Here is a 60948-nt window from a genome sequence, read left to right as displayed (position 1 = left end):
CAACATTAGAAAAAATCTACATAGCTAGCTAGTTGCAGGAATTATGTTAGAAACCAGATTTCCTTGTTCCCAGCCTGGTGTACTCAGTATCACGACATACTGCCCTCTGTGTGTTTGTTTTTATTTTATTTTTTAAGATATTGATTTCAGAGAGGAAGGTAGAGAGATAGAAACATACAATGATGAGAGAGAATCACTGATTGGCTGTCTCTTGTACACCCCACACTGGGGAATAGAGACCGCAACCCAGGCACATGCCCTGACTGGGATTTGAACCGTGTCCTGGTTTATAGGTCAACGTTCAACCACTGAGCCATGCCAGCCAGGCTGTGTGCTTGTTTTTAGGCTAGAGGAGAGTCCTAGAAGGGCAGTATTACAGGATTTTTGTCACCTGTGAGGAGATGCTTAGCTATCAGTTAAATACACAGCACAGATAACACTGCCCAGCCTACTTCCACAAATAACTTCTCCAAAATACTGAAAGAACGTTTTTCAAAACTGTATAAGCTCAATAAGTAAAAGCTGTTCCTGTTGTTAGTTGGTCATAACACAGGTGCCTAGCACTATTAATGACAGTGTGTCACAGATTGATCACTAAACAGAATAGGAAGGCCAAATGCAATCCATTGCCATTGCTGGAAGAATAAGTCCTAGCAGATGAGCAACTTGGGTTGTTAGAAATTTGGGTGTGTAGTATGCATAGTATGCTGGTCTATAAGTTTTTATAAGGATACCCCAAAAATAAAAGAATTAAAAGGTCACCCTTAAGTGGCACATCAAGTATCTCCAGCTTTAATGCTCTAATTCTATCATCTAATCCAGAGATTGCAAGGAAGCAGGTACCTTGTGAGAAAAAGAAAAGGCACCTCTTCCTCCCAGGTAAGCCCAACCCCCTTCCTTATTGAGAAGTCTGAATTTATACTACATGCACAATCCTCCCCCACGCCATCTTTTTTTTTTAATTAAATCTTTATTGTTCAGATTATTACAGTTGTTCCTCTCCCCGCCCCCCCCCCCCCCGCATAGCTCCCCTCCACCCAGTTCCCACCCCACCCTCTGTCCTTCCTCCCCCCCTCCCCTCCACTGTCCTCATCCATAGCTGTATGATTTTTTTCCAGTCTCTTCCTGCATCCCCCACACCCCTTTCCCCCCGAGAATTGTCAGTCCACTCCCTTTCTATGCCCCTGATGCTATTCTATTCACCAGTTTATTCTGTTCATCAGATTATTTATTCACTTGATTTTCAGATTCACTTGTTGATAGATGTGTATTTGTTGTTCATAATTTTTATCTTTACCTTTTTCTTCTTCCTCTTCTTAAAGGATACCTTTCAGCATTTCATATAATACTGACTTGTTGGTGATGAACTCCTTTAGCTTTTTCTTATCTGTGAAGCTCTTTATCTGACCTTCAGTTCTGAATGATAACTTTGCTGGGTAAAGTAATCTTTGTTGTAGGTTCTTGCTTTCGTCACTTTGAATATTTCTTGCCACTCCCTTCTGGCCTGCATAGTTTCTATTGAGAAATCAGCTGACAATCTTATGGGTATTCCCTTGTAGATAACTGTTTTTCTCTTGCTGCTTTTAAGATTCTCTCTGTCTTTTGCTCTTGGCATTTTAGTTATGATGTATCTTGGTGTGCTCCTCTTTGGATTCCTTTTGTTTGGGGTTCTGTATGCTTCCTGGATTTGTAAGTATTTCTTTCACCAGGTAGGGGAAGTTTTCTGTCATTATTTCTTCAAATAGGTTTTTAATATCTTGCTCTCTCTGCTCTCTCTCTTCTTTTGGCACCCCCATAATTTGGATGTTGGTACACTTGAAGTTGTACCAGAGGCTCCTTACAATATCTTCATATTTTTGGATTCTTTCTTTTTTCTTTTCTGGTTGGGTGTTTTTTGCTTCTTCGTATTTAAAATCTTTGACTTGATTCTTGCGATTCTCTAGTCTGCTGTTGGATCTCTGTATAATATTCTTTATTTCAGTCAGTGTATGCTTAATTTCTAGATGGTCCTTTTTCATATCCTTCAGGTTCTCACTAGATTTCTTGAGGGTCTCACTAAATTTATCGGCGGTTTCTAGAAAATTCTTGAAAAGCCTTGTAACTGTGGTTTTGAACTCTATATCCAGTAGTTTGCCTTCCTCCATTTATGTCATTTGTGACCTGTTTCTTTGTCTCTGCATTTTGGCTGCTTCCCTGTGTTGATAGAGTGGCTTTCTGTGCTAGGTGTCCTAGGGCCCAGTGGCTCAGCCTCCCCACTTACCTGAGGTGGACACTCTTGGTGCACCCCTTTGTGGACTTTGTGCACAGTCTCGTTGTAGTTAAGCCTTGATTGATGTAGGTATCACTGGGAGGAATTGACTTCCAGGCCAATTGGCTGTGAGAATCAGTTATGTTTATGGTGGGAGAACTGTACTGGAGACACCCTTATGAGGCAAGACTTGCTTCAGTGGGGCTTTGGTGCTCACTGAGTCTGCCCCCTGAGTGTGTCCCTTATGGATCTGTGGAGTTGTAATCTGGATGGTCCCACTCTGACCACTGGGTACACTGGCTCTTGGATCTCTAAGGAGGTGCTAATTAAGCCTCTGCCTGAGGCTACCCAGCAGGAGCTATGGAGAGATCTGCAGATTCCTCTTCTTTGTTTGGGGTTTGGAGGTGCCCAGATGAGGTCCAGCTGTGAAGCAATGCAAGCTGCTGTGGGGCCTGGGGCCTTGGGCCTTCTTTTGGATGTTCTGGGTCTCTCTGACCCAGCTGCAGTTTGTTAGGTAATTTTAGATTGCAAAGGGCCAGGCCATTCATATGCAAAAGCCTCTGCGCACAGCTTGGGTGGGGCAGAGTCTCAGGGAATCAACAGGGCAGGGCCAACAGCTATGGCTGATCCTCAGCCCTGCCCTAAGAGGCCTCGTGTCTCAGTGTCGGGGTAATCGCTGCAAGCACCTCTGAGAGAAAGCCGCCCTTGAATTCCGCCAGAAGCCAGACAGTCCAGTTTCTCCCCATATGAGTCTGGGTCCCCAGAGACTCACCCGGAACTGGAGTTCAGTTCAGTCGGGAGCTTGTGTCTCCCACGCGATTGAAAAAGACAATCGTGTCCTCATTTGCCAGCCCTTTCTGCATGCACCTCCATACCTCTGCACTTTACTTCCGCACCTCCTCTGAGTCTCAGTGTGCTTTTCTCTTTCCTTTCAGTTGTAGAATTTCCACTCAGCCAGCCTTCCAGTGATTCTGGGTGATGTCCGTTTTGTCTTTTAGTTGTATTTTTGAAGTGGTTGTGGGAGGCAGCAATTTCAGGTGTTTACCTATGCCGCCATCTTGGCTTCTCCTATAATCTAGACTTTTTCCCCACTCCATCTTGACTAGGGTGCCCTGTTCAGGATACAACCATCTAGTTACACCCACACAATCCTTAAAAAAGTGTTTACATTTGAAAATTGAGGTATTTCACATAAAATTCAAGAGTTCTGGTTTCCTCTGAAGAATTGAGTAGCTGACAATACTAGAGAGAAATTCCCACAAGGCAACTATCATGTAGAACAGTGATGGCGAACCTATGACACGCATGTCAGAGGTGACACGCGAACTCATTTTTTTCGGTTGATTTTTCTTTGTTCAATGGCATTTAAATATATAAAATAAATATCAAAAATATAAGTCTTTGTTTTACTATGGTTGCAAATATCAAAAAATTTCTATATGTGACACGGCACCAGAGTTCAGTTAGGGTTTTTCAAAATGCTGACACTCTGAGCTCAAAAGGTTCGCCATCACTGATGTAGAACATAGTAAGGATGGTCCCCTTAATTTTAAGGGAAAAATAAAAAGTCTTTCCAACCCTTATCCTCCTACTTCAGATCTTCAAATGCAGTTACTATTGCTTGCTTTTTTACCTGTAACATGGAGAATTTTTGGTTTGGATTCTGGAAACTATCATCAGGAACACTCTAAATGCAATGTCTAAATTAATAAATTAAGAATGTAGCCCTAACCAGTTTGGCTCAGTGGATAAAGCGTCGGCCTGTGGACTGAAGGGTCCCGGGTTTGATTCCAGTCAAGGGCATGTACCTTGGTTGTAGGCACATCCCCAGTGGGGGGGTGTGCAGGAGGCAGCTGATTGATGTTTCTAACTCTCTATCCCTCTCCCTTCCTCTCTCTGTAAAAAAATCAATAAAATATATTTTTTAAAAAAGAATGTAGTATTACAGCATGCTTTAACTTTTCCACATTAATATTTGCTAGAAGATATGGGGATTCTTTGTAATCGTGTAGATATTTTAACTGTTTCCAAATGGCTTTACAACTGTAGTCACTTCTTCCTTAAAGGACATTTGATATATTAGATAGATGACATCCTAATTTTATATTCTGAACAGTATACAGTGAATTCTTTTTTAAAAAATGCCACATTACTGCTCCTGGGGGAGACCATTATTTGTTTGATTCTATTGCAAGGCACGATAGGAAGCTGTTTTCTGAGAAGCTGGTTCTATTGGTTTAGCAAGTTTTTATGACTCAACTCTGTCATCTTCTAAACACTTGTAGGCTATTTTACTATGCATACTACACGCCCAAATTTCTTGCTGTTACATGACCTAAACCAAGTGACAGAGGGACCAAAATATACGTTTCTAGTTTACTAACAAGTTATTCTTTTGATCTGAAAGTATATACAATTTGCTAAGACTTGTTTAATGAGTAGGACCTAAACTGAGTTTGGTAAGGTTTTGAAGAACAGGAGTTTTTCAGTTATCATTGGCCATGTTCACAGAGGTAGATGTATCTTTTTGAGACTATGTTTGCCAGCTGTAGCACTTACACAAATATTTCAGAATCGGCCTGATGCCTACAATAGCTTAACACAAACATTTAATTGACTTACTGGACTGCCTAATTTTTAAATGTTTCAACTTAAATTACTTTTTATTTTTATTTATTTTTTTAATATATTTTATTGATTTTTTACAGAGAGAAAGGGAGAGAGATAGAGAGTTAGAAACATCGATGAGAGAGAAACATCGATCAGCTGCCTCTTGCACATCTCCTACTGGGGATGTGCCCGCAACGCAGGTACATGCCCTTGACCGGAATCGAACCTGGGACCTTTCAGTCCGCAGGCCGACGCTCTATCCACTGAGCCAAACCGGTTTCGGCTCAAATTACTTTTTAAGCTGTTTTTAAAGCTCAAAGGAAAGCTGGTCTCAGTGTTGTAAGATACTTGTTGCTTTAAATAAATCTCTGGGCTCAAATAATTTATATCTTAGACTATGTAGAAAATTTGCAGATAGCCTTTGGGAAATTATGGAGAGAGGTGAATTCCAGGATGAGACTGAAGTGTTGTCTAGTTTACGCTGAACACAGGAATGGTTATTAAATTGATACTTTTTAAGCCCTTATGGCAGAAATTAGTAATTCTTGAATACACGTGTTTTTTCTAGGAACAAGTAATGCCAACTTGTCTTGATATGTTTTCTAGAGTATAGATAAAGGGCTATGTTATAGAAAACAAATATTGATTTCATCAGGGCATATGCTAATCACTTGGTGTCAAGATGAAAAAATATGTTTTGAACTGTTATATCTGTGTGTATTATTATGTGTCTATATTTAAACAGTTTTTGAAGATATTTGTCCAGCATCCAACCAACTCACTTCAAATATTTGATGTTCAGGTGCTAGACTCTTCTAACCTAGCAATATGATAATGAAAATGGACAAAGTTGTTCAAAAGCTGTCATAAAACTTACATTTCTGGTGATATAATGCCTAATGGAGAAGTACTCTGAAGAAAAAATAGAGCAGGTTGAGGGGGTTGGAGAGTGAGAATCAAGGTGTTAATTATGTAAAATGATCAAAGGAGGCCTCCTATAAAATTGACCTTTGAGCATATTGTGTGACTAGGATTAAACTGGTTGAGTGAAAATTCAGCAATCAAAATCATTTGAAAATTATGTTAAGATCTTCACTATTACAGAGCATTATTTCTGGATTTCAAATTTTAAAATTGAATAAAATAGTATTTGTTTTATTTAAATGTGGAACTTTTAACTACAGAGAGCAATTCCGAATAAAGCCTGATTCTCCATCTTAAGAAGAGGTGTTGAGGCCCTAGCTGGTTAGGCTCAGCAGATAGAGCGTAGGCCTGTGGACCAAAAGGTCCCAGGTTCGATTCCAGTCAAGGGCATACCAGTGATGGCGAACCTTTTGAGCTCAGAGTGTCAGCATTTTGAAAAACCCTAACTTAACTCTGGTGCCGTGTCACATATAGAAATTTTTTGATATTTGCAACCATAGTAAAACAAAGACTTATATTTTTAATATTTATTTTATATATTTAAATGCCATTTAACAAAGAAAAATCAACCAAAAAAATGAGTTCGCGTGTCACCTCTGACACGCGTGTCATAGGTTTGCCATCACTGGCATATACCTTGGTTGTAAGCTCCTCCCGGCCCAGGCCCTGGTCAGGGCTCATGCAGGAGGTAACCAATCGATGTGTTTCTCTCACATTGATGTTTCTCTATCTTTCCCTCTCCCATTCTCCCTAAAAATCAACAAAAAATATCCTCAGGTGAGGACTGACAACAACAAAAAAAAAGGTGTTGGGGAATGTCACAGTAAAAATCAGTTATGACTGCAGGAAGGACAGTTTGACAGACTTACGGGCTTTATTTGATCACACCGTAAGGAAAGAATTGAGGTTAAATTCCTGATGCTCTGCACTGGTGGCCAGACAATAGGGAGGAAGTTGAAAAACGAAAGTATGTTTCGAGGAGGTGTTAAAGGGCTGAAAACGAAAGCTTAACAGTGTGTGGAAATTATATCTGAGCAGACTCAGTGGGAGCAGGAGTTAGAAAAATCTAAGACACAGAAAATTCCACTGCTTAAATACCCTGTGTAACAAAAAATATATAATTGAGACAGTGGGTTAAAACTAAATGTGAGATGTTCTAAAACACAGGACATATTTGGGAATCTTGGTAAAGGGCCCAGAACTATTCTGTGCTAAATAGGGAAAGGAAGGGTTGTTGGAATGGACTGATTGGCCACATATGTAGTCTCCAGGACACCAGGACCTATCCTGCTCTTGCACAACTCTCGAGTGAGTGCCTCAAATTTGCACCCTAGTGTTTCTCTTGCTTCATTCTAGTCCCAGCCCTACAGGCTTCACAGGGCTCTTTCTTGCAGCAACCTCCCTCTCTCTCCCCACTGCCTCTTTATCATTCCATAAACTATATCACCTGCATTTCCTTCCATAATTAAATATAAAATATTTAAGTGGCTAATAGTGTAATAAGGAAAAAAAATTCCTATTTCTAGACTGTACCTGCTTATAATAGGAAATAATTTTTTTTTCCAGGAGTTCATCTTCAGAATAGATGATCTTTCAACTCTGGATGGCAGTGAAAATTAACAGAAGTGCAAGCAACAGGTTAGAGGATAGCTTGGTTCTGGCATGTTGCATAGACAACTGTAGATCTCAACCAGCTGATGAGGAGGTATAGAAAGAGAAGTACCTCAGAGACAAGAGAAATGTGAGGTCAGACTCAGGGATTCCTGGCAAGAGCACAGGCTAGCAGGTGAGGCACAGCCCTCCAGAAGTCCTCACCCAATGACATGGTCCGTATAGAGTTGGTTGGCCTGAGTGCCTTGTCATGAACCATTCCTGAGAGGGACTGTCATTCAAAAGGGACAGGCAGATAGCATTACCCCTCAGTGCCCCTTGAGGGGTGCAGAACCCAGGACAGAGACTTTCCTTGCAGTGGCTTGTGAAAAATTGCCAGGCAGTACTGCCTAGAGAGTATGACAGAGCTGGGCAGGGGCATCTTTTTTTTTTTATTTGTACCAGGAGTGGGGTACGAAAGGGGCATCTTGACAGACCCATGCCCAGGTAGAGTCAACTATCTTTAAGACCTCGAGGTTTTGGTGAACAACACTCCTCCCCCCATTCTTGTTCTCCCATTCTCTTTCCTTTCCTTTTCCTTTTCTTCCTCAGTCAGTATTCCCTTCAACTTTTCCATCCTTGGGCCTTGCTCATGTTATTCTCCCAGTTGGAATGCTGAACTGTGAATGCATCTCTCCTACCCAAATCTAAACAGGTACATCCTTGCAACTCCATATCAAGGTCTGTCTGTTCTCTAAAGCCTTTGCTAATCTCTCAAATCACTCTCTCCTCTGTGCCCTGAGACACACTGTGAGTCCTCCTTTGGTGCTAATTGGGAGGCAGTAGGTGAGTGAAAAGAACTTGGAATTAGGCAGACCTTATCTGGAATTCTTATCTCCATCCCTGATTAGCTCTTATATACAGTAAATTTCTCTGAGCCCTGTGTCCCTGAAAAGTTGGGAATTAAATCTTACCTTGCAAGTCTGTTGTATAAAATATGGAAATGTATATAATCATGGAAAGCCTTTAGGATGATTCCTGGCACATAATAGATACCCAGTACAAATTGTCCTTTATTGTTAACATGTGGAAACTAGGCAGAAGTGCATTTAGGAGAGAGGACTCAGGACTAGGAGAACAAAAGTAAGATGGGGGACAGATGTTGAGGCCAGCATGTATGAAGCACTTCAAGTTGGGGTGTATCCAGACACAAAGGCAAGGGGAGCCAGGATCAGACACCAGGGGAGCAGTGAGAAACGATACAAGCAGCTGTGACCAGAGGTCATGGCACAGATGTGGCCACTGACTCACAGTGCTGGAATCAGAAAGAGCATGCAACAAACATTCTTGACTATGGTGTAATAAAGAGACATACAGCTAACATTTACTGTACACTTACTTTGCCAGATCCTGTTCTAAGTGTACCAATCATTTCCTGGTAGTTCTCACAACAGCCCTGTGAATTAAGTACTATTATAACTGTCTCCAATTTATAGAAGAGAACACAAAAGCAGACTGTAAATGACTTGCCTGAAAAAAATACAACTAGTAAGTGTGGCAGAGCCTGGGTACCAACTCAGACAATGTGGCTCCAGAGCCCACGGTTTTAACTACTACGCTCCAATAGGTGTCTCCTATTGGAAGTGTTTCTTTGTTTCTCCAGGGGCCAAACAGAAAGATGGGTGGCCTTACACAAAGAGCCGCCAGTCAGAGCAAATTACCCCTAATGTACTTATTGCTAATATTATTAGCATAAAACACGGTTAAAACAGCATTTGTGGAGATCTGTGTTCCTGGCATTGTGTTAATGTGCTTTGTCTGTATTCTCTAATTCCCTTAACTAATATGCAAGACATCGTCATATCTGTTTTATAAATGAAAAAACGAGGCTCCTGGAGTTGCTTTCTTCCCTTTCACATTGAAAGTGTACTGTTTATCCCGTCCATTCCTCACCCTACAACTGTTTAGCTTCTGATTCAAGTTCTCCTCTTGAAACGCCTCTTACTGAGATTACAAATGATCATCCAGGGGACATTTTTCAATGATTAACTCAATGACTCACTGTTCTGCACTCCTGCTTGATGACCACTCCATCTTTCATCATGTCCAGGGCCAGTTTGTTCCAGGACTGTCTGCCTCTCTGACCTATTTTTACACCTCCCCCCCCCCGAATATGTTTATATTTCTTTTTTCTTAATGCTGGTCCTTAAATGTGGGTCTTCTCCAGAAGCACATCCACATGCTACCTTAATCTACATACTCCCCTTGAATGTTTCACCCACTTCCTAATCTCAGCTACCACTGAAATGCTAAAGATAGAGGAGATGGTGCCAGACACCCATAAACTTGAGGCAAAGATTCTTTACATACTGGAGCCCCCCTGCCTGTATCTCAAATTCAAGTGTATCAAGTTGAACACATGCAACCTTTTTCTGTACCCTCCCCAACATTGCCTGTCCTGGCCCCACCCCATCCTCCTCCTCTTCCTCATTACTTCGGTTGAGGTGCTGCCATCCACCCAGCTACACAAACCTAGAACCTGAAAGTCTTGTTTGCCTCCTCCTCCACCCTTCCAATCCATTCAATATTTAGGAGCTGTCAATTCTACCTCCATCTTTTGGATTAGCTTACTGCTCTTTACCAACATGGGGAAATCTAGTGAAAGCCAATAACATCTCTCACCTAGTTGGCTGACATAGCTCCCTCCAGTCTGACCCCTTCTACTGTTTTATCTTTCCTAGTCATAAACTTTTTAAAGCTCAAATGCAGGAAATGACATGAGCTTTTAACCCCTTCTTTGATCTTCATTGCTCTCCAAGCTTCATTGCTCTCTAAGGATAAACTCTAAGCTCAACAAGGCATCCAAAGCTCTCTGGAATCCTGTTTCATTCTGCCTTTGGACCCCATGTCTTGCCACTCCAACCTCCAGCTGCACCAAACTTCTTGTTTCCTAAACACACCAGGCCTGGCTAATTGTTTTCAGCATTTAATAGCCCCCAAGCCACCTCCTCCAGGGAGCCTTCTCTTATCTCCCATGCTGGGTTAGATGTTTCTCCTTAATGCTTCCTTATTCCCTTGTAAATATTTCTTGTCACTTTTTTCAATACCAATTTATGATTATTCCCATGTTCATCTTCTTCACTTGGGAAGTTCTTAGTTGAGGGCAGGGACTGTTGAATTCTCAGGATCTAGCGCATAGTAGGCCCTTAGTAAATGTTTGTTGAATGAATAAATTATTCATTTCTCAAAGGGACATTGCAAATAAGTTCTTAAACTGGAACCACAATCTGTTGTACTCTAAAGCTCATGTTCTTTTCACTAATTAATTGGCACATATAAAGTGTTTAGAGTCCTTTAAAAGCTGGCATTTTAGGGAGCCAAATCCTGTAATAAGTTTTCTTCCAATATTTAAAATTGTTTTTCATTTTTCAATAATACATTCACATGGTTCAGTAATCAAATAGTATAAAAATACATAGCACCCAAAACTATTGAAAGCAGGGTCCCGAAGAGATATTTGAACATGCATGTTCATAGCAGCCTTGGTCACAATAGTTAAAACATGGAAACAACCCGACTGTTCATTAATGGATGTGTAGATGAGCAAAATGTGATATATACATCAATGGAATATTAGCCTCAAAAAGGAAGGAAAGTCTGCAATGTGCTACAATATGGTTAAACCTGTAAACCGTTAGTACAGCGGTTCTCAACCTGTGGTCACGACCCCTTTGGGGGTCAAACGACCCTTTCACAGGGGTTGCCTTAGACCATCAGAAAACACATATATAATTACATATTGTTTTTTGTGATTAATCACTATGCTTTAATTATGTTCAATTTGTAACAATGAAAATACATTCTGCATATCAGATATTTACATTACGATTCATAACAGTAGCAACATTACAGTTATGAAGTAGCAACGAAAATAATTTTATGGTTGGGGGTCACCACAACATGAGGAACTGTATTAAAGGGTCGCAGCATTAGGAAAGTTGAGAACCACTGCTTTAGGACATTATGCTAAGTGAAATAAGAAGACAAATGCTGTATAATTCCACTTATATGAGGTACTTAGAGTAGTCAAGTTCACAGCAACAAAAAGAATGGTGGTTGCCAGGGGCAGAGGGAAGGAGAGAATGGGGAGTTATTGTTTAATGGCCATAGAGTTTCAGTTTTACAAGCTAAAGAGAGCCATGAGGGTGAATGGTGCTGATGATTGCACAACAATGTGAATATATTTAATACCATTGACCTGTATGCTTAAAAATGGTTCAGATGGTAAATTTTATGTTATGTGTATTTTACCACAATAAAAAAGTTTAAAGCCCAAAGCAAACAAAAAAAGATATTGCAAAGAGTCTCATTTTCATTTTTCTCCATCTTCCCAGTCCCCACTTCCTCTGCCCCAAGGTAATCAATCTAGTTAGTTTTTGTATCTCCTTCCAGGTTTTCTTTTGAAAAATGCAAGTGAATATGAAACTATATTCTTCACTTCTGACTTTTTAAAAGGTATTAAAACATTTTTCAAAACGTCTCTGCTTTTTTCTGAAGTGGGTATGTATTAGCAAAAAGAACGAATCAATACCCAGCTTGAATGAACTCAAGATGAAGACGTGGAAGAGGACAACTAATTGATGAGAGGGTAAGATAATCCTGCCAGCTCACTCTAATGGGGTTTCTAGGGACATTCAGGGTCCCCCAGGAGAGAGCCCACTGTCCAGGTATCTTCCCCAGGCAGATTCTCAAGCTCCCAGAGTTACTTTTTCTCTGGAACTCTGCAGGCCACTCCCCCTGATGCAATCAATATCTGGGTTTGGGCAGAAAGGAGGGTGCTATACGGCCCGCCCCTTCTGAGCTGTCTGGACCGGCTCCTCTTTCCGGAACAATTCGGGCTGCACAACAACTGAGACCTCAGCTCCAACATCTGTTTTCTGAAGCAAGGATGGCTGGGATGGACAGGATGTCGCATTGTGAAAGGAAACAATGTTCCAGGTCAAACTGAGTCTGCCAAACACGGACCCTCACGAAGATCCTAGAAGAAATCTCGACAAGTCTTATCATGTGGCTTTTCTACACCTTGATTCCATGTTTGCTCATAGGTAAGTATGAATTAGAATACAGCCAATAGACTGGGAATTGAATGTAGGTTAAGAAGGTGAAAGATACTTTCCCAGGGTTTGGGTTGCATTATATGCATATAACATCTTAAGTCTGTTTTCAAAAAGGTTGCTCACCTCCTAAACCTCCTTCCCCACATCCTAAAGAAAAGAAAAAGCCTGCATTCTGTTTGGAAATCTCTCTCCTAATGTCCACAGAACAATCTAGAAAGATAAAGCATCAAAACAAATAGTTTAAAGGTTAGCCGAACTCCATGCATTTTGTTATTTATCTCATTATCTGGTTTTAAAAGGTGCAGCATAGTTATCTCAGTCTTTGTGTGTGCCTCAGAGATGTTAACTGTAGGGACAAAAAATAGAGTAAAGATTCTAACAAAATACACATGAATGAAAAGACACAAATTTCATTAATATTGAGTACAAAACTTGTAAAAATTGGATATCTCTCCTGATCACTGCAGAAAAGGTAGCAGTCAGGTAGGTACTCCATAGCATTAAAAAAAAAAATTGGTTTGAGGCACTTTCACTGCCAGTAAGATTACATAATTTTTCTCTGCTCCACTCCTGGATACTTGTACCTACATGCTTTGTTGTTCCAAAATCACAGCTCTGTAGTCTTTGATGTTTCATCATGTCAAGTTGCATTTAAGAAAAATTTCTAATTTTAATACTCCAAGGTACTGAGCACTTTGTAGTCTCAGGGGGAGCCTTTCGTACTTTCTGTCATTTTTATTTTTATTATTTTAACACTGAGAAGTAATTATTCTATTTAGTTTAAACCAGGCAACAAATCAATGCTAAGGTGGTTTGCAAATGTTTAGAACTGGTTTAGACATCAAGTTTATGGTGTCCCTTCTTAGTTCAGAAACCTTCAAAGTTCCCAATTGCTCAGCACATAGTGTTCACATCTGCTGTTTGTCTTATGATCCAGCATATTCAAGCCCTGATCCTATTGCTCACGTCTCCTTGAAAACAAATATGGACCACAGTTGGCATATTACACCTTCATTTCCTCCTCCTGGCCTTTACTGGTATAATTTTCACCAGTAAAATTGCCATCTCTATTTCCTTTCCCCATCCTGATCCCATTCTCCTAGCATCATTCCAAATGGCTCCCTGTACCTACGGACTCCTCCTAAACTTCTCTCTCCTTTGACCTGGCCTCTTTTACTCTGCTTTGGTGTGTTCTGTTTTCTGCATTGATCTGAGGGCAGGGCCTGGGCATCTTTCCTTGTGTCACCACAGTCTGTAGCATAGGCTAAGTGTGTTGGCTGATTGGTTAGTTAGTAGATTGGTTGATTAGCTGGTGGGACAAACCAGTTGCCAGGGAAACATTCCTTCACAAGCCCAAAGGAGAAGATGGGGAGGCCAAAGGAGAAAGGGAAAAGCCAGGTTTAATATGCATATGAATTCCCTGGGGACTCTTGTTAAAATGCAAATTCTGGTCCAGTTGGATGTAGGGTGCAGCCTCAGAGCCTGCCTTCCTAATAAACTCCTGGGGAATGTGATGCTGCTGATCTTAAGACTATATTTTAAAATCATGAAGTAATCTACTACTTTTCTGGGGCATGAATTTGTTTATGCACTTTTTGAAGCTGGGATGTGATGCCAGCAGCCGGTTTAGCAGCCAAGTTCTAGGTCAGTCTTGCTCTTTGCTTTTTCTGGTGATATACACGGTAATTCTCTTGAAATAATTCAATATATTTGAGGGAGAAATTTTAGGGCATAGTGTCAGTTCATAGAGCCAAATACCCTCTGCAGTGCAAGGCCCATGCAGTGGGCAGAATAATGGTCCCCTAAAGATGTGCATACGCTAATCCCTTGGAAAATAAAAGGTTGTGATTAATGTTATGGGACCTTGAGATTTGGAGATTATCATGGATTATCAAGGTGGGCCCACACTAATCCCATGAACCCTTGAAAGCTGAGAGCCGCCTGATCAGCGTGGCTTAGTATTTGAGCATTGACCTATGAGCCAGGAGATCACGTTTCTATTCTGGTCAGGGCACATACCCCAGGTGTGGGCTTGATCGCTAATCAGGGGCATGCAAGAGGCAGCCAATCAGTGATTCTCTCTCATCATCCATGTTTCTATCCCTCTCTCCTTCCTCTCTGAAATCAATAAAAATATGTTTTAAAAGATGATGGCTGAGAACCTTTCCTAGCTGCAGTGACAGAGAGGGATGGGAGGACAGAAGAAGAGGCAGGAGAAATTTGAAGTATGAAATAGAATCAATCAGCCATTGTTGTCTTTGAAGACTGAGGAAAGGGCCATGAGCAAGGAATGCAGGTGGCCACTAGAAACTGAGGATGGCAAGGAAACAGGAGACAGATTCTTTCCTAGAGCATCCAGAAGGAACGCAGTCCTATCAATGCCTTGATTTTAGCCCAGTGAGACCAGTGTCAGACTTCTCACCTATAGAAATGTAAGATAATGTGTTGTTTTTAAGATGTTAAATTTGTAGTAATTTGTTACAACAGCAACAGAAAATGAGAGAGAGAGAGAGAGAGAGAGAGAGAGAGAGAGAGAGAGAGAGAGATCAGTGTTATGAATGCAGCACTATGGGAAAGACGTTGCTTAGCTGGTTTTGCGTGGGCAAACCTAAGTTTCTGAGCACCAGAATCTTAATAGTCAGGTCACAGTCACCCAGTTCACATCTCTATTGGAAATAGAGCCTCCATCCAGTGGACCTTCTTGAGATACCTACTAGAATGAGAATAATACAATTCTCTATAGTAACAAAAGCATAAACATTCACAAGGAACAAAAAGATTAAACAGGGGGTTTTAGTATTGCTCTCACCCTCTGGTGAGAACCCTCATCCAGTGTGGCTGAGGAAATCTAGATTTTGCACACTCCTCACTGTGGCCAATGTGTTTTTCCTGTCTGCACTTCAAAGTTTCTCTTTCCCCTTGAGCATATTTTTTTATTTTTGCATTTGACATTTACATGTGGTAGTCTTCATTAACTGGTTTCTTCGGAGATTTGACTTCAATAGATATTGCTCCTGGCTGATTGATGACATGTCATGTTAATGAGAATGCTGTATGGATAACAGTTTTCTCTTTCTCCCTCTGTGTTCCCAAGTCCACAATCAGCCTTCTCTAACAATTGAAGGGCATTTTAAAACCTTTTGTAGGTGGAAAGAGTCACTTTCAACTTGGAGTCTGAGCTGAAATATGGTTCCTTGTAAGTCATTTTCTATTTAGTGTTCTAGCAATGCCATGACACTGTCTACATTACCCTGTTAAATGTCTTCTGAAATCAGTAGTTCATGGGCATTACAGTTTTTCCATCTCACACCCCATGTGTGGGTGCCACAAACATGGGCAAAACAACAATGAAATTTGGAATACTCTATACAAACAGCATACGGATATTGAAGATGTTGCCTGTAGGGCTCAGAAAGAAACAGCAGTTTTCATTTTACCACAAGGATGATAATTTCCTGCTGTTCTTAACTTGAAGAGATTTATCTTTGTATCATGAATGGATGTTGAATTTTGTAAATGCTTTTCGTGTGTCAATTGATATGATTGTATGATTTTTCTTCTTCAGCTTATTGATATGGTGGATTATATTAATTGATTTTCAAATGTTGAACCAGTCTTGCATACCTGGAATAAATCTCACTTGGTTACGGTATATAATCTTTTTTATGAATTCTTGGATTTAGATTGCTAATATTTTGTTGACAATTTTTGCATCTAAGTGCATGAGATATATTGGTCTGTAGTTTTTTTTTATTTTTAAAATATATACTACTATCTTTGTCTGATTTTGGTATCAGGATAATACTGGCCCCATCAAATAAATTGGAAAGTGTTCTTTCCTCTTTTACTTCATGGAAGAGAGTGTGTAAAATTAGTGTTAATTTAAAAACATATTTGGTAGTATTTTCCAGTGAAACCATCTGGACCCGGAGATTTCAATTTCAGAGCTATTAAATTGTGAACTATAGCCTTACATTCCCCACATAGCTGACTAGAAAAATGTTTTGTTACTTTACCAGAGGAAGGATGTCAGAAAGGACCATGCCCCGCCCTCCCGTGCCACCTCACTGCAGCTGGCCCTTTTCTTTTCACCCCCTGGGTGATTCCAAGGTTAAGGGTGGGGAGGACAGGAAGCCTCCCTTGTGGATACCCCAGGTGTTTCCTCACAGGGCAGGCCATGGAAGCTGAGGGTGGGTTGGAGGTGCATCACCAGGCCTCTACATTACAAAAGAAGCAGGGAAACCAGGCAGGGTTCCCTAGCAACCCTCATCCCCTCGTGGTCATGGAGCTTGATAACAACAGGTGCCAATCTGGAGACAGACACTGAGATGAAAAGTCCTGGGCAAGGGCCCTAGGCCCTACTGTGTTCTCGATGTTATCACTGCAACTGTAACAGCTAGGGGAGGCAGGTGTTAGCATTAAAAGAAGAACGTTTGAAACTGGGAAGAGAAGGACCACAGCAGAGAAGCCGCACTGCACCCTGGGTTCACACAGGATGAGCCCCAGGGCTGCCCAAAGTTCTTATGAGTGCATGTTCAGCGTCACAGCCCTGTTTCGTTCTGTGTACAAACTGTATGCATACTTGGGCACACCACACACACCTGTGCGAGCAGATGCTTGTGTCCCAGGCTGGCTCAGAGGTCTGCAGTCTGCCTGAGGTGGAGTCTCAGAACTTGCTTGGTGCCTATCTGGATTGGACTCCTCCACAGCAGACCAGCCTGCACTTTCCAGCTGGGAGCTGATGCCCCATTCAGCCTTGCTGGGGGAGGTGTAGGCATGTCCCTTGGATGGCAGTAGCAGGTGAGGGAGGTGCCGAGGAGCTGGCAGGAGCCTGCATGGTTTGCCATGTAGGGATGGAGGGCTCAGGTTTATTCGCCTTGCTTAGAGTCACATGGTAAATGACAGAGTCAAGGCCTGCATCTAGGTCAATCTGGCATAAGAGTTGTAAACAATGTGCCTTAATTTTGCCACTTGTACAGTGGAGAAACTAATAGTCCTTACCTCCCGGTATAGTCATGAGTATTAAATAAGATAATCATGTAATAATCGAGCACATTGTCTAGATAGAATATAGTAAGTGCTCAATAATATTAGCCATTGTGACTATTAATTAATATTAAAGTGCCATTTATCACCAAAGGCAGAATTGCAATGATGATGGAAAATATTAAGCATTTACACAAGTATGATGAAATTAGAGGTGTTTCTGGTTCATAGACATATGAAGTCTTATTAGAAACTAATTTAAAGCTGTGCCCCAATCTGAGCCCACCTGTCAGCATGTCTGTCTGCCTTGGTCCTAGATGGAGTTGCCCTTCTGCCTGCCCCTCAGAACCTCTCTATACAGTCAACCAACATGAAGCATCTCTTAACATGGAGCCCAGTGATCATGGCTGGAGAAACAATCCACTATTCTGTTGAGTACCAGGGGTGAGTTTTTTTGAATTGTGTGTTTTGGTTTTTTTCTTAGTTGTTCTCCCTTGGAAAGTAGTTGATTGCTGGAGGCACCCCCTTTTTCAATCCACAAAGAGCTCAAGGAAGCTTTGTGAGCCCAGAGATAGATTATCTCCAGTGACCTGCTGCCTCTGTGTGCACGGGCATTGGGAGAGTTGAAGAAACAAGGGAAGTGGTTCTGTGCATTTGATAATGAACTCTCTGGGAACCCAACAGTGTATAAACACATATTGGTGGAGCTTCTTTTCAATGGTGAGTCAACTGTCTAATGCTGTAGAAAATCTTTTTTTTTTTTTTTAAATATGTCTTTATTGATTTCAGAGAGGAAGGGAAAGGGAGAGACAGAAACATCAATGATGAGAGAGAATCATTGATCGGCTGCCTCCCGCATGCCCCCCACTGGGGATTGAGCCCGCAACCCAGGCATGTGCCCCTGACTGGAACTGAACCCGGGACCTGTCAGTCCACAGGCCGATGCTCTATCCACTGAGCCAAACCAGCTGGAGCTGTAGAAAATCTTAAGAGTTTGACTCTGACTTCAGCTGGATAGGTCCCTGGAGACTCAGATCCTTTGGGGGTGGGGAGACCTCATTTTCCTGTCTATGAGCCAAAAGAAATTGTGACTCTAAAGGTCAGCTGCCTAGGGGCCAAGCAGGCTCTGCTCCTTTGCAGGTATTCAGGCCCTTGGAGCCACTGAGGAGTGACAGGGACACAGAGGTGCTCAATATACGATTAACAATAAATACTAGTCAGGGTACGGTTGACCAGGTTTCTGGATATAGGGAGCTTGCATGTAAAGGAGGAGGCATCCAGTAAAAAGGTAAAGAAAATAAATATTTAGGTCTGCACTGTCCAGTGTGGTAGCCACTAGACACAGAGAGCTATTTAAATTAAATGACAATGTCTGTTTCCAAGACACACTAGTCACATTTTAAATTCCTAATAGCCACATGTGGTAGTGGCTACCATATTGAATGACACCAATATAGAACCTTTCCATCATCACAGAAAGTTCTACTGGACAACACTGCTCCAGGTAATTTCAGATAGCAACCAGTGCTGGGAGGAAGCTAAAAGGCTGATGCGAAAGACAGTTAACTCTGCGGCTCCTTTTCATTGGGTGGTCAGGGAAGGCCTGTCTGGGGAGTGATATTTAAGTCTATTTCTGAAGGATAGGAGGAGTCAGCCAATGTGAACAGCAGAGACAGAGTATTTGGGACACAGCAAACAGCTGGTTAGAGGTCCTAAGGTTAAAAGAGCTCAGCAAGGAGGCCAGTGTGAAGGAAAGAGCATGTGTAGGGGTGAAGTGAGAGAGAGGCCAGAGAGTCTTGGAAGCCATGGGAAAGAGTTTGGATTCCATTCCAAGTGTTTTGGAAGCCATTACAGATAGAAATGTCATGATTTGCTGAGTGATGAATGGTTTGAAGAATAGCGGGAGTGGGAGCTGGAAAATCAGGAGACCATAGCAAGGCAAGGGATGACACTGGCTGAGATTGGGGTGGTGACCCATGGAGATGGAGAGACCTGGACACATTGGGATTTGTGCCTAATTTTCCTTTGATTGGTCATAAAAGGAGTAAGGAAGAATGGTTGGTTGGTCAGGGAGGAGGGTAAAGGAACTGGAGTTTGGAGCAAATGATTATTTTGCTGACCCATGTAAAGCAGGTGAATGAGGCAGTTACTTGCAACCATCATTGAGCCTGGGTGGAAGAAAGTGGTGTGACCCTGTGCCTTTCTCTCTTTGGCTAGAGAGTATGAGAGCCTGTACATGAGCCACATCTGGATCCCCAGCAGCAGGTGCTCACCTACCACAGTTCCTGAATGTGACGTCACCGATGACATCACTGCCACCGTGCCATACAACCTCCGCGTCAGTGCCATCCTAGGCTCACAGACTTCAGCCTGGAGCATCCTGAAGCCACCCTTTAATCGAAACTCAAGTAAGATACTTCTCTCTTTACTCCCCCACCGCCACCAGCCTTCCTCTTCAGAAACCATATTCTCTGAGTTTTTCAGGATTCTTGTTAGCATCAAATTAGTCTTGCAAAGCCAGAGTACTGTGAACACAAACAACTTAACTGGTTCATTTAAAAATATGCCAACTGCTTCCCACATGCCCTCTTTCTTATTTTGAAAGAGGCTTTGGAAGTCATCCTCTATCTCTGTCAGGGTCTGCAGGTGTTGGGGACACTGACGTTGCAAAGCTGGAAGGAGAGCTAGCTGCTCTGGAAGTGGGGAGATGGGGTTAGGATTGCTTCTTTCCACACTGACAGCGCCTCAATAAATCATCTAGTGACTCCCATCTGGTGCCTCATTAACCCCATGTTGCCTGTGTGAGCAGCTTTTCCTTGCACAATAGGATCTATATATTTAGCAGAACCACCAGAAATAGTTGCCCTTCTATGGTCACTGGGAAATAAACAACTTTTCTGTAGCAACAGTACTTGGCAAATGATTGAGAAAGAAGTAAGGGAAGAATATAGATAGGTGGCCAAATATGGCAGAGCACAAACAATAGCCAATGTGTAAAAGGGTGTGTGTGTTTAGGAGTAGCAGGAGCAAGGACTGAATGGCCAGTGGGTAAGGAAGCAGCTGGTCACATGGTGAAGGATTTTGACAAATCAGTAGAGAGAAGTCATGGGGAAAAAAGACCGTCTAGGCCAGGTTTGTCTTACAGTCACTTGCTGCTGTGTGAAAGGGAGCTGGAGTAGGACAAGCATGCAGGGCAGGGCAAGAGTGAGGAGGGGGTGGTAACACTCGAGCTGAGCCAAGATGGGTCCTGATCCCAGGAGTGGGGGAAGGGATGGGGAAGAGAGAACAAATTTGAGACATGGCGAGTTAGGACAGAGCTCGGGGACCAGTCATTGGGAGAGACAACAATGGTGTCCAGCTTCCAATTGGGGTTGGTGAGAATGTCATCCAAGTCAGAGAACCCAGGAGAAAAAACTACTCTTGAGAAATAAGAGATACTTCTGGCTTTGGGCTCTTTGAGATAGAGATTCCTACAAGATAACATGCCAAGATATCTGATTGGCAGCTGGAAATCAGGCCCTGGGGCTGCGACAGGTTAAGGACAGACACACAGCACAACATTAATAGCTTATGGCTTGGGAGCAGATATAATTGTCCAGGGACATTATTTGAGGACAAAGACAACTCAGGACAGGATCCTGGGAAACCTCAGGGTTCAAAAGGAAGGTGACGGGAGAGCACCAGGAGGTGGCTGGGCAGGTCGAGGTCATGGATGGGAGAACAGAAGAACTGCTGATAGGCCTGAAGGAGGCCCCTAAATGGGTCCTTGAGAAAGCGGCTTTATGGGATGGTGGGGGTGGTGGTTAGCTTGCTGGGTGGCGGATTGAGTGGAGGTAGGAAGGAGCAAGGCAGATGCTCCGCTGAGACAGGTAGGGCGATAATGTGTTCTGCTTGGAGCTGCAGGAGAGGCAAGGAAAGGCCCTTGGTGAACTCTGTTGTTTGATGTGGCAGAAGATCCTCTGCTGTGAGTGAGGACAAAGAAGGTTAAGAGCAGCATGGACAGTAGTGGATGAGTCAAAGGTTCCTGGGGAGTGTATGAGATTGGGTAGAAATCAGGAGGGTTGGGGATGGTGGTGGGGGGAGCCCAAGCTGGCTGAGAAAGTGAAGAGTGATTTGAAGGAGAAATGGCCCTCTAGAGTCAGATGGATGTGGATCAAGTCCCAGCTCAGCCATTGATAGTTGGGTCCTTCCCTGCCTCCTCATCTATAAGAAGGGCAACAGTTTGCCTCAAAGCATAGTTGTGGGAACTATACAACATGAAATGCATAAATACTAATTGCAGTGCTGTCCTGTTATAGTACTCAGCTATTGTTAAGTATTGTTTTTATTATTGTCCTAGACATGTCCCACTTGAGAGCTATAGAGTAGAGGAAGGAAAAGGTGGGGACAGGAGTGGAACCATTGGAATATGTTATCAATAGGAATTTAATGCAGAATGTGAGCTCTTCTGCCCAGGCACTAGGAGGATATAGTGGAAGCAGTGGGACCCCAGTGGCAGGCCCTGGGAGAGGCTGGGGGACACTGGAGGGTGGAGCAGCTTTGCGTCTGTCCACAGTGCCTGGGTATCATCCAAACCACCTCCCTCTGGCTCCTGGGAGCAAGGGGCTCCAGCCAAGATCACTGCTGGGGGCTGGCAGCTGTTGTTGGAAAGGAAGGCATGGGCCAGAGGGAGATGAAGAAGTGCCTATAAAACTACGTGGCTGGGGGAGTTGTTCTCAAGCAGGAAAAAGTTTTGTTGCAGGAGGAGGAGGAACAGGAGTCTGTGTACCTACAGCAGAAGGTGGAAGATGTGACCCTGTGTGGCCCCTGGGCAGGTGGAGTTCACTACAGAGCTGGAATGAAATCGTGGTGCTTAAGGGCATTAAGTCTGTTCCTTTGTCTCTGCACTATGACTTCTCCCCAAACATATGAAAAGTCTTGTTTTTAAGGCTGCCCTGACCAAGATCTCCCATTCTTACAGGGAAGCCTTTTTGAGAGCAGAGATTCTTAACCTTGATTGCACATTCCAGTCACAGGGGAGCTTTAGAACCACGTACCCCAGCAGGCCTCCTGAAGCCACATCCAACTCCAGGCTCAGCATCCATTGCCCTGTCTCACTGCCACCTGGCCAGCCACACCTGGGGGTGAGCAGATCAGTAAGACTCAGGGGCTATGCCCCATCTCCAGTGGCTCTACCCCCTGGCCTCTGCCAGACCCCACCTGTCTGGCTGGTAGGTCTTGAACTCTTCAAGGAAGACACTGGGCCCAGAGGTGCCCAAGATATTGGCGTTGGGCCAGACCAGGAACTTGAGGATGGTGCCTGCCTCGGAGCCCAGGAAGAGTATGTCTGGGGCCCATCCCCAGAGTCTGATTTAGATCATCTATGTGCATCCTGTTCACTGGAATTTAACATTTCCCCCAGGTTATTCTCATGCACAGCCAGAGCTGAGATCCACAAGTACAGAGGCTAAACACTCACACAGCAAAGTCTAGAAACCTGGAAAAGACACAGCCTCAAATTCTGGCTTCTAACGGTGTGACTTTGGGCAAGTCACTTAACCTCTCTGAGGCTCAGTTACGTCATCTGTAGAACAGGAGTAGTATTTACTTTCTTAAGTTTGCTGGATGGATTAAATGAGTTTGTAGAGTGCACAGGACAAAGGTTCCTGCTCCAACACTCAAAATATTCTCTGAACTGGAATGAGAATTTTTCTTTTTTTTTTTTTGAGAATTTTTCTAATTCTATTCTCAATAAAGATGGAGATCAGGGGATTCTAATCATGCTTGACCTAAAACTGAAGTGGTCAAACATCTCTCTTCCTTCTGGAGGTGCTTCAGAGGTAGTATTGGTGGTGCTGTGTGCTCATCGGAAGCCTCTGAACTGGCTATATTTTGCATAGTTGGTCCCTGACTTCCCAAGACCTTCTGTCCCCTATCCAGGCAGCTCTTCAAATGCCAGGAAATGCTTTGCTCTCTGAAAACTCCCTGCAGGAAATGACTTTCTTTTGAGTGTCCACTAACCCTCGTGCAGGGGGATTTAGCTCAGACTATACTCTATTTCTCAAGCCAAGGCCAACAATCAGGGTGCCCTTCTGTTCCTGCAGTGTCTGGATCTGAGAGGTAAGTATGGCTCCATCATCACTAGCCAGGGATAGAGACTGCCTGTGTGGGCCCTTCTGTTCTCAGTCTGCTGATGGGAAAAGATCCATGGGGACTGCTGGCCAATCTGTTTGGGGTCCAGCAATTTCTAGAGTTGGTTATTGGAATTTGTAAAACCCTCTGGTTTTCTGACAGCCTCCATTAAGGATATGAGATGAAGAATACTTGGGCTGAGGTCAGAATGGCCAACCCATTCACAGGCTGCTGATTTGCTGATGTTTGAAATATCAAACACATCACTGATCCATGGGAATTGTAGTAATCTTTGCCATTTTAAAAAACTTGCTCATAATTCAAAAAGCATTTACTGAGCACCTGCTGAGTACAGGAGGATATCGGTAGACATGCTTCTGCATGCTGTGAAGTTACAGCCAACCCCTTCCGATGCCAGGAGCCTAGCATGTTTCTACCAATGACTGTTCATGGTTTCCCAGAACAGAAATCAGTCCTGTCTGGGTCTAGCTTTGATTCTCCTCTTTTCTTGCCAACAGCCATCCTAACCCCACCTGGAATGGAGGTCACCAAGGATGGCTTCCACCTGGTGGTTAAGCTGGAAGACCTGGGGCCCCAGTTTGAGTTCCTCGTGGCCTACTGGAGAAGGGAGCCTGGTGCTAAGGTAAGACTTCTGGCCTTGGCCGTTGAGTCAGACTTTGGAGAAGGCATCACAGACCTCTGAGGGGTGGTTGAGAAGCTGGCCCTGTATTACTCATTGTATGGGGTGGCCAGGCTGAGTGAAGTGTGGGAAAGAAGAGAGATGGGAGTAGGCTGACAATTCCAGTAGCCTCCTCCTCAAAGAACCGCCTTGGCTCCATCCCAGGCCTTGACTGGGAGCCTTCTCAGGCCAAGCTTTACTGAAGTCTGGGGGCTGCCTCCTTGTTATAAACTCTAACATAGTTGGATTCACAGTACTTTTTCAATACATTTTCTCACCTCATCAGCTTGTCTTCTCAGCCATTCTCCCTGGCATGTTTAGGTACCGCAGACCAGGGTGTTCCAGATCAGCCAGAAGATTTCAAAAATGCATGAGGCTGGCACAAGCCTCTTGAGGGTGTGTATCTGGGCAGGGTGCAGAAGTCAGGGCAGAGAGCCAGGGACTGGATAACCCTGCCTAATTGTGAGCCACTGGGTCACACAGAATGCCTAAATGGGGTGCTGCCCCTCCCTGTGGGATGGCTGGTGCAAGCTGGGATGGGTGGGAGGTCAGCTCTCCCCGAGGGAATGGTCAAACAGCAGCAGCCACAGCAGCAGAAGGGGTTGAACTTGAGCAGGAACTAGAGCAGTGGTTCTCAACCTTCTGGCTCTTTAAATACAGTTCCTCATGTTGTGACCCAACCATAAAATTATTTTCGTTGCTACTTCATAACTGTAATGTTGCTACTGTTATGAATCATAATGTAAATTTCTGATATGCAGGATGGTCTTAGGCGACCCCTGTGAAAGGGTCGTGTGACCGCCAAAGTGGTCGTGACCCACAGGTTGAGAACTGCTGAACTAGAGGATAGTCAAACCTGTGGAAGTTCTGTCCAAGCTGATATGGTGACAAGGCCCACTGCAGTCAGCACAGACAAAGGTAGACTTTATCATAAGGATTAATATGGCACAATAAGGGGTTCTGATAGAATCTATGAACAGAGCTGGCCCAGAGCTGGGTTGCAGCACAGTCTCCCTTACCGAAGGACCCTTGCCTATGGAGTCCCTGCTTCCCTCTGGTGGGTCCTCTCTTTTGCACTCTTTCTGTGGCCTTCTCTCCAGCTTACTCCCAGGCCCTGATTCTTTATCAGTCCTTCCTACACATTCCTGTGGCTGTGCCTCACCATCCCTCAAGGCCTCTCAGGCTTAATACCCCCCCACCCCCCCCGCCCATACTGTGTCCTCTCCCCTTAGTCCCTGTTTCTAGCTCCAATTATTCTCAAGACCAATTCCCAAGAGAGGAAATCTGATTGGTCCTGCTTATCTTATCAGGCCAAGCTTAGGAGTCGCAGGTTGCTGGCTGGCCTTTGATGGAGGACCCTTCTTAGACTAGGGGTACCTCTGACCACACAACAATGTCGGGGGAAGAAGGGCATATGCCTCTGTATCCACTCAACAGGGGCTATAGTTTGGGTAGTTTCCCTGGAAGGTATGGGTGGGTGGTATGGGTGTTAACAATGGTTGGGCATGGCATTGCCAGCCAAGAAGATGGAGTGGGGGAGGAGGGGACAGATCAGGGCCTGGGCAGGAGGGCGCACGTAGCTCCTCCCTCAGATTCTTTGGATGGAGCCCTCTCTCCACCCATGGTAACTGGGAGGGCCATGCTAAGAGAGTAGTATATACCCTGAGTCATCTAAACGTGGTCCAAACAAGCCTCCACAGGGTCAGACGTGGAGCACAGGCCTCAAGGGGTGGGTAGAGGTGGAAGGGTGTACAGATGAATTAACAGATGGCTGGATGGGTGGATGTGTGAGGAGGCACTGCCCACTGGTTCCATTGCTCCTGTGCACTTATCCCCCCAGCTCAGTCATGCTAGTATTTCTGACTTCCACTTCTCTGTCCACGTTATCCTATTGGAGATATCTTCCCCAACCATTTTTTTTTGGTGCCTCCTAATCACTCTACCTTCTTGCTCTGCTTCATCTTTTTTCTTATTACCACCTGATAAATATTACATATTGTCTGTCTTTTCCCACGTAAGCTCCAGGACAGCAGGGACTTTGTTTTGTTCAATGCTATGCTCCAGTGCCTACAACAGTGCTTGCCACATAGTACATGCATAATAAACAGATATGAATGAATGAATGAATGAATGAGGGAACATTCTGTGTGCAGCCTGGAAAGGAAATAGCTGCAGTTTTCCTTCCCTGGTTCTTCTCTCTCTTTCTTGTCTTGCTCCCCTCAGTGTGTAACTGGTTTCTGGTCTCCTAAAGGAACATGTCAAAATAGTGAGGAGCAGGGGCGTTCCAGTGCACCTGGAAACCATGGAGCCAGCGGCTGTGTACTGTGTGAAGGCCCAGACGTTCGTGAAAGCCATCGGGAGGCACAGCACCTTCAGCCAGGCAGAATGTGTCAAGGTGCAAGGTAAGGGTGGCCTGTTTGTTCCCTGGGGTCCTGCACAGGTGACAGCCCCCCCACTGCCCCCCGGAGGATGCTTGGCTGCCTGCTGGGTTTCTTTGGTTCTCAGTCTCCGGTGGCCTCACTGACCTGCTTCCTGAGGCTGGATGGGTTCCTATGGTAAAGGTGTGCTTCACTCCGATTCCCCTATAGGCAAGAGTCCACTCTGGGGTTGGGTGGTGGTCCCTTGAGCCACTGTCTGGAACTTTCTTTCCCCTGAAAGGTTCCTAGGCCTGAGGCAAGATATTGCAAGGCTGACTTACCGTTGAATCAGAGGTGGGTGGCAGGAGAGGCAGTCAGGGGCTGAGAGTCAGCCTTATGAGGAGACAGCTCCCTGTACATCACAGATGCTTTCAGCTAGGAGGGGCCTATGGGAAGTCTATAGGCTCCATGTTTGACTTAAATTTTTTCCCTTGACATTTTTATGATCTAAAACCGCTCAATGTTTAAAAACCCTTTGAAAAGAAACAAAACCCACATCCCACAATTCTGCCACTAAAACACCACTAGTGACATATTTGTATATAACTTTTTAGCATTTAAAAAATAATTATTTTGCACATTTAGTTTCAAAAAATATAAAATACACATGGAGGCTCCCCTTTCTACCTTTCCTTTTAGCACAAATGGTAGCATACTCTATTTGTTATTCTGAATCTTGTCTTTTCCACTTTATATATCATAGATTTTCCATATCTACACAGAACTTCATCTTTCTTTATGGCCATGTAGTATTCCATTTTGTGTATATATAACAGCTCTATATTGAAGGGCATTCCATTTCCCCCAACCCCCCGCAATATTTTGCTATTGCTGGCAGTGCTTTACCTTGTACGTAGATCATCTTGCTGGTAGACTTGAAGGATACATTCCTGGAGGTGGAGTTGCTTGGTCAGAGGCATACACATTGGGTTTTAACTGCTGTTCCCAGATTGCCCTCCAGAAGGGTGTCATCCTTCCCACATGTTGGACTGGACACATGTTGGATCGCACATAGGCTTTGTGCCTGCTTTTTCACAAATATCCATCACATTTCCCAAATGGATTTTCTGATTACCATTTTATACTACTTTTAAAACCAGATAAGTCAAGCTTGTTAAAAATTGAAACAACACAGAAGTATATAAAGTACATGTTTTCCACCGAGAATGTTTATTTTGGCAAGCTTAGCATTTAATCTGCAGGTATTGCATGATACCAGTACTCACAGGCACTAATAGCACTATTGTGCTTACTGTTCTGTTTCTTGCTTCTTCACTGTAGTATACTGTGAACATCTTTTCATGTCAGTACACATGTTTCTATCTCCTTTGCAAAGAAGATGCAAAATTAGCCAATATATATGTGCCAAAATATATATAATTACCCCTCTGATGATAGGTATATTCTGTGCTTTTCTATCTTTGCCATTACAAACCATGCTGTAGTGAACAAGCTTGTATGTATCTAATTCTCATTAAAAAAATTTTTTTTATTGATTTCAGAGAGGAAGAGAGAGGGAGAAACCTGGGACCCTTCAGTCTGTAGGCTGATGCTCTACCTACTGAGACAAATCGACTAGGGCTGTCCTAATTCTCATTTTAATAGCCGAATTCCTAATCTACCATGCTAATGTCCCATAATAAATTAAATCATCTCCTATTTGGGGATATTTAGGTCATTTCCATGTCTTAGGTCATTTCCATTTGCTTTTGAAGATGATGGTCAATGATTGATTGACTTGTTCATTCGATGACTATTTACTGAGCACTGACAATGTGCCACTTGCTGGTCTAGTCCCTTGGATACAGCAGGGCTGTCCCTACCTTCTAGTTAGAGAGATGGAGACAGACAAGTAAACAGATGAGATAGCGTCCCTTGTGCGCTATGAAGAAAATGCACAGAGCATGCCTGGAAGGGGTGGGAAGTGTAGTTGTGCCACTTGGGGCAGAGGGAGTCTGTTTATGAGGCCGATGCTCTAGTCCAGATGTTGCTGTGAGCTGCTTTGTGCATATCATTGTCTCCTTTCTTGGAATCATGTTTTTGGAATGTACTCAGAGGAATGGATGAAAGGGTGTGAACATTTGCGTGTCTCTTGATGTATACTGCCAAAATGTTTTCCAAAAGCATTGAAACAATGTACAGTGCCCCTGGCCACACATATGAGGCCATCAGCTTCTCTGCAGCCTCCTTGGCTGTGCCACCTTTCACAATACAGGTGAGCAGTGCAGCCTGGAGGGGCTACATGAGTTGCTTCCGGTTACATGATGGGAAAATTACACATGCCCCCTTCTGCATCTTCAGATGCTCCCACTTGGTACTTTCTTACCCATTTACTTAGTTAGAATGACTACAGGCTTTGGAGCCAGCCCTACCCGTGTGACCTGGGGTAAGTCACTTAACCATAGCAGGGGCTTGATATATCATAGTTATCATGTGCCTGTTTTCTGAACTCAATATTTTCCTCCCAAAGATGAATCAATGCCAAGAGCAAATTGTGAAACACTTTACCACCTACCGCCCAGTTCCCTTCTGTGCTGTTCTTTTCCAGCACCTCCCCCTCATCCTGCCTGGGGCCTGGCACTCTGCCCTCCTCCTGGCCGTGGCCCTGAGGTACTGTGCATGCTAACACAGCCAGTGGTGTAACAGTTGATGCTCCTCCCTTTTCCCAAGAAAATGATTTTAATCTTCCCTGGGGCTTTCTGGAAACCAAGCCTCAATCTGGATTCTAGAAAAATGGTGTCAGTGGTGGTAATTTCAGTCACTGGGGCATACAATCAATCTCAGGATGTTGGCATCTGCTGTCTGGGCTATGTGCAGAGCCAGCTCCAGGAATGTGAGGGAGGCCCAGGATTGGAGATTGCATCTTCACTGTGTCTCCTAAGCCTGTTCTTATCTTTGTATTTCCAGAAGAGACCCTCCCCCTGGCGCTGGCCCTGTTTGCATTTGTTGGCTTCATGCTGATCCTTGTGGTTGTGCCGCTGTCCATCTGGAAGACGGGCCGGCTGCTCCGGTACTCCTGTTGCCCCGTGGTGGTGCTCCCCGACACTTTGGTAAGTGTTCTGTTTTCCTTTCAGCACAAAACTGACCAGATGTAGTTTGGGCTGTAGCTGGGCATGGGCACATGTTTCCTGGTTGATAAGAATTTGCATAAAGAGGGCAGAAGAGCATGCACAGGACTTCACTTCTAATCAGAGGGGCTGGAGAGTCCTCCCTTCTCCAGGGAGTGGGGACCTTCTTCAGGAGGCCACTCCTGCTTGCCCCCAGGAACTGGCATGGCCAAGCAAGCAGGGGTGTAGCACAGCTATGGATGCTCGGCAGCTCAGGAGTCATGTACAGTCTTACCCTTCCAGACTGGTGTGCCGAGGGCTCTTGGCCCCTTCCCATGATTGTAACAGCAGCTGCATCCAGTAACTTGTTCTGACATAACATATTCAATTCACCTGCCAAGAGCCTCATTGGTTCTCAGGGTGAAGTGCGTGGGTGTGGATGTGGGAGGCATAGATTGTGCTTTGCTTGGGCTGGGAGCCAGGAACAATCTGGACTTGCCCTAAAGGTTAGGATCTCCATCTGTTTTCTCAGCTCATTTCAAGTCCAGGATTCTTATCTCGCTCCTGAGGACACTGGCCCACAGGTCTGAGGCTCCCCAGGGTGGGTAGTCCTGTGTGCCCATGCCAGGATTGGGAGAAGCAAAAGCAGACCTCTAGCAGCCCCCCGCTCCAACCCCCATGTTCCATCTGGCTGGCTCCTGTGTCCATCCGCCCAACCTCAACACACAAAGCAACACAAAGCCAAAACAAAACAACAAAATCAAACCCATTCCTATCACCTCAGAGATTTCTTCTCACAGCTCTTTCCTGGGAGGAGGGTTAGCAGCCAGCTCCTCAGAAGCAACTGGAGCTGGAACTGCCTTCCAGCTACATATTCCTGTAGTTCTGCTTCAGCCCGGAATCGCTCTGGCAGGAGTCACTTTTGTGACAGCTGCATGGCCCTGAAGGGAGGGCCGTACTCTCCCCACGCAGGAGAAACGGTTCTCCCTCATGCAGTCTTCAGGACACCCCTACACCCTGCTACCTGAAGCCCATTCTCCTTTTCTCTCCAGTACTTCCAGGCAGTTATCACTTTAGCTGAGATTAGTACAGGTTTAAGCACCAGGCAGTGTTCGAAGGCTTCGCATATAGAGTATTGACTCCTTTCATTTCCCCCTTTTCATAAAGCTTAGCCATGTGCCTTTCATCAGGCCCCCTCCAGCCCAGTCTGAATGGTTTGCTAAATGGTTTACTGCTAACCATGAAGGCAATGTGGTGTATCAAACACGGGAGGCAGGGCAGGCCTCATTCCCTTCAGGAAGAACTTAAGGGGCTCACACTTCCCCAGAGCGGAAAAGGATGTGTATTCTGCAGTGGTTGGTATAGTGTTTTATAAATATCAATTGGGTTAAAATGTTGGATGATACTGTTCACACTTTTTGTGTTGTTCTATTAGTTATTGAGGGAGAGACAATAAAATCTCTAACTATGAGTGTGATGGTGTCTGTTTGTCCTTTTATGTCAGTTTTTCCTTCATGTATTTTGAAGCTCTGTTTTAGCAGCTTGGATATTTATGGTTGATATATCTTCCTGAGTAATTGGGCCTTTTATCATCATGAAATGTCCCTCTTTTTCTCTGGCAATACTCGTTATCTTGATATCAATATAGCTTTTTTTTTTTTTTTTGGCTTACTGTTTGTATGGTTTATCTTCTTTTCAGATTCTACTTTAAACTTATCTTTGTCCTCACATTTAAAGTGTGTCTCTTATAGTAGCATATAGTTAGCCTTTCAAAAAAACATACAAAAACAAAACAAAACTTTCCAACAGTCTTTGCCATTTAATTGGAATGTTTAGTCCATTAACACTTAACTCTGGTCCTGTCACTTTCTGACTTTTGTGTTTGCACCCTGGTTCTTCAAGCCAGTAGGACTGTCATTGTTTATGGCACCAAGAGAGACCTGCCCCCAGACAAGGAACTGTAAAAAAAGGGACACTCGCCCAGTGACATTCCCTTCTTCCAAGTGTCAACTTACGGTTGCTCTCCAGTGACTCAAGGAAGCTAGTTTTCTATTTTGATCAGTTTTTGAAGGTGTTATCTGTAGGAGATTGGCTTGATTGGTGCGCCTCTGGCATAAGTAGAAGCGGTTCCCTGCAGTGAAAGCAGCGAGCCTGAACCAATCCAAAATGATGATAATGGAAGGGAGGCGATGCTGGCTCGCGCAGGTCCACTAGCTCTTCTTCCCCAGACATGGTGAACAGTTCAGCCTTTCTCAGTTGGATTCCATCAAGCAGTCACCCTTTGTGCTTTTCCTTTCAACTCTGTTGCCCATGCTTACCCTCTACTCACAGACCATTCCATTTCTAACAACCTCTCTCATTATTCCTCTTCTGGTCCTACATTCATCAGCCCAGCAGTTTCCTCCCTCGGATCAGGGGCACTAGGATCCTTCCAGGACCCAGTGTCTTGTTAGTGAGCACAGAGTAAAGGGTCAGGGGAAGAACCATGTAAAGGGCCAGTTCCTTATAGAATTTCAGATGCACATGAAGAGGCCTCAAATGAGAAGAAGTCCTAGGAATCCTAATGCATTATGAGCCACACCCTACAAATAGCTTTTGGAGAAATCCAAACAACTTAGATGAGACCAGAGACAAGGACAGTCTATGAGAGTATGACCACTTTCACCCACGGGAGGTAGATATCACTACCCTGGACTAACTTTTGCTTCTCTGTTCTCCTTATCATCCTTCCCACATCGCTTCAGTGTCTGTTCCTACATGCATTCCTTTCCATGAGGCCTTTAATTTTTACTGTTTCTCCCTAGGTTTTTTAAGTGGAAAATTTATCTGAGTATATGCATTTCCCATAGTGCTGTGTGAGAAGTAGATCACTAGCATCCGTTAAATCCCAAACAGATTCTGGAGCTGCCCATCACCACCGCCATCTCCCTACCTCTCAGCCTTGACTGTGGTATAGTCTAGCTCCGTGGTCAGCAAACGGCGGCTCGCGAGCCACATGCGGCTCTTTGGTCCCTTGAGTGTGGCTCTTCCACAAAATACCACGTGTGGGCGCACACATACAGTGTGATTGAAACTTCGTGGCCCATGCGTAGAAGTCAGTATTTTGTGGAAGAGCTGGTATTTTGTGGAAGAGCCACACTCAAGGGGCCAAAGAGCCACATGTGGCTCACGAGCAGCCGTTTGCCGAGCCGCAGTTTGCCGATCACTGGTCTAGCTGTACTTCAACATTTGCATTAGTTATAGATAATCTTCCAAACTATTAAAAAAAGCAACTTCTAGCCATTGTTGCAAAATCCACACATCTTTCCAATTAAACCATGGAAAATTACCAAGTGGAAATCCGTGACAACTCTTTAAAGAGCACTATTGAAAAAAAGAACGAAACTAAAAGAAAAAAAAAAAAAGAAAAAAAAGCCCTATTGAGTTTGTGTTTATTTATCTGTTTGGATTAAATATTTCATGTCCATATCTTTAATTTTATAGTTGGTGATGACTGCACTCTGAAATACACCATTAAGAATGTCTTTGCATTCAAGTTGATATCACCAAGTAATATTCTAAAGCAGAAACACATACACAAGGAAACTTATAGTAAGACTTCTAAGTATATATTCCAGATCTAAAAATATAATTTCTTTTCCTTGTCTTTCATCCATACTTGCTTCATGGATATGGAGGCTTTGGTGCTAAAGTGAGAATGACTCCCTTTATTCTATCTCTTCTTGCTGTCACATTCCACTGTAATGTGGGTGGCCCCATAACGATGGCCCCTAGTTAGTCATTCTTCAATGGACCATCCCAAGTATGACTTTGTGTGCTTCATAGAAAATGGAGTTTCTGAGATCAGATGCCTCTGGGGCCCAGATAGGTACAAAAAGAAAAAAAAAAAAAAAAGAGTGTGCAGTGCAATGACTGTAATTCAATAGGGTCAGATGGTGAGGACCATGGCAGACACGTTCCAGCTAAACAAGACAGCTGCTTCTCAGTTCCAGCAGGTTGCTGCCAAGAGGGAATGCACATGAGCCAGTGTTACAAGATCTTCAAGTTTTAAGTGAGAAAAAAACAAACAAAAATCTAGACTTTAATGAGAAATCTTCTGATTTTTAAACTTTGAAAACGAATTCAAACTGATATATGTCAGCTGAACCATGCTTGAAAGTTTGTTTTAACCTGTGGGACAACAGTTTTGCACCTTCTGAGATTCTGGGGTTGTGCTGTTTTACTTTAATATTCTAGAACTATACTCTCCAGTACAGTAGCCACTCGCCATATGTGACTATTGAGCACCTGAAATGTGGCTAATCCCAAGTGAGGTGTGCTGTAAATATAAAACACGATGGATTTTGGAGAGTCATTTAAAAAAAGGGTAGAAAATATTTCATTGATATTTTTATATTAGTTACATGTTGAAATGATATTTATTTATTTCAAATAAAATATACTATTACTTTTAACTTTACCTGTTTCTTTTTACTTTTTAAACATGTGCTACTAGAGAATTTTAAATTGCATTTGTAGCTCACATTATATTCCTATTGGACAGTGCTGCTCCAGAATTTAAAAAATAATCCAGTATAACACTGCAGATTTAGGTAGCCAGTGTCCTGAGAATCTGACTGGGCCAGCAGCTGTGAACTGGTGGTGGGTTCCACAAAGGCAGCCCTGCTCAGTGAGCCCGGTGTGGGCATTGTCCTTTCCCATGATTTGCCCGAGACGCTAAGAGTGAGATCCCCTGAAGCTGCCTCTGTACAAACAAGGATCAAGGCCAACTGACTGTCTGAAGCTGATGTCTCCTGGGGACGGAGGTGGAGGAAACTGCTGTGCCTGTTTATCTGTGTCACCTGCCCCTCTTCGGAGTGATGAAGGGGAGGCCAAGGGCGATAACTGCAGAGGGACCTCCTGAATTCGGTGGAGGTGAGCAGGTTAGCAATGGTTGGGGAGTGTCCCTCTGAAAAGTTGGTACCTGCATTTTTACAACTGGCTTTGATTATGTATTGGGGTCCCTGGGAGAAGATGGCAGGAACATGAAATATGAGTAGGGAATGGATTTGTGTTTCGGGAGCGCCATCTCTGGACTGAGCACCCTGCTAGGTGTTGTAGGTAGAGCATCTCAGACCAGGTCGTTATTTTCAGAGCTCGCTGGTAGAATAAAATTAGACTTTTTTCTTCTTTTTTTTTTTTTTTTTTTTTTTTTTTACCAGAATTACATTCTGGGCTTTTATGAGGCAGGGTCCCAGAGAGAGGAGCACTGATGGAGCTGGGTCCCAGCAGATCTGCTGTTCAGTGGACTGGGAGACATCTCCGTAAATGCTGGAAAGCCCTGATCTAGGAGTTAGAATTGTTTTGGGGCTTTTTGCTGCTTAAAAGTTAATTAACCAAATAATTGGGATTTTGTGATAGTGTTACAACTACTATTTTAGTACTACTATTCATCTAATAAATATTAATGGGAATTACTTTTCAGAAAATCACCAATTCACCCCAGAAGTTAATCAGCTGCAGAAGGGAAGATGTGGAAGCCTGTGCCACGACCGTGCTGTCTTCTGAGGAACTCTTCAGGACCTGATCGAGGAGGCGTGGGGAAGGGCCCACATGAAGCTGAGAAACCTGGTCTGCATGACACAGAGGGAAAGGCTGTGCATCTGTGTTTCTGTTTTCCTCCAAGGACAAGAGAAGTCAGAAGAGCCTACTATGTCCATTTCTAGAAGCAACTGTCAGAGGTAGAGTGGTTTGGCAGACAAAGCACTGAGTGGGGGCAGATGTGGCTGCAGAACTGTATCTATCTGCCATCCACTAGCTGAATGACCGTGGGAAAGTGACTTGTTCTCTCTGGCTCTCAGTTTTCTCATCTACAAAATGGGTGGATTAAGTATACAACTGTTATACCATATATATTCAGCACTGGCAGAGCTGTAGGGAAATTGGTGACGCTGTACATTGCAATTGGTGCGGCTCTTCTGAAGAGCAGTATGTAACAGTATAACAGGCATGATCAGAGACTCTATACACCAAGTGGGTTTGGAGATCCCACTTTCCTAGAGGAAACCTTGAAAAGGAAAGGAAGGATGGGTACAGTGGTGTTGGTTTCACTTTAAGCCAATGCCTGTGCAGAGGTGAATGGCTCAGCCTGCCCTACAATGAAACTGGGACGTGCAGGAACGCTGTGAGTACATGAAATACTGTAAACAGTAAATAGTGTGTGCACATTGAGGACAGCAGCTAAAATGTATGTGTATGATGAGACGACAACACAGAAGGACGTCAATAGTGCGATATTTGCTATGTTCCTTTTTCCTGTAGGGTTGTTAAAGTATAGAACTAAAAGTAGAAAGGGGCCACCTTGGGTAATCATTTTGGTTTCTTCCTAAAAAGTGATCTTTAGGGTTCTAGTTATATCAAGGACCTTGAGTCCAGAGAGGCCACCGAAGACAACCTTTGGTCAGGAGGTGTAGGGGCGACCTTAGGTCAGGGATGGGGCAGGAGAAGAATAAGGGGGCAGCCTCTGGCCACATGAGAACTCCAACTGAGGCAGCTGGCCAAAGCCTCCCCTGGTCAGGGGGCTCCTGGGTCTTCCTGGAGGCCTCATGCTATAGGGAATCCCTTTGGGGATCTCTTTTCCTTAAGAGGCCTGCCTCTGGAAGCCTCTTCCTTTTCATCTCCTTCACTAGGAGGGGGAAAGAGGGTCAGAGAACGAATGGAGAAGGGAAGTTTTTTTTTTTGGCAAAGTGACTGATGGGCAAGGCCTGTGCCTCTCCCTTCTTAGCCCCCACCCCTAACAACTCTGGAGCTTCTGAGCTGATTGTCTCCATGCCCACTTCCTGGTCCCCTTCCAGCCAGCCCAGTGGGGACCATCTAACTGCCTCAACCAGGTGTTTCCCCCTACAAGATAGGGGCCTACAACCATCTCTCCACCTGGTGGGGTTTAAGTGATCAAAGGATGGGCTCTCTCAAGATGAGATACTTGAAGATCTTTTCCTTTGTACTATTTTGTATGCTTTTGTGTTGTTTGACTCTTTCATGAAGGGTATTTGTTAATTTTATATTTGGCTTACACTGAAAACATTTTCATTTTGCAAAAATAAAAACTATTCTACTTCACTGATCACCACATTCCTTCTTCCCTCTTCCCAGCCTCTCCACTCTGGCCACTGTCCCTCTGTACCTGTCCAAGTTCAGGACCCAGAAATGACCCAGGACTTCCCTTTGCTTGAGTCTCTCTCACAGTTGTCCCAGGGCCCATCCATTCTTGCTGGTATATGTGGGTATACAGAAAGTTCTATTGATTATTCTGTTGTTTTCTCAGGTCCCCAGAATACATTCATGACACCCAAACACACCAGAGACACTAAGCTAATCCCCAGAGGGGCTGCCTTCTCTGTAGCTGGTTACATCCTTCTCTCCTGGAGCACTATGTCCTGACACCCCAGGCCTCCTTTCCCCGCTTCCAGGACACTTTAACAGTAAAAAGTGGCACAAGTAATAACTCTAATAGGATGACAATGGAAGACTGACCATGTGTTGCAGTCCTTGTTATTGCTCAACTCAGTAGAGTGTGCCTGAACCCAGGATCAAGCCCAGCTTTCTTAGTCCTGCCTTCAGGATCCAATAAACAAAATCCCAAAAGGAGAATCTAAAAGGAGCATCCCAAAGGAGAATCTTGGCTGACATCAACTGACAATAAATTGGAAAAGTCATGAGTCCATAAGGATACACAAAACAGCAAATGCTAATACAATGAATTCTCAAAAAAGGTGAGTAGAGTGCATTTATACTTAGTCTTGTTATTAAATCGTGTTGGGCTTATTGACTCACTGTATCAATGAAGAATACTAGTAAATGTAAATATACCAATCAGAAGCATTTTTTCTCTATCACCATTTCCAGACCCAAGTCAGACCCAGTGTCACCTGAACGCTTGCATCAGCCTCCTCACCAGCTGCTCTACTTGCAATCTTTCTGCACCTGCCCATCGCCTGTCCTGCCAGGGATTCCATGGCTAAGTTCTTTGAAGATCCTTCTACAGTGGGGCCCAGCTGGTGTGGCTCTGTGGCTGAGTGCCAACCTATGAACCAGGCGGTCATGGTTTGATTCCTGGTCAGGGCATATGCCCGGGTTGCAGGCTCGATCCCCAGTAGGGGGCATGCAGGAGGCAGCTGATCAATGATTCTCTCTCATTATTGATCATTCTAGCTCTCTCCCCCTCTCCCTTTCTCTCTGAAATCAATACAAATTTATGAAAAAAATAAAAGATCCTTCTACAGTGGGTGGAGGGAGGCAAGGGAAGGGAAAATGGGAGACATCTGTAATATGGTCAACAACAACAACAAAAATCCTTCTACAGAGGGATTGTAGACTATCTGCCTACCTAACCTCTGTGTTACTCCACCCCATCTCTTAAAATTTTTTTAACCTTTATTTTCTGTGTGCTTTATTTTTCCTTAGGCTAACTTCCTGTGCGTGCAGATCTCCGTTTCCTTTCAACCCGGTGTGACTCACTTCCTTCAGGGAAAGTTCGACAGTTGAGCCCACCTGGGAGGATCTCATTACGTCTACGGGTGTCTGGCGCCACCTTGTGTGGAGTGCTGGAAAATTCTGTTCCCACTTGCTGAGATAAAGGAAAACTCAGACAAATTTCCTAGAGTGAGAACTCAATTACAAAACTTCCACGGGCGTGGCCCCTCACAAACCTTCCCTGTCATTAGTGGATTTAGAGTTCAGGAGCCGCAGCCTCCTCACTTGTGTTCATCTGAAAGTTAGGGGCTTCGCTCTGTTCACAGAGCTCTTCCTGCTGGGGCCTTGGCCTCTGCCTCACTCTCCTGTCTTTCCTCTGCACTGCCCTTTCCTACCTCTTAACTCCCCCCACCCCCCATTTGCTCCTTTGTGTATTCTTATGGACTCATAACTTTTCAAAAAATGCTTCTGCTTGCTGTATTTACATTATACCTAGCCTATCCCTGGGCTAAACTGACTTTCTGGGGGTGTTCCTTAGGCCATGAAATAGGACAAGGAGTCATGTGGAACTACTGTGAAATTTGGAAATGCCATACAAGGGTTGACTTAAAATCACAGTTTTCTCTTGCTGGCTCAAGCCTTCAGGTCCTCAAGCACCTATCAACAAAGCCTGGAAAAACCCATCCTTCCCAGGGGCGGGAGCACCACATGTGGAAGCAAAAGGAAGACACAGCCCTTCCTGCCTCCCTCAGTGAGAGGCTGCAAAACCCCATTAAGGACCTTGGAGGAAAAAACTGAGCTGGAGCCTTCTCAGGAACCTGCAAAAAGCCCCAAGAGCTAAAGCACAAACCCTCCTACTGTAGAGGAGGTGTATGCCCCTGGTCCTTTCATAGGACCCCACGGGGGAAATTTTAAAAAACCACTTTAAAAAACCTGATTGTTGGAAAAATAAGTGCCTGTACAAACCACAGGAACTCCCACATTTTCCTCTGTACTTAAACCACTTATCTGCAATGTGGTCACACACCTCTAAATTTCTGGGAGATGCCAGGAAGTCTTCTACCAAATCGCTTCAGCGTAAGATGAAGCCTACAAACATCAGCTTGGGTTTCTAGCCTTAGGAGATCATACCCCAGAAGTAGGCCCTCAAATGTCATCCCACCCACGTAAACCACATGGAAGAGTTTTCTCAGATGAGGCCTGTTGCACTGAAGTTAACTCACCGCTGTCTCACCTTCACTTTTGAGTCTTGAAATTGGAAATAGTTCAAGATGGAATAACCCCCTCTCCTCAGATTAAGCCCAGATTATGGATGGCCAATGGGGTGGAGGATTACTGTACTTCAAATGAAGATTCTAATTTAGCAGATGGCAGCAAGTAGATGCTGAAATTTAAAGATGTGTAACTGTAAGCAGCTTAGTTTTAATTTATGAGATTTTCTTTGGTCAGGTAGAAGGATATGTCTTCCTCAGCTGTTCCTGCTTGCTCCTGCAGTGCTCAGTGTTCCTGCTTGCTCCTGCAGTGCTCAGTGTTCCTGCTTGTTCCTGCAGTGCTCAGTGTTCCTGCTTGCTCCTGCAGTGCTCAGTGTTCCTGCTTGTTCCTGCAGTGCTCAGTGTTCCTGCTTGTTCCTGCAGTGCTCAGTGTTCCTGCTTGTTCCTGCAGTGCTCGGTGTTCCTGCTTGTTCCTGCAGTGCTCGGTGTTCCTGCTTGTTCCTGCAGTGCTCAGTGTTCCTGCTTGTTCCTGCAGTGCTCAGTGTTCCTGCTTGTTCCTGCAGTGCTCGGTGTTCCTGCTTGTTCCTGCAGTGCTCAGTGTTCCTGCTTGTTCCTGCAGTGCTCAGTGTTCCTGCTTGTTCCTGCAGTGCTCGGTGTTCCTGTAATGCTCAGTGTTCCTGCTTGTTCCTGCAGTGCTCGGTGTTCCTGCAGTGCTCAGTGTTCCTGCTTGTTCCTGCAGTGCTCAGTGTTCCTGCTTGTTCCTGTAATGCTCAGTGTTCCTGCTTGCTCCTGCAGTGCTCAGTGTTCCTGCTTGCTCCTGCAGTGCTCAGTGTTCCTGCTTGTTCCTGTAATGCTCAGTGTTCCTGCTTGTTCCTGCAGTGCTCAGTGTTCCTGCTTGTTCCTGTAATGCTCGGTGTTCCTGCTTGCTCCTGTAATGCTCGGTGTTCCTGCTTGCTCCTACAGTGCTCAGTGTTCCTGCTTGTTCCTGCAGTGCTCAGTGTTCCTGCTTGCTCCTGCAGTGCTCAGTGTTCCTGCTTGTTCCTGTAATGCTCAGTGTTCCTGCTTGTTCCTGCAGTGCTCAGTGTTCCTGCTTGTTCCTGTAATGCTCGGTGTTCCTGCTTGCTCCTACAGTGCTCAGTGTTCCTGCTTGCTCCTGCAGTGCTCAGTGTTCCTGCTTGTTCCTGTAATGCTCAGTGTTCCTGCTTGCTCCTGTAATGCTCAGTGTTCCTTCTTGTTCCTGTAATGCTCAGTGTTCCTGCTTGTTCCTGTAATGCTCAGTGTTCCTGCTTGTTCCTGCAGTGCTCAGTGTTCCTGCTTGCTCCTGTAATGCTCAGTGTTCCTGCTTGTTCCTGTAATGCTCAGTGTTCCTGCTTGTTCCTGTAATGCTCAGTGTTCCTGCTTGTTCCTGTAATGCTCAGTGTTCCTGCTTGCTCCTGCAGTGCTCAGTGTTCCTGCTTGCTCCTGCAGTGCTCAGTGTTCCTGCTTGTTCCTGTAATGCTCAGTGTTCCTGCTTGTTCCTGCAGTGCTCAGTGTTCCTGCTTGCTCCTGCAGTGCTCAGTGTTCCTGCTTGCTCCTGCAGTGCTCAGTGTTCCTGCTTGTTCCTGTAATGCTCAGTGTTCCTGCTTGTTCCTGCAGTGCTCAGTGTTCCTGCTTGTTCCTGCAGTGCTCAGTGTTCCTGCTTGTTCCTGTAATGCTCAGTGTTCCTGCTTGTTCCTGTAATGCTCAGTGTTCCTGCTTGCTCCTGCAGTGCTCAGTGTTCCTGCTTGTTCCTGCAGTGCTCAGTGTTCCTGCTTGTTCCTGTAATGCTCAGTGTTCCTGCTTGCTCCTGTAATGCTCAGTGTTCCTGCTTGTTCCTGCAGTGCTCAGTGTTCCTGCTTGTTCCTGTAATGCTCAGTGTTCCTGCTTGTTCCTGCAGTGCTCAGTGTTCCTGCTTGTTCCTGTAATGCTCAGTGTTCCTGCTTGCTCCTGCAGTGCTCAGTGTTCCTGCTTGCTCCTGCAGTGCTCAGTGTTCCTGCTTGTTCCTGTAATGCTCAGTGTTCCTGCTTGTTCCTGTAATGCTCAGTGTTCCTGCTTGCTCCTGCAGTGCTCAGTGTTCCTGCTTGCTCCTGTAATGCTCAGTGTTCCTGCTTGTTCCTGCAATGCTCAGTGTTCCTGCTTGTTCCTGTAATGCTCAGTGTTCCTGCTTGCTCCTGCAGTGCTCAGTGTTCCTGCTTGTTCCTGCAGTGCTCAGTGTTCCTGCTTGCTCCTGCAGTGCTCAGTGTTCCTGCTTGTTCCTGCAGTGCTCGGTGTTCCTGCTTGCTCCTGCAGTGCTCAGTGTTCCTGCTTGCTCCTGCAGTGCTCGGTGTTCCTGCTTGTTCCTGCAGTGCTCGGTGTTCCTGCTTGCTCCTGCAGTGCTCAGTGTTCCTGCTTGTTCCTGTAATGCTCAGTGTTCCTGCTTGCTCCTGCAGTGCTCAGTGTTCCTGCTTGCTCCTGCAGTGCTCAGTGTTCCTGCTTGTTCCTGTAATGCTCAGTGTTCCTGCTTGCTCCTGCAGTGCTCAGTGTTCCTGCTTGCTCCTGCAGTGCTCAGTGTTCCTGCTTGTTCCTGTAATGCTCAGTGTTCCTGCTTGTTCCTGTAATGCTCAGTGTTCCTGCTTGCTCCTGCAGTGCTCAGTGTTCCTGCTTGTTCCTGTAATGCTCAGTGTTCCTGCTTGCTCCTGCAGTGCTCAGTGTTCCTGCTTGCTCCTGCAGTGCTCAGTGTTCCTGCTTGCTCCTGCAGTGCTCAGTGTTCCTGCTTGTTCCTGCAGTGCTCAGTGTTCCTGCTTGTTCCTGTAATGCTCGGTGTTCCTGCTTGCTCCTGTAATGCTCAGTGTTCCTGCTTGTTCCTGTAATGCTCAGTGTTCCTGCTTGCTCCTGCAGTGCTCAGTGTTCCTGCTTGTTCCTGTAATGCTCAGTGTTCCTGCTTGTTCCTGCAGTGCTCAGTGTTCCTGCTTGCTCCTGCAGTGCTCAGTGTTCCTGCTTGCTCCTGCAGTGCTCAGTGTTCCTGCTTGTTCCTGTAATGCTCAGTGTTCCTGCTTGTTCCTGCAGTGCTCAGTGTTCCTGCTTGTTCCTGCAGTGCTCAGTGTTCCTGCTTGTTCCTGTAATGCTCAGTGTTCCTGCTTGCTCCTGCAGTGCTCAGTGTTCCTGCTTGTTCCTGCAGTGCTCAGTGTTCCTGCTTGCTCCTGCAGTGCTCAGTGTTCCTGCTTGTTCCTGCAGTGCTCGGTGTTCCTGCTTGCTCCTGCAGTGCTCAGTGTTCCTGCTTGCTCCTGCAGTGCTCGGTGTTCCTGCTTGTTCCTGCAGTGCTCGGTGTTCCTGCTTGCTCCTGCAGTGCTCAGTGTTCCTGCTTGTTCCTGTAATGCTCAGTGTTCCTGCTTGCTCCTGCAGTGCTCAGTGTTCCTGCTTGCTCCTGCAGTGCTCAGTGTTCCTGCTTGTTCCTGTAATGCTCAGTGTTCCTGCTTGCTCCTGCAGTGCTCAGTGTTCCTGCTTGCTCCTGCAGTGCTCAGTGTTCCTGCTTGCTCCTGCAGTGCTCAGTGTTCCTGCTTGTTCCTGTAATGCTCGGTGTTCCTGCTTGTTCCTGCAGTGCTCAGTGTTCCTGCTTGCTCCTGTAATGCTCAGTGTTCCTGCTTGTTCCTGTAATGCTCAGTGTTCCTGCTTGTTCCTGCAGTGCTCGGTGTTCCTGCTTGCTCCTGCAGTGCTCAGTGTTCCTGCTTGCTCCTGCAGTGCTCGGTGTTCCTGCTTGTTCCTGCAGTGCTCGGTGTTCCTGCTTGCTCCTGCAGTGCTCAGTGTTCCTGCTTGTTCCTGTAATGCTCAGTGTTCCTGCTTGCTCCTGCAGTGCTCAGTGTTCCTGCTTGCTCCTGCAGTGCTCAGTGTTCCTGCTTGTTCCTGTAATGCTCAGTGTTCCTGCTTGCTCCTGCAGTGCTCAGTGTTCCTGCTTGCTCCTGCAGTGCTCAGTGTTCCTGCTTGCTCCTGCAGTGCTCAGTGTTCCTGCTTGTTCCTGTAATGCTCGGTGTTCCTGCTTGTTCCTGCAGTGCTCAGTGTTCCTGCTTGCTCCTGTAATGCTCAGTGTTCCTGCTTGTTCCTGTAATGCTCAGTGTTCCTGCTTGCTCCTGTAATGCTCAGTGTTCCTGCTTGCTCCTGTAATGCTCAGTGTTCCTGCTTGTTCCTGTAATGCTCAGTGTTCCTGCTTGCTCCTGCAGTGCTCAGTGTTCCTGCTTGTTCCTGTAATGCTCAGTGTTCCTGCTTGTTCCTGTAATGCTCAGTGTTCCTGCTTGCTCCTGTAATGCTCAGTGTTCCTGCTTGCTCCTGTAATGCTCGGTGTTCCTGCTTGCTCCTGTAATGCTCAGTGTTCCTGCTTGTTCCTGTAATGCTCAGTGTTCCTGCTTGCTCCTGCAGTGCTCAGTGTTCCTGCTTGTTCCTGTAATGCTCAGTGTTCCTGCTTGTTCCTGTAATGCTCAGTGTTCCTGCTTGTTCCTGTAATGCTCAGTGTTCCTGCTTGCTCCTGCAGTGCTCAGTGTTCCTGCTTGTTCCTGTAATGCTCAGTGTTCCTGCTTGCTCCTGCAGTGCTCAGTGTTCCTGCTTGTTCCTGTAATGCTCGGTGTTCCTGCTTGTTCCTGCAGTGCTCAGTGTTCCTGCTTGTTCCTGCAGTGCTCAGTGTTCCTGCAGTGCTCAGTGTTCCTGCTTGCTCCTGTAATGCTCAGTGTTCCTCCTTGTTCCTGCAGTGCTCAGTGTTCCTGCTTGTTCCTGCAGTGCTCAGTGTTCCTGCTTGCTCCTGCAGTGCTCGGTGTTCCTGCTTGTTCCTGCAGTGCTCAGTGTTCCTGCTTGCTCCTGCAGTGCTCAGTGTTCCTGCTTGCTCCTGTAATGCTCAGTGTTCCTGCTTGTTCCTGCAGTGCTCAGTGTTCCTGCTTGTTCCTGTAATGCTCAGTGTTCCTGCTTGTTCCTGTAATGCTCAGTGTTCCTGCTTGTTCCTGCAGTGCTCAGTGTTCCTGCTTGTTCCTGCAGTGCTCGGTGTTCCTGCTTGTTCCTGCAGTGCTCAGTGTTCCTGCTTGTTCCTGCAGTGCTCAGTGTTCCTGCTTGCTCCTGTAATGCTCAGTGTTCCTGCTTGTTCCTGCAGTGCTCAGTGTTCCTGCTTGTTCCTGTAATGCTCAGTGTTCCTGCTTGTTCCTGTAATGCTCAGTGTTCCTGCTTGTTCCTGCAGTGCTCAGTGTTCCTGCTTGTTCCTGCAGTGCTCGGTGTTCCTGCTTGTTCCTGCAGTGCTCAGTGTTCCTGCTTGTTCCTGCAGTGCTCAGTGTTCCTGCTTGTTCCTGCAGTGCTCAGTGTTCCTGCTTGTTCCTGCAGTGCTCAGTGTTCCTGCTTGTTCCTGCAGTGCTCAGTGTTCCTGCTTGCTCCTGCAGTGCTCAGTGTTCCTGCTTGTTCCTGTAATGCTCAGTGTTCCTGCTTGTTCCTGCAGTGCTCAGTGTTCCTGCTTGTTCCTGCAGTGCTCAGTGTTCCTGCTTGTTCTGTTTGCTTGAAGGCAAAAGGCTCTGGACAATGAAGCTGTGAATAGGCTGTGGTGATCTTGCAGGTACGTCAAAGCACCTAATTAGAGCTCATGGCCACACTATTGAAGTGGAGGGGGATGTAAGCAATGGCGCTCACTGGCTCCTGGGCCTGGAGAATTCCCACGGCTCCCATGGCTTCCCAGCTTTCTCTATTTATTCTCTTTCTCTTGTTCAGAAGCGATTCTTTCAGCTCTCCGTTGTCTCACAGGAGTATATCTCTCTATTTGTGTATATTTAGTTTGCTCACGGGAGGGGGTGAGTTCCGTGTCCTCCTATGCGGCTGCCCTCTTGGACCTCTAAATGTTACCACTTTGGAGGTGAGCTTGTCCACTCTATCTCACTCTATTGAATGACTGAGTGAGTTAACCTGGGGCGGGGCCATGTCACACCATCTTTATGGACCAATAATGAAGAATAAATCTTCAGAGTAAGCTGATGACATGCAGCCCAGCGGGAGAAGGAATGGGTATACATAGGCTGGACTTCAAAGTTCATGTAGGAATGGAGATGAATGTACTCCATGCGTGGCCAGAGAGTGGGACCCTTGCTCAGCACATGAAGCTGGGGTTGAGGCTGGTTGTGTGGTCTATCCAGTGAATGGAGGCTGACAGCACTCCAGGAATGTGCTGCTTGCCCATGGTGCAGAAAGCAAAAGGGGCATTTTTGTAAAAAATGGGAGCTGGTTCAACAGTTTGGTTGACTTAAATATGGGCTAAAAGGCAGTCCACAGTGAGAAAATTAAAAATGCCCTGGCCAGGTTGGGTCAGTTGGTTGGAGCTTTGTCCCATATACTGAAAGGTTGCGCATTTGATTCCTGGTCAGGGCACATGCCTAGGTTGTGGGTTCTATCCCTGGTCAGGGCACAGACAGGAGACAACTGAACAATGTTTCTCTCACACATCAATGTCTGTCTATCTGTCTGTCTCTTGCCTTTCCCCTCTCTCTAAAATCAATAATCATGTCCTCAGATGAGGATTTAAAAGAAAATGGCTGACCTCCCCTGGCTTAATGTAGCAGAAGGAATTCAAAGGCTTAGGAAGACTGGAATGTGAGAGTGGCTTTATCATTTAAGACCTACTCACCCACATGGGCTGGTCCAGAAGACAAACCTTTTCCAATACTGTAAAGAATAAATTTGTGCAGGAGGCCCAGCATCCTTGAAGAGCTCTGTGACCACTCTTCTCAGCAGGCTAGGCCATACAGTGGGAGCTGCACTCATTGAATTGAGAAACCTAAACGCAATGGGAGCAATTGAACCTGGAGCCAAGTGGTGACCTGCTCCAAAGACAAGGTAGACATGGTTAGTGTAACGGATAACCAAGAGTCAAAGCCATGGTCAAAATAATCAGACTCACACAGATCTATGACATTGGCTAGTTGGCCATAAGGTTCTTAGAAGCCTACTAAATTTTCACTTGATCAGTGTAAGCAGAAAAGTTCTAGATCAAGTGAACAAGAGTCTAATCTGATTCATAAAAACAGAGTCATGACCCTTCAATCAATCCCCAGACTTGAGAGCTAGTTTACAGACCTAGAGCCCCTTGAATGAAGGGAGGCTAGGTCCCCTTTAGGAAGGACCCTGGTGTGTGTTATGTGCCATTGAGTCGGCTCCAACTCCTGGAGACCCTGTGAATGAGTGATGCCCACAATGTACGGTGCTCGGCAGCCCTCCTCAGCTCCTGTAGACTCATGCCCATGGCTTTTTTATGGAGTCAACCCATCTCATGTTTGGCCTACTGCTTTCCTACTGTCTCCTATTCCCCCCAGCACTGTTGCCTTTTCCTACCTTGTCACGATGTGCCCAAAGTAGGACAGCGTCAGTTTTGCATTTTTTCCTCCAGTGATATTTCAGGCTTAATTTGTTCCAGGAATCACTTGTTTGTCTTCCTGGGTCTCCAGTTCGCCACCGGCAGATCTTGGGATGTATTTAGTCTCCAAAGTTATGTGAACCAATCCCTTATAATTCTCCCCACCACCCATCCACCCCAATCCCCCCCCCCCCCCCCCCCCGCCCCCGATATGTAGTCTGTTTCTCTGGAGAATCCAGACTAGTACACAGCTGCAGTCTCTGGTTTTCCCAGCACTGCTGTCTATTCTGCATTCATAATCCCTTTGGCCTCCTCAAAGTGAGCCAGGCACCCACCCTTTTTGTTCTCCGACAGCAGGGGACACACATCAGACACTCTGCCTGGAATCCTAAATTGAGTTTTAGAGATAAACTGCCTCCTTCACACCCTTTCCCTGAGGGCAGTGAAATGCTGAGCACTCCAAAGACATCCTCTTCATAAATCCTTTGAAATGTCCTACAACTTAATCATTTTTGTATCCTTTCAATGAGTGACAGGTACAATATTTGGATATGATTTTTAGGTTTAACATCATGCTACCTATTGAAGAGGTAAGGAGGGAACAGCATCTTTACAATGAGACCAGGAAATTATTAAGCATGAACAAGTTTATATGAAAAATATTGCTTTTGGAAATAAAAAGACTATGATAAGTAGGGTAAATATCAGGCTAGAATAGCAGATGAGAGATGAGTGAATTAAAAGAGAAAAAAGAAATTAAATATAATACAGCACCAAACGATAAAGAAATTTAAAAAAATGAATAAGTTGAGTCATGGAAAATAGATTGAGAAATTTCAACACACATCCAAAAAGAATTCCTGAATGAGGAAACTAGTGAAAGCATAGGAGAGGAAATGGCTGAAAAATATCCATAATTAAAATAAAATTCCAGTTCAGCCCTGGCTGGCATGGGTCAGTTGGTTGAGCATTGACCCATGCACTGAAAGGTTGCCAGTTGTATTCCTGGTCAGGAGATTTTCTGCATCTTCTGGTCCGTGAGCTCAAGGCACCTATTATTGGGTTCAGACACATGTTAGGTACAGCACACAGTGGGTGCTTACTCCAGGAGTTTTTCTAAGTGTTGAAACTTGGTGCTGGATCCCTCCTCGGACTGCTCCTGATTTGGAAAGGTAAATGTGATTGTTTTAGGAAAGCTGTTACAGACAAAATATGCCAAATTGTTGAGTTCTCATTCCAGATATAAGATAGAAAAGACAGAGCAGATTATATATTGATAGTTTTTACCCCCTCTTCCCAACCCCAGACTAGATGAAGCTGAGGAGGAGGAGAAGGAGGAGGGGGAGGAGGAGGAGGAGGAGGAGGAGGAGGAGGAGGAGGAGGAGGAGGAGGAAGTAATGGAAAAATAGGGTCTCCAAAAGGGAGGACTCCTGCCCTCCTCTGGGGGTTAGTTATAACATATGGGGGTGCTATTAAACTCTCCAATAAAGTTTGGGGTCTTAGGAACAGAGGGGTCAGAGATAAACTCCCAGTTGGAGATTTGGGGAACAGATACCTCACCTTTTAAAATATGAGCCAAGGTGGGCCTCTAAACCTAAAGGCCAAGGTAAGAAGAGAAAACATCTCCAATGACTAGGTTTAAATATAAAATGCCTGACTTTCTCCAGGACTGACCACGGTTACATTTTCTGCCACCAGGAGGAATGGAGACTCCAAATAAAGGTAAAATTGAATTACGCAACAATAGCAAAAATCATATCACGAACAGCTGTATTCTTAGGTTGTTTCCGTTTTTTTTTTTGTTTGTCACTCCAAATACTGTTGCAATAACTATCTTTGCACACTTGTGTGAATGTGTGGAGGACAGATTCCTAGGTCAGAGGGCACATGCGCTAGAAAGTTGGATTCCAAGTTTTGATTCTATTCCCCCATTTCCCTTTCTCCGCTGACCTGGCTTTATCCTGAGATGGAATGAAAGAGTTATGCCTTCAATTACTCCCTCGGCCTGCCAAATTAAGATATTTAAATATGAAGCGTAGGTCTGTCTATCACCAAAGAGGTGTGGAAAAGTGAATATTTGCTTCCCACCCTGTCCTCTTCCGAATATTTGTAAAGAATTCTGTCACAGGCATTGTTGGGCTTTTCCAAGTGTTCCCGAGGAACCCGCCTAGCTAGCTGTAATCCCCAGACTGCCACTAGGTGTCAGTGTAGCTCTTGGTTGGTGCCAACTCGGAGCTCCCGTTAATTTGGTTCAGTCCCTGCGGAGCTTGAGCGTCCTCTCCGGCAAAATAACAAATGTCCGTTGTCCGGGGCACTTTCTCGGGGAAGGACTCCAGGGAGCTCGGGAGTTTGCATACGAAGCCGAGGGAGTGAGGGGCTTCTAATAATGATATTCAACGCCTAATGCAGTCGCTCACAGGCAGAGTGGGGGTCCTTCCCAGCTTTGATATATGAGATTATTATGGGGAGTAATGCAGGCCAAGAGGCTGGGGGGTAGGATTCCTGTGTGAATTGAGAGGCTCTGCGCAGCAGAGATGGTCGCTTCACAGCGACATGGAGGGGAGAGGAGAGGAGCGAGCCACGCCGGTGCCAGGGCAGAGGGCTGCCCTGAAGGGCCAGGCACTCTCTGAGTTTGTTCTCAGCGGTAGTGGGTGGGGCCTTTTCCCCAGATGCAAGTAGAGGCCAGGGAAGATGAGCATTTCCCCTCAGTCCTGCGGGGGAAGGCAGAGCGCACCCCCAGGCGGACAGTGTCTTGGGGAGAGAGCCGGAGGGACTGCGCCTGGTTGTTGCTCTGGATGCCAGAATCTTGACTGAATCAGTGTTAAATCCAGGACTTTATGGAGGTGACAAAAGAGTAAATGGGGGAGTGGCTGGCCCCCTGCAGTGAGGCCTCAGTACCGGTTCCTCTGTAGTTGACCTCTAAGGACAAATGGGGACGAGGCTGGTAGAAGGTTCCCTAGGGAGCTGGTAGCCCCTAGACAGGTTGCCAGTTAAATGGTCTTTCTTGTCTTCTTCTGGCTTGTGCCAACCCTCTTCCACTGCCCATTCTATTTACACTGCAATGTTGTTTTTTGTGTATCAAGATTTTTATGTTTGAGCCACATCACCAGCTTGAAATAGAAATTCTACACTCTTGCTTGGATGTTTCTACCTACCCTGGTGAGTCCCCACAGACTCTTCCTAAGGGTGATGGGAATCCCCTCTGAAGACCTCCATGTCCCACCTTCATGCTGTTCCTGGACCACAGACGGGTGGCACACTGTGGTCACTGCCAAGGGCATCCCTGCCAAAGTCTGGTCCTCGATGGATGGATGCCTGTCCTCTGGAGAGTTCTCTCCCTGGCATCAAACTTATATACTCAATTTTTCTCATCTGCTCAGCTGCTACCCTTGGAGCCAGCACAGGCCCCAGCCAAGGACTCTGCCAGATCGAATTCTCTCCCCTCCCAAATCCTCAGACCCCAGGCTCCAGACCTTTGCCTAGAGCCTGCGTCTCCACCCTAGATTACACTTCTTTTTCCATAGACCTGTCCACCTTGTCAGCTTTTTTAGCTTCAAGTCTGGATCTGATACCCTTTATTCCCAGAAAATCCTGGCTTCCACTGTAGATTATCCACCTTTCTTCTGAGGTCTGCAGATCTGGAGGTCTCAGGCAGGGGCATGCTTTTGTAGCTCCACACAATCCTGTGACATTCTCCAAGGACTGTGGTCGGCAAACTGCGGCTTGCGAGCCGCATGCGGCTCTTTGACCCCTTGAGTGTGGCTCTTCCTAAGCCTTAGGAATACCCTAATTAAGTTAATAACAATGTACCTACCTATATAGTTTAAGTTTAAAAAATTTGGCTCTCAAAAGAAATTTCAATCATTGTACTGTTGATATTTGGCTCTGTTGACTAATGAGTTTGCCGACCACTGCCCTAGGACATCAACAATAAGGTGTTATATACTTTATATCCCCATGGGTCCTTAGCATCCTCTCCTGAATATATATGTAATCTGTATATATAAAAGCCTAGTATAGAAAGTGTCCCCTTGGGAGTTCTATGACCGGGAGTTTGATTGCTCGCTATGACGTGAGCTGACCACCAGGGGGTGGCATGGAACGAAGGAAGGCCCTGGCCAGCAGCCGGCAGTCAGGGAAGGGAGGCCCTGGCCGGCAGCCAGCAGCCACTAGGGACCTACCTGTGCACAGATTTCGTGCACTGGGCCTCTAGTATTATATAAGGCCTTAATATGCATAAGTAAGAAGGGTCCCCAAAGGGCCTCGACATGACTTGCTCTCCTTACCCAATGGACTAAGATAGGCAGCCAGTGTGATTTGTTCAATTTTGGACCTAGTTACTTTGATTGTTGACAGAAAGGTCTTCATCTTTGTATCTGCAGATAAAAGAAATCTGTAGATACCAAATCTTTATTCCTTGATCCCTATGGATAGGTATACGGGCAATTATGCTCTATTTTCAAGTGAGTAAATGCAGCATTCTTGCTTCAGGACTCTGTGGAATGACTGGTTGCCAGCTTAATGGGAAAGTGGGTGGAGGGGCTCTCTCTTATTCTCCTTTCACTCTCTTGCTCGCTCTCATTCCCTGGTTTCTCCTACCTAAACCTGAGCACTCAGCCTGTTTCTGGGGTCTGGATGGTGGGTTTCCTGCCTGCTCAGTGTGCTTGGCTGCTACAATCTACAATGGGAGGGTATTTTGAACTAGGGTGGGTAGGAGAGTCTTCTTGGGTCTGGGACAGAGCACAGGCACCCTGGCACTTCCTGTGTGACACCTGCCTCCAGGCTCTAGCAGCTGAGGGTAAGAAAGAGGGTGTGTGTGTGAGTGGGGGGTGTGGGTGAAGGTGAGTTTTGGAGTTCCTGATTTAACCATTTTATGCTCAGGGTCATGTAGAAAGCAACATAAACATGGTTTGCCATTGGGGTATGGGGTCAGCAAGGAAGTGAGAGGGATTAGGGAGTGATGGGAATACATGAGTTATGGATGGGAGAGAAGGTTGATGGTCTGGATCTAGCTCTGGAAAGTATTTAAGACTCTTTCCTGGCATTGAGTCCTGTCCAGGATTCATAAACTAATCTGTTTGAAGGGTTTGAATTCTAGAAGTGGGCAAAAGCATCGAGAACTCAGGAGAGGAGCGCACAGAAATGATGAAAGAGATCCAAGGGGATCTGGGTGGAGCATGGAGAGTGTCCCTTCCATGGGTTCTCCCTCAGCTCGTGTGCATGTTGTTCGAAATTGGAGCTGTGAGCACACGCCCTCTTGGGGCAGGTGACAACGAAACTAAGTAGCCCTCACTGAGGATTCATATTCCATTTGGAGTCTCCGTCCATGTGCTCAGACCTATCTTCCGATGTCTCATGGGAGATCCCTTCCTCTCAGTACCAACTCTAGTCTGGGATGTGTTTTCTCAGGGATAAGGACTCAGCCAGTGGGATCCCCAGGCTCAGCTGCTCCCTGATGAGGAAGGAAGCCTGGAAATGTGTGGAGAGGACAGGTTAGTGCGAGGTAAAATCTGTCTGTTAGGTTGGTAAACCCTCCAGTCAGCGTGGAGGACACCATTGGTCATTGGCTACCTGGAGTCCACTGCAGGCCTCTCACTGATGGGGACACAGAGGCCATGGGATCCCAGTCCTGGCCACTGTCCTGGGTGGTTTCATCACTGGTCATTCAAGTTCGTGCCTTCAGGTAAATGGGGAAGTATATTCTTGTCCTATAACTTCCTGAACACCCAAGCAGTTTCCAACTCTGAAGCCCCCAGGCAGGTGAATGTCTTCCAAGGCAGGACAGGAGTCAGCCAATAAAGCAACTGGGGCTCACCCTGCTGCTCAGTTGGCTTCTAACGGGACAAACATCAAGTTGAGCTGCCTCAGTTTCCCTAGACTGATCAGTTTCTGATATTAAAGAAGAAATGGCCCAGGTTCACATGGGACCCCACTCCTCCCCTATTCCCTTGGCTTGGGGTGTTGAACCAAATCTTTTTTTTGGCGGGGGGTAGGAGGGGACAATACTCCATATATTTTAAAACAGTAATGATGAGCAGAATCATAGAGGCGGTATTTAACAAGCTCATTCAGTTCAGGCCTAACACCTAGGAAGTACTCCTGAATCACATTAAACTATGGGAAAATCCATTAGGAGAAAAATTTGACTAGTGCATGTTTGAGGTTCCAGCTTTATTCATCAGAGATAATATGTGGTACGGTTTGAATCTGTAGCAAAATTTTGTCCTTTCTTTCAAAAATAACAAATGACATTCTGTGGTCTCTTTTTCTTTTTAATTTTATTTTTTTACCTCAAGTACAACACACACCGATAAAAAAGATGTACGTCACATGTATCTGTGATAATAGCCATGGCAAAGGCAGTCTGAGGCATATTAATAACAGACTTATCTGTGGAGCAGCACCTTATGTAAGATGCATTTTCCTCTAGAGCCAAGCAGCAGAGAATCCACCTACACAAGCAGATAAGTGGCCCCTGGGCCCACGTGCATCCCAGCACCAGGCCCAGAGCAGGGGGAATTTTCTCACCTACATAATTGACATAATAAAGGTAGGCTTTCCATTTAGCCTAACAGATGCTAACATGTAAATTGATATTTGATGTTCTGCAGTCTGGCTGTACTAATGTCACCTATAGAACCCAAGATAATTTCAGTGACATCTTTCTTTTCTCTGGGAGAGAAGTGTGTTTCTTGCCAGTGCCCATTTGACAAGCCTGGATAAACATTTGTGTGGCAAGTGGGGAAAGCATATGTAATGTTTATTTGAGTATAGCTCAGTGGTCGGCAAACTCATTAGTCAACAGAGCCAAATATCAACAGTACAACGATTGAAATTTCTTTTGAGAGCCAAATTTTTAAAACTTAAACTATATAGGTAGGTACATTGTTATTAACTTAATTAGGGTACTCCTAAGGCTTAGGAAGAGCCACACTCAAGGGGCCAAAGAGCCGCAGGTGACTCGCGAGCCGCAGTTTGCTGACCATGGGTATAGCCATTCAAGATGTCTTTTTTTTAAATTAAATCTTTATTGTTGAAAATATTACATATGGATCTCTTCCCTCCCATTGACCCCTTCTAGCCTGCCCTCACCCCCACCCCAGGCCTTCACCACCCTATTGTCTGTGTCCATGAGTTATACAATTTCTTTGGTTGATCTCTTCCCTCCCCCACACCCTCCCCTGCCTTTCCTCTGAGATTCCGAAGACTGTTCTATGCTTCTATGTCTCTGGATCTAATTTTGTTCATAGGTTTATTTTGTTCATTAGATTCCACATATGAGTGAGATCATGTTCAAGATGTCTTTTATAAACTCCTGTGTACAACAAAAAATGGGGTAGCTAATAATAGAAGACGTTGTTGAAGCTGATGGTATAACCTCTGGTCCTTTTCTTTCTGGTGACCAGGGGCTCACTAGACTGTGGGAACCAAATGGATCCAAGAAAGCTGGTAACTTTCATCTGTGCAACTCTGTGAGCCATCAGGGTGTGACATGGTTAGTACTGTGACACTGTTCATCTCTAGCTTCCACCACCTGATCACAACTGCCTGCTCTTCAGCCCCACACCCTACATCACACCCAGCAGGACAGCAGCATCGTGACCATGGATCGGCTATTCACTCTTACATGCTGCTCTCTGTCCCTTTGCCTCATCCCACTTCAATTCTCCATTCCCCACCTTCTCTACCTGCCCATCCTTTTTGCTTTTATTCTCGCTAACAGACCAGCATCCCCAGAACCTCCATGAAACCATATGCTGATTTTCCAACCCAACTGTCTCTACTGTTTGTCTTCTTGCTCCTTAACCAGTTCTTGAGTCCTGCTCAAGAAAATCATGGAAGTTGAGTTAACACCTAATCTCAGTTAAGAGTCAACACTGTGAGTCATAATGTACTTTTCTTCCTCTTGTGGTCCCTCCATGGCATTTCCACAGAGGTGCCTTCAAGCCTGGACACCTCAGGGCTTGGTCTATTTCTATTTCCCCCATGGGTCATGGTTTCCTTCCCTCCTGCTTTCGTGCTCCCATGACTCTGTCATTCTTTATCCTCCATTGGCCTGATTATCCCCCAGACTATAGTCGTTCCTCATCTTCCATTGCTATACTTTCCCAAGGAATAGGCAGCATTTCTGCCTCCTTCTCTTTACTACCTGCACATTTCCGATCTCTTGGCATTTAATTTCCAATCCTCCCACTTTGTGAAAATGATTTTTTTTGAAGGACACAGATGAGGCTGGGACTAGACTTAGTGGTTTTTCCTCAGACGAGTGGCAGGGTTTGTCCTGTGTGACCATCATATCTTTCTTGTTGAAAACAGAATAATGACTCTCCAAAGATATCCATGTCCTAATCTCTGGAACCTGTGAATATGTTACCTTATATGGCAAACAAACAAACAAACAAAATTAAAAAAAAACTTTTGTAGATGTGATTAAGAATCTTGAGATGGGAAGATTGTTCTGGATTATCTGGGTGGGCCCAGTGTAATCACAAGTATCCTTTCAGTGTAAAGAGGGAGATAGGCGAATCCTCTTCAGGGAAGGAGCTGCGATGATGGAAGCAGAGGTCAGAGTGACGTTGGGCCAAGAGCCAAAGAATGCTGGCAGCCTCTCGAAGCTGGAAAAGGCAAGGAATGGGTTTTCCTGTAGAGTCTTCAAAAGGAATGCAGCTCTGCCAATACCTTAATTTTAGCCCCGTAAGAACCATTTCAGACTTCTGACCTCAAGGACAGAGAGAATAAGTTTGTGCATTTTTGCTTTAAGCCACTAAATTTATGGTAATTTGTGACAGCAGCAACAGGAAACACATGCACTTCTCAAATACTCTCTTCTCCCTAGATTGTCTCATCCAAAGTAATGGAAACTTCTGCTGGTCCTTTTTATTCCATTTCCTTCACAATGGAGGGTTTTTTATGTCTTAACCTTCTCTCTAGCCACGCATTTAGCATTTTCATAATGAATATTTGTATAATTGGTCTCTGTCTGTTTAATAATACCACCAACTTGGCATTTCAGAGATACCTGCCTCATCCATAGTCCCTCCTTAGAGAATCTTTTTTTTTTAATTAAATCTTTATTGTTCAGATTATTACATTTGTTCCTCTTTTTCCCCCCCATAACTACCCTCCTCCCAGTTCCCGCCCCACCCTCCTCCCTCACTCCCCACCCACTGTCCTCATCCATAGGTGCACGATTTTTGTCCAGTCTCTTCCCGCATCTCCCACACCCCTTTCCCCCTGAAGAATAGTCAGTCCATTCCCTTTCTATGTCCCTGATTCTATTATAATCAACAGTTCATTCTGTTCATCAGATTATTTATTCACTTGATTCTTAGATTCACTTGTTGATAGATGCATATTTGTTGTTCATAATTTGTATCTTTACCTTTTTCTTCCTCTTCCTCTTCTTAAAGGATACCTTTCAGCATTTCATATAATCCTGGTTTGGTGGTGATGAACTCCTTTAGCTTTTCCTTATCTGTGAAGCTCTTTATCTGACCTTCAATTCTGAATGATAGCTTTGCTGGATAAAGTAATCTTGGTTGTAGGTTCTTGGTATTCATCACTTTGAATATTTCTTGCCACTCCCTTCTGGCCTGCATGGTTTCTGTTGAGAAATCAGCTGACAGTCATATGGGTATTCCCTTGTAGGTAACTGACTGTCTTTCTCTTGCTGCTTTTAAGATTCTCTCTTTGTCTTTTGCTCTTGGCATTTTAATTATGATGTGTCTTGGTGTGGTCCTCTTTGGATTCCTTTTGTTTGGGGTTCTCCGCGCTTCTTGGACCTGTAAGTCCATTTCTTTGACCAGGTGGGGGAAGTTTTCTGTCATTATTTCTTCAAATAGGTTTTCAATATCTTGCTCTCTCTCATCTTCTGGCACCCCTATAATTCTGATGTTGGTACGCTTGAAGCTGTCCCAGAGGCTCCTTACACTATCCTTGCATTTTTGGATTCTTTTTTCATTCCGCCCCTCCAGTTGGGTGTTTTTTGCTTCCTTGCATTTCAAATCATTGACTTGATTCTTGCGCTCCTCTGGTCTGCTGTTGGGAGTCTGTATAATATTCGTTATTTCAGTCCGTGTATGCTTAATTTCTAGTTGGTTCCCCAACATAACATCGAGGGTCTCATTAGTTTTCTTGTAGATCTCATTAAGTTTATCGGCGGCTTCTAAACAGTTCTTGAGAGACCTTAAGAGTGTGGTTCTGAACTCTATATCTTCCATTGACAATTTTGTCCTGTTTCTTTGTCTCCGCATTTTGTTATGCTTCCTTGGTGCACCCCCTAGTGGTCTTTGTTCGTGGTCTTGTAGTTAAGCCTTGATTGTTGTAGCTAATACCAGGGAGGGTTTGACCTCCAGGCCAAGTGGCTGTGAGAATCAGCTGTGTCTACAGTGAGAGAACTTCTGTCCTCTAGGGAGGTGCTAATCTAGCCTTTGCCTGAGGCTATCCGGCAAATGCCTCTGTGCAGGGCTTGGGCGGGTCGGGTCGCACAGGATCAACAGGGTGGGCCGGAGAGAGCAGTAATGGTGGCTCTCAGTCCTGTCCCCAGGGGCTCTGCCTCTCTGAGTCCCAGCAACCACTGCAGACCTCGGAGAGAAAGCTGCACTCGCTCTGACCGAAGCCAGGCAGTCCCGCTTCTCCCGTTTGAGTCTGGGTCCCTAAAGACTCGCCCTTATCTGGAGCTCAGAGTCTGCGACTCCCTCCCGATTGAAAACGCCAACCGCGCCCTCCGCCGCCAGCCTGCTCCGCATACTCCGCACCTCAGAATTTGACTTCAGCACTGCACCTCCTCTGAGTGTCCGTATGCGTTTCTCTTTCCTCCTAGTTGTAGGACTTCCACTCAGCCAGCGTTCCTGTGGTTCTGGGTGATGTCCGTTCCGTCTTTTAGTTTCACTTTTGAAGTAGTTGTTCAAGGCAGCAAACTCCGGCGTTAACCTATGCCGCCATCTTGGTTCCTCGCTCTTAGCTCCTTCTATTTGTTTGTTTGTTTTAATCGAGAATCTTTCTTTACTCACAGCCCCTGCTGCACAGACTACAGGACACCTGTCCCAGCCCCAAACATAGCTGATTGGGGCAAGGTGTGCACCTCATTAAGGGGGAACTTCCTGATAAGCTGTCCTGGTGCAGAAAAGGTGATTTGGGCTGATCAGAGGCTTACTCTGGGGAATCTGTCAAAGTGATACCAAGGAAAGTTTCAGTTTATGGTAGGCATTTGAAGATAAGACTGTGGTAGAGTTTTATCTGGATGGCAATTAAGGGCCAGATAAAGTTCAGGAAGAGAGGAAGCTGAGATGTGGCTGATTGGAGGATGGGAAGGGAGCAGATGTTCAGAGAAGCCACTCAAGAAGGAGGTAAGAGTGTTTGTGTCTTGGAGGGGCCTTGGTTTTGCCTTTCCCTAGGAGTTTTCTGTAGTGTCTCTGAGACACTTTGTGTCCTCATAAAACTCCGTTTTTACTTGAGTTAGTTCGAGTGGGTTTCTGTTCCTTGCAACCAAAGATGACAAATTAGAATGATACGTATTTGTCCAGGTGCTCAAGCCAGAAACCTGGGGGTCAGCTTTGACTGCCCTTGCCTTCTCGGTTGTCCTGAAACCTGAATACGTGAAAAGGAGGAGAACTTGGGATAGACTCTGAGGAATACCAATATTTAAGGAGAGAAAGAAAAATCTTTAAAGGAGAATGAGAAGTAGAAGTTGGAGAAGTAGGAATGCATCCTGAAGTGAAGGGAGGGAGTGGTTAAATGTCATCAGATCCTAAACTGAGTTGCTTTTGTTTTTGTCAGGAGCAGTTCTAAGTGATGAGAAAATAAATATCCTTTTGGAAATGTAGTAACTCAAAACTGAAAGCTCCAGGAAGAAATTTTGGGTGAGGGAACACATAAGCCATCCTCCAGTGGAAGCCAAGGAGACTCATCTATTAACACCAACTACAAAATACATACAAGGACCCGAAATGAGTGATGAGTGATTTCAATTAGATCTGACTTTGAGTTCCTCAAGGTCAAGGTATGTGTCTTATTCACTAACATATCTGCAGTAACTAGCTTAGGTGCTGACATTTCTTTCCACAAATTTTTGTTGCACATTTAGGTGCCAGGAACATAGTAGGCATTCCATTGGATGATTAAGCTATTTTTAAAATTTATTTAAAAAAATTTATTGATTTGAGAGAGAGAGAGAGAGAGAGAGAGAGAGAATAGGAGGGAGGGAGGGGGAGAGAGAGAGAGAGAGAGAGAGAGAGAGAGATTTGTTGTTCCACTTATTTATGTATTCATTGGTTGATTCTTATATGTGCTCTGACTGAGGATGGAACCTGCAACCTTGGTGTATTGAGACAATGTTCTAACTGAGCTACCTGGCCAGAGCCTGATTAAGCTATTTTTACATTAAGTTTTAAAAATTGTACATCTAAAAAAATTCCAGATTTGCCTTGCTGACGATTTTAACTCCTAGAATTCATGGGAAGAAGAGACTGTTTAGGAGTAAAGATATTTTCCACTTGCCAATGAAGGAATCCAGATTTTGAGAAAGTATTGCATTGTGTCATAATGACAATATTCAATTAAAAATTGTTGTTGTGGATGGATCCATAAAACAAAATTGTTAATACAAAGATATATCTCAATAACATTTTTACCCTGACCTTGCTTTGGGTGTCTCTGAGAGAAGGGGTATGTCCTGGATTTCTCAGGGCACCACTCTGAAGTCACAGCGATTCATATGGATTCCTTTGTCCCACCAAATGAGAGTCCACATGGACCCTGGACCTTTGACAGTGGAAAATAAACTCCCTCTCTTTGTGACTCATTTTGGAAAAAAAGAGAAAAGGAATTCTATAATAAAATGTGCTCTTTTGGAGAATCTGAGAGCAGCAGTGTAGAAGCCTTGTGGGCAGCATGCTTACATTGGGTTGAAAACACGCTGGTGTGTTTCTGTGTCCATAAGAGGCTCTCCAGGTTGGCCGCAGCCTGGCTTTGTGAGAGCTGATTAGCATGCAAAGTAGCAGTGCAGGCTTGTTCATGGAGCTTGTCTCACCTCTGTCCCCTCAACTCTGCCTAGGCCCGTTCCTAGGTGTGAAAGTTCTGATTGTTATCTTGGTCATAGAATCCCATTCCTTGTCTGTTTTCTTTTGCCCTTATCCTCACATTTCTTTGAATGTCCTTTCATGGGACGCCTTGATCTGCTCCCAAAGAAATGCAATTATCAGAAATCAACCCCTCTCACCCATTTCTGCCCTAAGCAGCTTTTGCCCACTGGTGAATTTCACATTGTGCTGAGAAAGTCAGCAACTAATACTAATAACAATAAAATATGTTTGTATTTTTTAGATGACTTTTTCCACCTGGGACTCCCTAGTGAGAGCCAGGCCCTGAGCTGAGTGAGAGTGGATATGAGCTGGAAATAGAGAGCGAGAAAGAGCCCTGGCCGGCTGAAGCCTTTCCTTGACAGCTAATTTCCATTTTTTGGTATCAAGGGGTCTGTGCCAGTAATTGGCATGCAGATTGTGTCTGATGGGCCTGTTATACAGAATAAAGGAATCTGCTAGTTAGAATAAGCCAACCCCAGGCTGATGGATGGGGCATAAGGAGGTCATTGCAAAAGAGAAATTGTGTGGGTGTGTGTCCCTGTGCGTGTGTGTGTTTCACAAGAATTCCCACCCCCCTCCTTCCTCCCTCTTTATCCAGCAAACTCTAATCTTTCATATTGCATTAAGACAAATGTTGCTCCATTTCTCTGCCTCTCTCTGTTTTTCCCTTGAAGGGATATTTGATGGAACCCACTCCAGGTTTTAATAAAGTGTGGGGGCAAAGGAGAAATTAAAGCAGTGTCATGGTTTGTTAGCAGCCCAGGATCTTCCAGGATGGGCCCAGGCTACAAATTATACTCTGGAATTAATTGGCAGAAGGCAGTTCTCCTGTCCATCATTCTTAATCCAAAGGCATGGGGGAGGAACTATGGGATATCAACAAGAAAATGTGGGCTGTTTTCCATTTCCCCTTTGTCTAAGTCATTGGTCTGATTAGGTAGCTGTATTCTTGGTCCCCGACTCCCACCCCCATAGCCTTGAGTAGGTAGGTGTTGTGCTATCTGCTGTTACCCCTGGGGTGAGCTGGATGATTCAAGACATCCTCCTAAGCAGGGTGCTTCCAGTTCAGGGGCCTAGGGTTCGCAGGCGTCCACAGCTAGGCTTCCCATAACCAT

The 60948-nt window shown here is 45.1% G+C and overlaps 1 protein-coding gene across 1 annotated transcript; it reads left to right on the top strand.

Annotated features, from left to right (window-relative positions):
* Positions 1-12361: 12361 nt before the first annotated feature.
* Positions 12362-35295, top strand: IL20RB (interleukin 20 receptor subunit beta; the record flags this gene model as incomplete). Its single annotated transcript, XM_081106618.1, is given in 8 exon segments — positions 12362-12400; positions 12402-12477; positions 17793-17919; positions 19693-19883; positions 24105-24229; positions 26517-26667; positions 29590-29732; positions 35194-35295. Coding segments are annotated over 8 exon segments (954 nt in total).
* Between the last annotated feature and the right edge of the window lie 25653 nt (positions 35296-60948).

This window comes from Myotis nattereri, assembly GCF_964212035.1.
Source record: "Myotis nattereri genome assembly, chromosome: 14".
In the NCBI taxonomy this organism is placed as follows: Eukaryota; Metazoa; Chordata; class Mammalia; order Chiroptera; family Vespertilionidae; genus Myotis; species Myotis nattereri.
This window is presented reverse-complemented; position numbering and strand designations above follow the sequence as displayed.